The sequence below is a fragment of the Homalodisca vitripennis genome, chromosome 2, assembly GCF_021130785.1.
Source record: "Homalodisca vitripennis isolate AUS2020 chromosome 2, UT_GWSS_2.1, whole genome shotgun sequence".
Lineage (NCBI taxonomy): Eukaryota > Metazoa > Arthropoda > Insecta > Hemiptera > Cicadellidae > Homalodisca > Homalodisca vitripennis.
In genome coordinates, this window is record NC_060208.1 from 21,129,375 (window position 1) to 21,201,463 (window position 72,089).

The following is a 72,089-nucleotide window of genomic DNA, read 5'->3' on the forward strand; positions in this document are numbered from 1 at the left end:
TTTCTGTTCTTTATTTTTGTATCTACCTCCCCCACCTGACGATGAGGGTAGATTCCAATACTCAAAACGTTGTGTTATACATATTGTAACATGTAGCGATGGAAAATGTCCGAGATCATGTTATCCTTTCAAACTTTCCTTCGTCAATAACAAAATTAAAACAAAGGACTTTAGGTATATTTCACCAGCAGGCAACCTACCTGCGAGGAAAGTACGTTGCCCTTGATTGCGACATTCTCCCACAGCTCCCCTTTCTCACGCCCCTCAGTAACGAGGTCTCTCACGAGAACTACCCCGAGAGCGGTCGAGAGCCCTCAAGACGTGGAGCGAGGCACGTGGCTGTTGTTTGCTCCTCGCGGCCCAGGGGGTTGTGGGATCAACGGGGTAATTAAAAGGATACAGAGTGGCGGCCTCGGACTGTACACCAGATATCAAAAGGATACGCACAAAGGTATTATCTACTGCTTCTTTTCCATATGTTTTTCAACAAAGATCTCTCTGCTAGGTTGTTTTAATAATACGATTTGTGCGAGGTCTGCAACGAATTTAACCCTACGCGAGTTTGAGTCGGCGTTTACCGCAAACGTCATAAAGCCCATAATTGATGACAATTATCAATGTATTTTAATAGAGTAATAAATTATCAAAATACAGTATTAGTTTATCCAAATGCTGCCTTTACTTCTTCTATCTTCAAACCCATCTGTTTACGTAATTGTTTTACTGCCAGAATTTTAAGGCTTTTCAGCCAGCAAAAACTGAGGTTTTTGTTTAGTTATATAATATAAAGTTTAATATATTATATATAGTATATAAAATTTATATATATATATATAATTTTTTGTTGTAATACATTTATCTTTATTTTTGATATTTTTTAGTATGTTCAGTCTAAAAAAAGTCTTAAGTGCTAATGGTTTGCTAATTATCAAAAAAGGTTATTTTGAATTTATAAATTATTTTGTATTTAGAAAAAATTAATTACTTTTCAATATGGAACGTAAGTAACTGTAATTGTAATATTTTATTCTGTACTTCAGGCTGAGAAAACTATGCATTATGTGTTACAATGCTGTTGATTTTTATGTACTTATTGTTTACTTTGAACATATACTTGCAAAACTCCTTAAAAACGTGTAGCACTACAGGTGAATACAGTCAGCACTAAGAGGGTTAAGGCATGGGGCTATAATAACCGAAAGGAGCAATGACGGTACCGACATAAAGAAAAGAGTGTAAGTAGGTAATTGAGCAGTAAAAATGTGAAATATAAACTGCTAGCAAAGGAAAACTATTAGTTGAGAAGCGCTGACATGATGAGAAAAAACTCCCCAGCATAACTTAATAAATTTAAATCCCATAAATCCCAACATAGATCTCTACGTATTTTTAGGCTGTGAACACATGTCGATGTTTGAAATCAATTTTAATAAGTTTATATAAGCTGCTTTTGATCAAAATTAGAACCAATGACAAAAATTCCAAAGCATGGATTCTGAAATTCTATTTTACTAATTAAAAACACAATTAAAATTTTAAACCAGTATAATTTGGAGTTAAGAAGAAAACAATAGTAATATTTAAAAAAGTTTGTAGTACTCCCGTAGACGGTATGTTTAAAAAAATGCACAAATATGTCGGTATGTTAACATAGCATAAGGGTCATTTATTTATTGGCTACCAATGTATCCAAATGTATAATAACTGTTTACTCTGTCATGTTGTTGGTTTCAGCATCATCTCCACTCTTTCACCATTGAAATTGTAATGGCTTCTCTTGAAATATATTCATTCTCAATGATTTTTCTTCGTGTTTTCAAAATAAATAACAAGCTGTAACAAATTTGTGTAACTCAAAACCGTGTTTTATGACATTTACTAAGTATTTTTCTGATACCCCGTTATTAACACTCATAACATGTTAATAATGGTCCCTATTGTGTTTTTGGACACTGAAAGCTGATCGAAACCAGGGATTTAATACGCTGGTTATACATACATACATAGTGAAGATAAAAGTATTTCCAGTTTTCAGTGGGAATTCTACTACAATGTTCAGAAATGAATGTTCCTAGACTTTTTTTATGCCTCACCAAATGTTTTGACTCTCACCCCCTCGCTATGCGGTGAGTGATGGTGGGTTGGGGGGTTGACAGACGGACACACGTGGTGGTGCCAGGGGCGTAACTACTCGCAGAGGGAGGGACGGGTGTTGGACTATTTCGACAGGAGCCCATAAATTAAGTATATAATGTGATACCAATGGTCACTCTAGCGTATTTTATGGTCGTCACAGCGTCTTGGTTTGTATCGCCCTTGGTTTGGAAATGCTCCTTCTTTTTTGCAAAGCAATAAATATACTAAACATGCATGAATTCTGAAAATTGTGCTAATTTTTTTTAACCTAACTCGTAATGATAAATCCATCCAGTCATATCAGTCACGTAATGACCTTAATTACCTCACTTGTAAGGTTATGTTTGGCTTTCATTACCTCACTAGTGTTGTAATGAGCCTATAAATTATATTAAACTAATTATTCGAGCAGCTGATTAATGGAAATTACCGGAATAAGAAACTTTTTGAACGGATATAGTGTATACAATATTTACAAGGTAACGTCTTATGAGTAAATTTGGTGTAAAAATAGAAGTAGGAATTGTTCACCACTCGTATAATCTACAAACCTTTTTCCCATGAATTTTTGGACGTCAGAAGTATCTTATAATTTATTCGACATTCGGGTTTTGAACATTTAAGTATCTTTTGGTTTACCCTGCGTCGGAACTTTCGGGATCATACTTAATATTTGCTGAAATGCACAGTAAAAAGTACATTTTTGCTAAAAAATTTTATTTTCTTATCCGAATATTTTCTTTCTCTGTGTTTAATAGTAGCAGAAAAAGGTTGAAATAAGAAGTGTTCTTACTATCAAGCTTACTCTATGCTTTCAAGACTATAATAGGAACAAACTAAAATTAGTGGTTTAATCGATTAAAAATATGGTTGTGCTGTCATAAAGCAATGTATAGAAATATTTTTTCCTTTCCAAATGATATTTTCTGTGAAATTTAACGATTTTAATAGTTATTCTGCTATTCGGGGCGGAGACGAATCCAAAAAATCAGAGAACAATATAATCGACACAGCCGTTCTTGAGTTATATATGGTAATTAACCTGACTTTGTGTGATGGATGTTATTTAATTAGTTTCACAGAGAGAATGGGGGGGGGGGTTGCAAACTTCCCCAGGGCACCAAAATTGACTTGTCCGGCCATGGTGTTTGCGCCTGGGTAACGTCATCCTTGGAATGGTGTTGTGACGTTTGAATTGCCCATGTAACTAATAGGGTCCCTTTTGAGCAGGGTGAGGTTGACAACAGCTGCTCGTCCAAGGTCGTAGCGATCTTTATACTTGTCAACTATTGGAAGAAAGTAGTCCACAGAGTATTCCAACATTATAATGGGATTGGGGGGAGAGTAAGGATAAAAATACTAAAGGTTAGAACTATACGATGGTATTCACAATACTGATCCTCTATGAATTCACCCGACACCCAGACGTAGGTGAATTCCGCAGATACCAGTCCCCGCACAGCTCATGCAGCTGTCCGAGAGAGTCCTGGTCACAATTATCCTTAGCAGCCAAGAAGGTACCTCTGAATCCATCAAGGGCTTCGTACTTAATGATGACCAAATATCAGTCCAAGTTATAGTCCACATTGTACTGATATTTCTTAGCCAGCTTTGTAACTAGATCAATACTTGGCCATCTCCGCAAACTTCTCAACACCAAAACTCAATTTATCACCTGAGATATCAAGCACACGTTGTCACCACTTCTGCAAACAACACAGCAGTTGCTGTGACCTATGGGGCTGGATATAACCTAGAAGTATACTGCATAGGTTTGCTTCTATTGTTCGTCTCAAGAGGTAAACTTTGGCTTATGTGCCATTACGTAAGAACTCGAGCCAGGAGGAATTGGAAAATCATATTTTCTACCACTGGAGGTAACCAGATCTCCGCGTGCATGGGCTGTGAAGCACACCTCCAGGTCACTTGAAGCCGGACAAGCGTAATGGGAAATTTTTTGTGATATCTTCTCTTTCCATTTTTTATCTGAATAGTCACCAATGTAAGCAATTCTTGATAAAAACTTCATCCATGCTCGAGTGTCGCGATAGTCTACTTCCTACCCCGGTGGAAAGTGCCCCGTACTGGTCCCACAAAAACGTTACGAAGGTTACTCTTCTACCAAACTAATTAGGTCTATGCACCATTCTATGTTCTATAGTACCTACTACTTTTGAAAAACCATGTTATTTTAAAACTTGTGCCAACATTACAGTGTAAAAGATACGGTGGTTATCGCAAGATAGTTGGGTGACTGCTGAGTGATCTTGTCCTTACAAGCAGCCCGCCTGCCCGGCCATTGGTGGTGGTTCGAAAGTCACCTTTAAGCCGTTGGTCCCCAGGTTAAGTGTTAGTGAGAGCTTCATAGCCCTAACTTTGCCTGGTAAAATAAGACATCCTTTGACTTTTATTTTTGCCTTAGAGAAACAATCAATAAGTATGTCTAAGGAATTGAAGACACACTTCATTTTATAAACCATCAGAATGGATTGCAAATTGCAATATACGTGATCTAATTGCATGCACGAGCGTTGTTTAACAAGCAGTGAACAAATAAAGTGAAACCGATCGAACTAGTTACTGGAGAGGATTCAGTTCCAATCAGACCACTTTGATACAGCCCAAAGCTCAGATACTGTGGCGGTAAAGCCTTTGATTCAGCTCCCAATCAAAATAACACACCCATGTATCAGGTATTCATACCGTGTAACAAGTGGAAAATCCTGTAGTTGTATTCAACGTACCCTTGCCATTAATTTCTAGTAGAACTTAACATTTTCATATGTGGATTAGAGAACACCCAAAGTCGCTTCACAGGTCCATTCTTCCTTCTAGTGCTTATTTAATTCCCCGTATGTTTTACTAGAAAGTTCGTAACATAACAATTTATTGAAAAATACTATGATAAAGTACAAGTATAATAACAAAATAACTATAAAATAACGTAGCTCGGTTGAGCCTAAACAGTTGGTTGATTCGATAAAAACCTTAAATGTTCAATAACTGACAATAACAGATTAGGTATAGCACACGATGTTCTAAATATTGTATTACTTCTATGGTGAAAAGCAGCTATGGTGGGAAGGGCCGATTCGATTCGAATGTAGAGTTTAGCCCGTACTTTGAGATCGTGTCAGTCAACATCATAGTGCACTCAGTTGTACACCTGATTGCACTCAGTTGTACACCTGATGAGACAATGAGAATAAATCTTCACCTAGATTGCACTACATTTTGTGGTCTGGTTGTCCCTGATGTCGAAACGATGCGGTGGGTTCGTTTTGAGCTTCTTCTTTTTTCGTCGCCGATTGTGTTTGGATCCCTTCAGATGAACATGACTCCAGGTTTTAGGAGTCAAGTCTACAACAGAATCAGATTTCACACACTGCACGTAAGAGGAAGGTGAACTGGAGCTGAACTCAACATTCGTATTGTATTATTTAAAGAAATAATAATAATAATGATACTCAATACAATAAGAGTATAGTACACTTTTGAGATGAATGCAATTATATTTACCATGATTTACACAAGGAAGGGTTACGCCACACCATCCCGAAAGGAAGCAGTGGATTCTGAAGGAGTAGTTGCCACCCAGGCTGTCGAAACTGTAGCATTTGCGCTCAAACGTAAGTTCATAATTGACAGAAGATTTGGGCAGAGCTCTGGCCTACAACTTCCCCAATTTAATAAAGTCATAAATGAAGAGCTTCGAACCTAAGCATTCGCCATTCGACCAATTCCTAATGGGGCCATCTATTGGAATGACGTCTTTATGATCTTTGGAATTTATTAATTATCAAACCAGAAATTATGAAAGACAGACAGTTGGATGCTTAATCCATCTCTTTCACTGAGATGTTGTTCTGAGAAATGTGAGTACATATAAATAATATAGGTTATGGCTTTTATTTCCGGTTTGAATTTCCTCTACTAATACCTTCCGCTTTGTTTATCCTAATATACAGGGTGTAAAAAAGTCCCGCACGGGCTTGATAATTCCCGTACGATTACAGCTAAAGCAATACAACATGTTACATCATTATAGCACCTGTAAATATACTTTTTGAAGTAACTATCATTTTTTATCATGTCAGGGAGATGATCCACAAAGAGACAGAAGAAAATCTTAAATTAAAGAATCTATAGGTTGGGTAGTACATCAAATTAAAGGTCTCTATTAGTAGATTACAATACCGCAAATCCGACGTGTAAAGGTTCGTTCTTTCAAGATTACACTGGATTAAAATTTGAAACATGTACAATGTAAGTGATTTAATATTCTTGTCTTAGCTCTTAAAATAAAATGGTGGATGGTCTAACAATTTTAAATTAAAGTACATCTTGAGCTATGCTTACATTAAAATTTTCCCCCAACTCTTTGTAGACCATCCTCCATTGGATGTGAATAGTCAATAACTACCTTAAAAAGTATTTCTTTAGTCCAGTATTAATTACTAAGTGTAGCTTTCACAACTTTCCATCTTAGATTGTAAATTTTCCTTTAGACTAGACAAGAATATTAAACCATCTACTGTAGAACAGGACTTACATTGTAATTTTTTCAAACTAAAGTTGAGGCAAAAGTAAAACCTAACAATGGCAATTGAAATACCTTAGATAGAAAATTAACCTGAACAGACGGAAGTTGACACTTTTGGACCAAATTACGTTTTCGAGACTTATATGTATGTATGTATTTATTCATTTAAAAAACCTAAAATAGAACCATACAAAATTATATTTACGTTTTGAATCTCTCAACCATGGATATTGAAATAATATGTAACTGATATATCTACTTATGTTAAAAAAATTGCAGGGCTCCATCATATTACATAATAATGCTTTCACTAAGATACCTCTAAGCCTTCGATTTTGAAAATTGCGTGTGATGCCGCATGTAACTGGTAGTAGATAATATTCTTCTTGACTTAACACACTTATAACTGTCCGCCAGAGACATAATAGTTATTATTGTCAAACTATATGATACAGGGTGTTACAAAACTCACACTTCATTGTATGGTATTGTCCCGTGGACCGCATGAAGCAAAAAAAATTACCAGCATCCTGCTGTGGCTAAAAAATGAACTAAGCAATTGGATAAGCACATCTCATATATCCTGAAATGCAATTTCATGATGTAATCATACTCAAATGCATAAATAAGTCAAGAAAAATACTTGATGTGTAATGTCGACATTCTAACTGCTCCACAATTATTTCGACCAGACTCACAACTGTATATATGATCGAAATACCCTTTCTGAAATAAAAGTTTTGTGTTTATTGCAAAATGTTGCATTCCTATAAAAACAATTTAAATACTTGCCCAGGGCTTGCAAAATTACGAGAGGCATATAATGTTTCTTAAAGATTGGGTTTATTTTTGTCATTTTTAAGAGAGGAAAACATTCCTTGTACTAAAAACGAAAGGACGATCTTACAACATGCTTTTTGGCATTTTTAATGATTCGCGCAGAGATCAAACTATTTTTTAGCAGGGAGCTCTCTGCTGAATAATTTTTGGAGGTACTTCTCATCTACGTGAGCCAGTGCCAATAAGGTTGTCATCACGTGATATTTCCTAGTGTAGGTAACGTAAGAGGATCATGCTCACAAAGTATAGACGGGAAAATCTGTAGAACGTCTTTCCCATTGCACCTTTACCATTCAATGCTCAATTTCGGCGGTTTTTAAAACCGCGTGGGAGGGTCTAAAATGAAACTGGAGTTAGCGTATTACTATTGAGTTTGGTATATCTTCTATCACTATTTAGTGATAGAAGATAGACTACATAACTAGATCTCGAGTATTTGCATTTAAAGGCCCGTGACAGGCAAAACAAATTTTTATTTTCTAACAGACGTGGAATGTAAATGAAGATATATTTTCTTAGCATACTACAAGCAAACGGATTATGATATTTACTGTCAATATAATTAATATATATCTGAAAATTTATGTTATTTTATTGTTTCCAATCCTGCATGAAAACAACGTATATGCTACAGCATTAGAGTTTGATTTGGTATGAGGCATGCGACGCATTATTCGTACCCTCATATTACGGAGTTGAACAGCTCCCTCTAGACATTCAGAAGACATCCACGGCTCCATTAATATGATATACGCGGGGATAAACTGAGCGGAAGCTGCGGAGAGAGGGATTGCAACCCGGAAATAAAAGCCATCATCCGTCGTCTCCTTCATGCCTCCCATTTTATTACCTATATTCCTGAGATATCGTTTTATTATGGAATCAATAATTGAATTTCAGTGTTGATCTCTGTAACAAAACAACGTACATTCAAAAATATCGGAACTGAGTAAACCATGCAACAGGCACGTTCAGAAAGTAAGTACCGTTAAAAAAACAAGTAAAGCAAAGTTTTCAATATGTTCTATATGTTTCTATAAGCTCTATATGTTCTGAATACTTGCACGATTCTACTAAACTAACACAGAGGGTGTAAAAAAAGTCCAAGACGAGCTTGATAAGTTCCGAACGATTACAGGCAAAGCAATAAAACTTGGTACATCATTACTGCACCTATAAACCTACTTTTTGAAGTAACTACCATTCTTTTGTCATGGATGGTCCGTTAGGAATCAGAAGGAAATCTTAAATAGAATTAAGAAGAAAATAAACACATATGTGGGTTTTGGAATCCAACTTAGATTTGAAAACATTTATTTGCGGTCTGCGATGTTGATGGTGCTATAAGTAATATTGATCTTTACCTCGATCAAGAAAATATGTGCATATGTAAAGTCTTAAAAGACTATTTTAGTCAAAACGCATCTACTTTAATCGTTTTCATTCTGCTTCTGACATAAGGCAAAGAGTGTGCAATCTATTTGCTTTTCCTTTAACTAACGTAAAATTTTAAATGGAGAAAACCAGCTTTGATTACCTGATGTAAAAAAAATTCAAAGCTTTATTCATCAATTTGCGTTTTAGAATACAATTTAAATATTATTTCCAATACATTGGATGGTTTATTCGTCACTGGTGCAATCTAAAATAAAAATTAGATAGTAACTTTGTCTTCGCAAAATGTATAACAATATTGATCAAAGCACTGTATAATTATTCAATATTGTCTCAAATTTAAATGCAATGTTTAAAAAGAAATGTTTCTGTCACTTTAGTGAACTTCAACTGGAAGTGTCAACAACTTTAACAGGTCCTTTAACTTTGGATTACTTGTCATAAATATTATAATTTTTTTTCAGAATTATTAAATATTCTGAGAAATTTCCCAATTTTTCTCCCATTTCCAACTTATCTTGGACTTCTACAAATACTTCAAAACCAAATTTATCCAAATCATTCCAGTCGGTGTCAAGTTTTAGTAAGACTAACACACGTAATTTCATTTTTATATATTTAAGATGAAAACATTTATATTTTTATCTCTTTCGACCTATATTGTCCCTTTTGACCTCTACCAAACTAGCGTGGTTGACGATCGATCTCTTTCTTCGGAGAACACTATAGATTTAAAGAAAAATGTGCTTGTGCGACTGTATATTGATTCTCAGCTCATAGACCATTAAAAATATACTGAAATCAAGTGTCTAATTTCGTTACATCGTCGTACTTATTACAAGGTTTATATGATACGATGTATACGAGTACTTCTATAAAGCACCATAATGTAATTTAGTTATAAGTTTAATAGGTCAGTAAAAATTGTAAAATGATTAGATTAGTTGTTTTAAAGCCCCCAGTAACCTACTTATTACTTGGATGTTGTACAACTGTAACTCAAGTTGTCCTGGAGATGGCAAGTGACATATTACAAAAAGGTTTTCTTGACAGTATAATTAGAAAATACTGTTGAAGCTCAGCGATTAAGTACTAATAATGACCCGTTTAGTACTGCTGTATAAACGTTGACAAGTCATGCTGTAGACAGATTGGGGGGTTGGTACGTTGTTTTGATATCGATTCCACCTTTGCTGAGCACGCACTGACTCCAGGGGTAAGATATCACCTGGTACCGGTACATCCAGTGACTCATAGACACGGAATAGCAAAATTTATCGAAAGGATAACATGGTTTCGGACATTTGCCGTCGTTATATGTTCCAAAAGGTATTACACAATGTTACGAGGATCGGAATATATCCACTTCGTCAGATGAGGGAGAGTATTAATACATACACAAATAAAGAACGGAAAGAAGGGAAAGAACATAACCGAAGGGTTTTCAAACATAACCGAAAGCTGCTTGGAGTCCAGTCCAGGCGACTAGACAGGATGCAAGTTCCGAGAACAAGTCACGCGTACCAGAATTCAAGTACTCAATTACAAGTTATACCAGCACAAGCGAAAAAAATCATTCCTCATAACGTTGTGTTATATTACCTTTTCTAACATATAACGATGGAAAATGTCCGAAATCCTGCCACCCTTTTAAAGTTTCCATCGTCAATAACAAACTTTAAATAGAGAAGATTTATTGGTTGAGCGTTAGTGAAACTATTACTCGAGGAGCTGCAAAATTTTTATTCCTGGATGTGTGCCTGCACCACATCTCAAGAACAAACTGACCTATAGGTTGAAATTTTAATAAAGCTTCAATTCTGTTTGAGGAATGTGGAGTTTGGTGATGGTGAATGTCACTCAGGATTTGGCTGAGCATTAGCAAAGCCTGAAACTCAGAGTAATATTTCGAGAATGGATTGGGCTATAAACTTGTATCTTAATAGCTATCACTAAGTGTTCCGGCAAAATTATGTCTGTAGGTATGTCTGTTTCCCGTTGAGTATTTTGAAAAGGAATAGCGCTATGGACTTGAAATTTGGCACGTAACGTAAATTCCACTTAAAATTATAGGCAACATCATTTTTGATGACGGGTAAGTTCTTTTATGTTATTAGGCCTGAGCCTTTACGTAGCCTTATTTATTTATACCTCACGTAAGGCGCAAAAATTATAAAAATATAACATACAGACTTCCAAGAAAAAGGAGCTAACAAAGACAGTTACATAGTTTTCAATGCGATTGATAAATAATTGTATACCACAATCCTAAAACTTTTCCCCTAAGGTTCATAACTGTAGGATTTTGCTGTAATTTTACTAAATCCTAAGGTACCTATAGTAATTCAGTACCTATAGTATGAGAATATACAAATTTGTTCAATTGCCGTTGCTTTGAATGCTGCTGTAGAGAACCTCCGGACTGACAGAACTTACTGCGGACAAAGAAACGCAAAGCACAAAAATTGTGATACATGTCAACAGTATCCACGTGCCGGTTCCAGAAAGAGGGAGAACCCCTTCTGCGTGAGAAGTGGTTCCTCAAGGTTCTCTCTTGTGAGGGGTTACATTATCTTAAAACATGCCTTAGGAGTACTCCTACAGTCTGCACTTGTCATTCTAACATTTTGAAGCACTGAAAGGGTGATTTGTGTTTTTCTCTGTAAATACACTTTAGTTTTTTTAGGGAATATCGCCTTAGGGTCAGCTGTAATGAAACGACCTTGAGAATTACCCTATAAGATCAATGTTAAACCTCAGACCCTTTTAAGCACTAATATTTTGTGCACGTTTTAGTTTTTCTCGTAAAATGCATACTTTTTTAAATATTCAGACAATAAAGTACTAAATTTATTTTTTAATTTTTTTTTTTTATTTGTTTTTTTGAAAACCCAATATAAATACAGGAAAATGTAGAAAGGTAGTAACAGTACTTGTGGTTTAGCATTGTTGATGTAACGCTAAAATCAAATGGCTGCAAAGCGAGTAATATATGCAGTTTTATTAGTGTAAACTAACACAATATACAATACTAACACTAAGTATTAAGCAAGTATATTAAGTATTTGTTGCATGAAATTGAGTTCCACCGGAGAGGCGAGCTCGGGTATAATATGGTGTTTATATTCCATTAATATACCACATGGAACGAGGGACCCTCACATTTTAAATATGCATAGACAATCGCGAGATACAGCTGAAGGAGCCTGGGATAGGAGCAATTCTTTTAATCGAATTCTATATTATATTATTCTATGCAGTGTTAAGTCGTAACTTATAAACAAGTAATTTATTGTTACAATGGTCCTTACAAATATGTTTTAACCTTCAGTATAATTATTACTTTTATTTTGACCTGTTTACAATAAATATAACGGACGTTTTTTTTACATGACACGTAGCTATAGTAAGGAGGGCTGATTTGATTGAATTTTGAGTTTAGCTCCAGTTCGTCTTTTTTTATTGCAGCGTCTGGTATCTGACGCTGTCTCAGACTTGACTCCTGGAATCTAGAGTCATGCTCGTCCGAAGAGATCGAAAGAAAGTCGACGACGAAGAAGCTAAAAACGAAACATTTTACATCGTTTCAACATCAGAGACACCTATAAATAGGTGAAATGGTAGTCTCATTGTCTCATCAGGTACACAATAATTGGTATACACTTCACCTATTTATATGTCCATCTGATATCAAAACGATGTAACTGTTTCGATTCAAGTTTCTTCGTCGTCGACTTTCTATGGATCTCTTCAGAAAAAAATGACTCCAGATTCCAGGAGTCAAGTCTGAGACAGTGTCAGATACCAGACGCTGCAATAAAAGAAAGGGGAACTGGAGCTAACATCAAAATGAAATGTTTTATTTGCTATATATTCTACGTTTTCACTGTTTTTACTAGCTTTCGTGGCCTGTAATATAAATAACTTTTAATTTTTACGTTCGCACTAGTCATATATTTGTTTTGTATAATTTTTATCACGGTTAAAAGAGATACTTTGGCCTTGCTATGAAGTCTTTACCCTAACAAATGTAAAACCAAACTTGGAAGATCCACACAATCGCATTACAATCTTCGCTAAGGTTTCACGTAATAATTCAAATCTATAAACTCATTTAATTTTCCAGATGTCTTGCAGGTAGGCAGGCATACCGAACAGAAATTGGCAAATAAATTACGCTCAGCCAAACTTTATGGTTGGACATCCACCATCATAGAACACATTCATTTAAAATTAAAGTCTACGGATGAAATCTCCCTCGAGGTATTTTGCCACATAATACATTCATAGTTTTGTTTATTCAGTTAGGTTTTATAACAGTGTCTAAATAATAAAAGTTCCAGTGAGTGCCACAATGGAAAAGTGCGCTGTATTCAAATCTTGTCACCGACATTTACCATTGACCTTTCTCTCTATTTTTTTACTTTTTGAATGAAAATTTGCTATGTTCAAATCTCATATGCTCGTACTAAGTTTGCTTGCGATTTATTTATTCTGCCATTTCATCGCTGCCATCATGGTTAACCATAAGACCAATATAAAAGTGTTCGCGAACGCTCAGCTAAAACCTGCGCAGTGACATGCACTATCATTGAACTCAATGTAATTTTCAATCTATTTCATTTCATTTCATTTTCATTTTCGTCATATATATTCGGTCATTTCATTTTCGAGATAAATTGCAAACAGATAGAGAAATGAAATTGTTCAAGCCTCTCGCGCGATAAGTCTAGCTAAAACCAAAACATACAATTCACGTGAGTGGAGGGGAGCGAGATTTAATGTGATTGGCTGAAACAACCAATCATCGACAAGTCTGATAAATCAAATCAAATCAGATCAGATTTTTATTACCAGAACATTTTACAATGCATGGCAAAAGTTAACTTTTTACTTTACTCGATAACATTTTTTCATTCACCCCACAATAAATCTCATTCAAACATACAATCTGCAAATTTACATACATCCATTTATTCGCCAATGATTCCGACTTCCGGCAACGGATTCAGTCAGTCTTTTTAATTGGTGGTCTCCCAATCATATGCTAAAAGCTCGTCTACATTATAAAATGTGTGTGACAATAAAAAGCGTCAAACGAACTTTTATCACCTTGGCCGTTGGAGCGTTTATTATAGAATCTGGTAATTTGTTGAAGAAATGAACCCCTGCCTGTGAAGCGTTCATAAACCACCGTTCTGTGTCCACGGCGGTTTGAAGGCTTCCTTGTACGTCTCTCTAAATTTCAACAGAGCGATAATGCGGATCGCTTGTGTTTGCAGATTGAAAACTCTCATTAATTGATTGTTTACACAAGCTTCTCACAACACGTAAGTGAGACGATCTGCCATGTGGCTTCTTTATCACGGACCTTTCGATACTTTGATACTTCCGTCTTTGCCCTGATTGCATGAGTACAATTATTAATAAGTTGATTAATTAGCTTATTAATTAATTGATTGAAATTATTGGAGATTTCAATCAATTATCATGTCGACTGAGATCCAATTGACGTCCCATAGTAAACTTGGATGTTCAAAACTTAATGTATCCAACTAGGTGTAAGGTAGTAGCTTCAGACTAGATTCTTTGTTTATGAGGTTATAATTTGTATACTATTAAAAGTATAGACATGTGCTTATAAATATTTGGTCTCTATCCGCCTTGATTACAAACACTGAGGATGGAAAAAACGTTGTTCAGCCAGTGCTTGGCACCTCTGGACATAATTATTCTAAGACAATTCTCATCAGCTATGGTAAAAAGGGTTAATTTAATATGAATATCGAGTTGAGCTGCCGGGGAGACTTTAATAAGCGGCCTACAATCGTTGTTCGGTTGTTTTTATCGAACAATTCGATATATCATCCAACTTCGATATGTAAAAATTGTACTAAATAAGAGTTATAATAAATTACAGTTACAATATTTATCTCGTACATTACAATTTTAAAAACATAAATTTAACACTAACATTACAAAACAACAAAACCAACTATGGCCTAGACTTAGATATCAAAGAAATCTTAGAATATTGATGACTTGCTCAGTTTGATATCAATGAGTAACCGCTTTTGTGAAATGGAGGTACGAATTCTCCCCATGGGTTACCAGAAGCCAACCCCACATGTTGAAGGCACTAATCAAATCTCGTCACTTATATTCCTCATATTCATTGCCATTTTCAAAGTAAAAACATTACTTACTTCTTGCGGTGTACTGTTTACATTAAAATTACTAATAAGTTCAAATCATATGGTAAGTTGAAAAAATTGTAATATCGAATTATTCCTCCGGATAAAAACATAGAACCGATAAAAATAATCGAATAATGAGTGTTGGTCGCTTATTAATATCTACCCCAGTTGCATATCATCATACCCATCTCAGATGTTGCACAGGCAGAAGTGCTCGCTAATGTCTGACTAATGACCGCTACTAATAAAACATGCCCACCATAGCTAGGGTTATGTGTAGAAAACTCGGTTGCTCCATCGTGATTTGGGATCGTATCTGAAATATCGTGGTGCATTGCTTAGTTGTGCTCCTAATGATACAATAAGAACAACTCTTCGTCTAGATCAAATCTTTTGTAGTTTAGGTGTCTCTGATGGCGAAATGATGCAAGGAGTTCCTTTTGTGCTTCTTCGTCACCGAGGTTTTTTTATCACTTTATATGGACGTTGACTCCAGATTCCACGACTAAAATATGTGACAGAAATTTCAGACGCTTGCACTAAGCGGAAGGTGAAATGGAGCTGAACTCGACATTCGTATAATTCTCATCTTTGTTTCCCCTTCAACTCACTTGTAAAAGCTGGGTTCATCCTAATGATGTCTTGAAAGTATGCCTAGAACTCCATGGGTTGAAATTTGATGGTGGTCGGTGAGCTGGTCTTTGATGGGAAATCAGTTCAAGAGACATGACAATGCCTTTATCTTTTTCTTATGTAATTGTTATCAATGACTACTCATTACACATGGGACTCCTTATTAAGAGCCATTTTCCAGACCTTGTCGGTGATGACCTTCGTAGTTCCTTCCATTGGTTTATTTATCTACTTCCCAACTTCCCTATGAGACATTTTCCCACGCTAAGTATCCTATAGCTGAGAATGAATTTCCCGTCCAGTGACTGTACAATATAACAAGAAAAGCAAATTAATATATTGCCGGGACTCCAAAATCCATCCATCTTTAACACACAGGATTTGATTATGTACTTTGGTTTTTTTTTTAAGAAATAAGAACACACGGAAGTTAGAGCCCGTAAAATTGTAAAGTATCTAAAAAAGCACCACCTTACCGGATACTAGAATGAAGTATGAAATCATAATTACTTTCCTCGTTAATTTGAGATTAACTATACTTTTTTAACATATTATGCAATTTCTAATAGTGTAGTAGTTTTTATATATCATTTTATTTATATAATTTTGTCGTATAATATATACTAGCAGTTACCCACAGTCTCGCACGCAATTGAGTAGGCTTTGCACGTGTATAGCCACTGCCGGTTGGAGTGAATTTTATTTCAGACGTCATTGTTGACTTCGCCTTTTTGCCACGACCAAGGAGATCTGTCGAAAGGATTATGGCCATTATCCTTTCAAGTCTTTTCATTTAATATTTCGCAAACTTAGAGACCAAGATGGATTTTCTCTATTTTAGAGACCACTGGGGTGTAGCTCGAAGGGATGTTGGAAATAGGAATAGGCATATATTCATCCCAGAGACTTTAAGAGTGTTATGTAAAATTTAAGTACAATCGATTAAATAGTTTACGAGTGAAAGCAAATGAATTCACTCTCGCATTTTTAATTTTATTAGGATTAGGATATTGTCATAGAAAAGAAATTCAAAATATTTACTACGCTCGATTTTTCTACATCATGTATTCTCATGTTTGCAGATAAGCAGGAGGACATCTACCTTTTAAACCAACTGCAAAGCAACACAAAGCAGTAAAATTGTATCTAATTTCGTAATAGCTTTTTAACAGTTAATTAAACTACTGGGTGTCATACTTTATTCTATATTAAAACAATACATAGCTAGTCTTTACGTAACCTATTATTTGTTAACCTCAGAAACCCATTTACCGGTGGTAACATAACGATATCTTTTATTCGATTCTATTCGACTACCGAATGAAAAGTTATGTTACTGAATTAGTCCCAAAATTAATTAATATCCCAATTCCGGTCTTAGGTTGGCAATATTGGAACTCAATGTGCAGAGAAACTATTACATACATACTCCGCTAATAAAATATTAACCCAAATATATATATATATATATATATATATATATATATATATATATATATTTAATGTCAATAACCATTTAAATTCGATGTATTTATAGAACAAAACCCAAATTTACAAATTACTGTTATATCGATACTGACGTGAGTAAGAGTGTAGATAGATGCCAGAGTGGCCTAGGATCAGACACGTGTGTGGTGGGGTGAGTGGTGTCTGTTGTATGTGAACCCCTAATCGCAATATTGTGACATATAAGAGACGACACAAATGATGGGGTATATGTGAGCCCTTATAATCGCTTCACTGACACATTTACGGTATAGGTTCCTCAACATACACTAAATATTCGCCCATTAGTCACAGAATAAAAGTGGACTAGCTTCAGTTTTTTATCCTCCTTCAATATATATATATATGAAATTGAACGTTAATTTTCGATCGAACATCCAACTGAAACTATGATAAACCCGGTAAAATTAATTTGGCTTTGCTAAAATTTTTTCATACAAGTCAAGCTTACCAATAGGCTACTTAAAAATAATTTTTGTATTTTTACTATTATATATAACATTTTAGTTTCATTAAAAATGCTAACCAATTCGTAATTTTCGTTCATGTAGTTCATTTTCAACAGAGACACTTATTTTATGAAATATAAAGGAAAAGTAGTTATGATTAAATAAATAAAAGTAATTTAAAGTAAAAGGTACAAGTTGTAATTCAAGAAGAGTTTAGTTCAGTTTTAGTTTTAGTTATTTTAGTTATAAGGCTTCCTTGCACGACTCTCTAAATTTCAACTGAGCAATAATGCGGATCGCTTGTGTTTGCTGATTGAAAGCTCTCATAAATTGATTGTTTGCATAAGCTCCCCACAACACAAGCCTGTAAGTGAGATGATCTGTAATATAGCTTCTTTTTCACAGACTTTTCAATACTTTTATACTTCCGTCTTTGCCCTGACTGTATTATAAATTCCGATTAGTTTTCATGTTGACTGAGATCCAGTAGTAAACTTGGACGTTCAAGACTTAATGTGTCCAAGTAGAGGCAAGGTAGAGGTTTCCAGATAAGATACTTGGAATTTAAGTACTCGCACTGACTATGCTAGTTGTAAAAGTGGTCAATCTTTTCAAAGATTTTATCCTGATAATAACTGTACATATTTCTGTAGGAATAAATGAATAAATTAAATTCTTCTTTTTCTATTAATGAAAGCAAATGAATCAGGAGGATCCCTCACCGATGATTCTACCACCTTATACAGCTTCTCTCCTTGAATTGATCATTATTTGGCATCTTCATATCCTTATGAGCAAACCACGAACAATTGCACGTAAAGCCTCGTCCACACTTAAAGACTTGTCTGCAGAAAAGTTATCGCCTCTACGGTGTTTTATTTTGTATCCGGTGATTTCTGCAGCTTATCTGCCGACAGTCAGCCGACAAGTCTTTGTTTTCCTGGAGACAGAATACAACTACTTCTGTTTTCAAAACGAATGGGAGACAAGATACGAGTATTTCGTCTCAAGTCTGCATATGTGGACGTGTCTGTTGACCAGAAACCGGATACAACCCACAACTGTCCTGCACAGCGCTAGTAGGGACACACATCGTGCGGACCGTGATCTGTTGACAGGTGATTAACTCACACTGAATCAGTTTTTGTTGAATTTACTAGTTTTATTAGTCAAAATGACCATGTGGAATCAAGACTTCACAATAAAACTGATCGAAGAACTGCATCCTCGTTCATGATTGTGGGATGTAACCCTTCCAGACTACAAAAATCTAAATAAAAAACGATAAATTAGTTTTTACCATAGTGCGAACTTTAGTCAAGAAATTTCCGGGTCCACCATTGCCTACTACTCGGTATATTAGCCCCATGGTGTAGGAAGATGAATCACGCACAAGATAAAACCATCGTCCCTTTCAGTTACCAGATAGGCAAACACTGACTAGCTAGTGTGAACGCAAAACAAGTAGGAAAATTTAATCAAAAACTGCATCGGCAGACAACTCCAGACCGATTTACAACAACCGATAGACAGTCTACAGACAGTCGGCCGATTGCAAGTGTGGAAGGGTTTTAGACTTCGACCAAGTCTGAGAGATACAGATATATAGGTGAGTGGTGACCTGTATTTTGGGTATAAGTGCAGTTTCTATAATCCTATCCCTTTCCTGTTTATATATTTTTCTCTCGGTTCAGTTTGTAGTGCTGATGTCATTGTCATTTTCTTACACATATAAAAAGCCATCATCTGTATTGTTTTAATTTATTTTAAAAGTTGGCATTGTGTAATTTTTAAGCTACACTAGTAGTACTTTTAAATTAACGTAAACAATTAAACCAGGTTTGGACTCAAATTACTTTACGATTTGAATAATATATACTATTGGTAAAAAAATCACAATTATGTAATTTTTTTTAGGGAAAACATTTATATTCTTAAATAGTAGTAAATAATTGGTGGATTTCAAACATCCAACATTTGTTAACGTTAGAATCTAATAACAAGTTTCGACGGTTGAGATCCGTCCTCTTCTTCAGGTGTATCAATAATACAATACACCAGGTGAACTTGGAGCTAAACTCAACATTCGAATCGGCCCTTCTCACCATAGCTGCTTTATGTGTAGAAGTAATACAATATTTTGAACTATATCTAGATCTAACAATTTATGTTATTTTATTTTTTCGAATCTTGCATGAAAATAACGTATATACTACTGCATTAGAGTTTGATTTTGTATGAGGCATGCGACGCATTATTCGTACCCTCATATTACGGAGTTGAACAGCTCCCTCTAGACATTCAGAAGACATCCACGGCCCCATTAATATGATGTACGCGGGGATAAACTGAGCGGAAGCTGCGGAGAGAGGGATTGCAACCCGGAAATAAAAGCCATCAACCGTCGTCTCCTTCATGCCTCCCATTTTATTCCCTATAATCCTGAGATATCGTTTTATTATGGAATCAACAATTGGTTGTCGTTATTAATTTACTGTTATTCTCTATAACTAAACAACCTTCGTACTAACATACCGGAACTGAATAAAACATGTAACACTTTACCTCTCATATTATGGGCTTTGCACAGCTCTATAGATTCTGAATACATGCTCGGTTCTACTAAAATGACATACAAAAAAAATCCGCGCGGGCTTGATAAATCCCGAACGATTACAGGTAAAGCAATAAAACTTGGTACATCATTACTACACCTATAAATCTATTTTTTTGTTTAGTGACTACTGTCTTTTTGTCATGTCAGGGGGATTGTCCGTTAGGAGTCAGAAGAAAATATAATATTACTAATAGAGGCCTTGAATTTGATTTACTACTCACTTATACTCTAATTTAACCCCTTCTGACTCCTTGCGGGTCATCTTCCTGACATGATAAAAAATGGTAGTTTCTTAAAAAGGTACATTTATATGTGCTGCAATGATGTTTCAAGTTTTATTACTTTACCTGTAATCATTCGGCAATTATAAAGTTCGTACGGGACTTTTTTACACTCTTTATATTAGGATAAAATAAGCGGAAGATACTAGTAACGGGGAATCCAAACCGGAAATGAAAGCCATCATCCAAATTCTTTATATGTACTCACATTTCTCAGAAAAAATCTCAGTCATCACCATTTCTTGTTTAGTGATTAATAAATTTCAAAGATCATAAAGGCATCACTCCAGGTCGATGAGGTGGTCCTATAAGGAATGGGTCCAAAGGCGAATTGCTTGGGTTCGGAGCTCTTTATTTATAACTTTATTAAATTAGGGAAGTTGTAGGCCAGAGCTCTGCCCATATCTTCTGTCTATTATTAATTTACGTTGAGCGCAAATGCAACAGTTTCAACACCCTCGCAGACAAGTGCTTTCTTCAGGAATGGTGTAGCGTACCTTCTATGAATCATGACAAAAATAATTCAATTCACTGTAACCCAAAAATGTGCTATAGTTACTCTTATTATTTTAAGTATCATTATTAATATGTTTTTAAGTAATACAATACGAATGTTGAGTTTAGCTCCAGTTCACCTTCCTCTTATGTGCAGCATGTAAAATCTGATGCTGTTGCAGACTTGACTCCTGAATTCTGGTGTAATGTTCATCTGGAGGAATCCAAAAAAAGTCACGACTCATTCTCCCATCAGGTGCACAACTGAGTGCACTACGATTGTTGACTGACACGGTCTCAAAGTACGGGTTTAAGGGGTTTAAGACAATGAGAATACCTCTTGACCTAGATTGCACTAGATTTTTGTGGTCTTTTATGGATCCCTTTAGATGAACATGAGTGAAAACATGACAGATTTCAGGAGTCAAGTATGCAACTGGAAGGAAGAGTTTACCTGTGATGAAGCGGCCTGGGGTGTCCTCTAGTACACATATGAAAAGTATAGGTTCGACTAGAAATTAATAACAAAGGTACGCTGAATACAACTACAGGATTTTCCACTTGTTACACGGTATGAATACCTGATACATGGGTGTGTTATTTTGATTGGGAGCTGAATCAAAGGCTTTACCGCCACAGTATCTGAGCTTTGGGTTGTATCAAAGTGGTTTGATTGGAACTGAATCCTCTCCAGTAACTAGTTCGATCGGCTTCACTTTATTTGTTCACTGCTTGTTAAACAACGCTCGTAAATGCAATTAGATCACGTATATTGCATTTTGTAATCCATTCTGATGGTTTATAAAATGAAGGGTGTCTTGAACTCATTAGACATACTAATTGAATGTTTCTCTAAGGTAAAAATAAAAGTCAAAGGATGTCTTATTTTACCAGACAGAGTTAGGGCTATAAAGCTCTCACTAACACTTAACCTGGGGACCAACGACTTAAAGGTGACTTCTGAACCACCACCAATGTCCGGGCAGGCGGGCTGCTTGCAGTGCTTCATCAGTACTGTAATGCAGATATCAAACACAAATGTTCTATCTACTTTTACTATTTTACTATAGAGACTTTTTAAAGACTGTTATAAAACCCATATTAATTGTCTTTTGACATAAGTAACCTTTTCAGACCTATGTATGTATGTATATTTTCTTAATCGAGGAAACCAGGAACAATCAACTAAGGCATAAAAAGTACTGCCCGAAATAAATTATAATGACCATATATATATATATATATATATATATATATATATATATATATATATATATATATATACATACACACATTTTTTTACAGATTTTCTTGATCGTTGAGACAAGGCAAACTCAGCATTTGCGTTGGAAATGTAATTTACTCGAGTCCTCATACACGTTCAAAGCCGACGAGATTTTGTGAATGAAATGAATAAAAACTTTAAACCTTTCATCTTATTGTTTTCATTTCTCACCAAGTTCCATGATATTCTAAGTTTCAATAATTTACTACTGACGTTTGTCATACATATAATACATATCTACGACAGTAAAAAGATTGAAATTGAAATTAATGAGTTTATTTTACTGTATTGCTAATGTATTCGTAGGCTGATCATATGGAACATCGTAAGAGCATCACGTAACCAGCATTTCGTCTACTAACGTATGTTGTATTGTTGGAAGAAAGAACAACTAACACTTACATTTAGATAAAGAACTTTCAAAAAATGCAAAACGTAATAATACTTTTGTTAACACCACTGTATGTTTCAGGCAATGACGATTCCTAACATTAGTATAATGAGTGGAAACTATTACAACCAAATTTCAATTTAACTTGAAAGTAAAAGTAGAATGAGATACTTTTCGTCTGAATGTTTGGGGAGGAATGTACTGTACACGAAAGTAAAATGTTGTAAAATAAGTAAATATCTTTAGTAGAAACATTTCAACAAAATTATTGCAGTGGAATTTTCACCTCAGTTAACATTCCGCCCCAGTAAGCACTGTATAACTAATGACGTCACTAACGACAAGTTCCAAACATTTCCTCTCAGAGGTACTTAAGATGACAGATGGCCCTCTCTGTCTCAGCTCCGCAAATATTTCACCTCTAGCTGATATTGTCCTGTTGCTCTCATCCAACGACAAACAACCTGTGCCAAACTTTCTATTTTGTTCACTGTTTTAAACTTCCAGTTACAGTCCAGCACGAGCAGACTACGTAAAATACACTCCCCCTCTAGCACTGTATAACTAATGACGTCACTAACGACAAGTTCCAAACATTTCCTCTCAGAGGTACTTAAGATGACAGATGGCCCTCTCTGTCTCAGCTCCGCAAATATTTCACCTCTAGCTGATATTGTCCTGTTGCTCTTAGACAACGAGAAACAACCTGTACCAAACTTCCTATTTTGTTCACTGTTTTAAACTTCCAGTTACAGTCCAGCACGAGCAGACTACGTAAAATACATCCCCCTCTAGCACTGTATAACTAATGACGTCACTAACGACAAGTTCCAAACATTTCCTCTCAGAGGTACTTAAGATGACAGATAGCCTCTATCTGTCTCAGCTCCGCAAATATTTCACCTCTAGCTGATATTGTCCTGTTGCTCTCATCCAACGACATACAACGACTGTGCCAACACTTCCTATTTTGTTCACTGTTTTAAACTTCCAGTTACAAGTCCAGCACGAGTAGACAATGAAAATACATTTCCCCCTGTAAGCACTGTATAACTAATGGCGTCACTAACGACAAGTTCCAAACATTTCCTCTCAGAGGTACTTAAGATGACAGATGGCCCTCTCTGTCTCAGCTCCGCAAATATTTCACCTCTAGCTGATATTGTCCTGTTGCTCTCATCCAACGACATACAACCTGTGCCAAACTTCCTATTTTGTTCACTGTTTTAAACTTCCAGTTACAGTCCAGCACGAGCAGACTACGTAAAATACATCCCCCTCTAGTACTGTATAACTAATGACGTCACTAACGACAAGTTCCAAACATTTCCTCTCAGAGGTACTTAAGATGACAGATGGCCCTCTCTGTCTCAGCTCCGCAAATATTTCACCTCTAGCTGATATTGTCCTGTTGCTCTCATCCAACGACATACAACCTGTGCCAAACTTCCTATTTTGTTCACTGTTTTAAACTTCCAGTTACAGTCCAGCACGAGCAGACTACGTAAAATACATTCATCCCTCTAGTACTGTATAACTAATGGCGTCACTAACGACAAGTTCCAAACATTTCCTCTCAGAGGTACTTAAGATGACAGATGGCCCTCTCTGTCTCAGCTCCGCAAATATTTCACCTCTAGCTGATATTGTCCTGTTGCTCTCATATAACGACATACAACCTGTTATACAAACTTCCTATTTTGTTCACTGTTTTAAACTTCCAGTTACAGTCCAGCACGAGCAGACTACGTAAAATACATCCCCCTCTAGTACTGTATAACTAATGACGTCACTAACGACAAGTTCCAAACATTTCCTCTCAGAGGTACTTAAGATGACAGATGGCCCTCTCTGTCTCAGCTCCGCAAATATTTCACCTCTAGCTGATATTGTCCTGTTGCTCTCATATAACGACAAATAACCTGTGCCAAACTGCCAATATTTTGTTCACTGTTTTTAACTTCCAGTATAATTCCAGCACGAGCCGACTACATAAAATACACCCCCCTTTTCCTTTAGTACTGTATAACTAATGACGCCATTAACAAGTCCCAAACATTTCCTCTCTGAGGTACTTAAGTAGACAGATGACCTCTCTTTATCTCAGCTCAGATCTAACTGGTACTGTCCTATTGCTTTTAGACAACGAGAAACAACTTACCAAACTGTCTCTGCTGTTCACTGTTTTTATATTCTAGTATAAGTCTAGCACTAGAAGACTACGTAAAATAAATCCCCTCTCTAGCATTGTCTCACTAATGCCGGCACTAACGACAAGTTCCAAACATTTCCTCTCAGAGGTACTCAAGTAGACAGATGGCCTCTATCTGTCTCAGCTCAGCTCTACCCATAATGTTCTGTTGCTCCTATATAACGAAAATAACGACTGTTATACAACACTTTTTTTGATTTTCACTGTTTTAACTTCCGGTACAAGTCCAGCACAAGTAGACAATGAAAATACATTTCATCCCTGTAAGCACTGTATAACTAATGGCGCCATTAACGACAAGTTCCGAACATTTCCTCTCAGAGGTACTTCAGTAGACAGATGGCCTCTATCTGTCTCAGCTCCTGCAAATATTTCACCTGTGATACTGTCCACTGTATCCAACTCCACAAATAAAAAAGAGTGATTTGTTTTACCACTTAAGTCTACACTGTTTTGATGTCGTTAAAAGGCAGACTATTTTATCCCTTCTTACAATAAAAGTATAATCAATAGATTCCAAGGTTAAATTATTATATGTAACTCGCACGATAAGGCATGGCTTCTGCATGAAGTGGTCTTGCATTATAGGCCACGGCATTGTTGGCTATTCGTCGTTCATAAACAAGCAGAACAATAGAGTTATCACATTGGAATCACTGAAGTAGCGGTTTCAGAATATCCATCAAATAATGTTCTTCTAAAATATATAATTCAATTAACCGAAAAAGATTTGTAGCAATACTTGTTTTCATATACGATAGTGGGTGACATCTTTTACAATTAAAGCTATATTTTGATAACGAGAGCGTATTACAAACTTATTTTAATGTTTAACTGATTTTGTGTCATCTAACTTATTATTACTGTCATTTCATTAACATTAATTTATTTGCAATATTTTGTTATAGTTGCTTTCTTTACAATGATTTTAAAGTATGCCATCTTGACCATTGGAAAAAAACATGTGTATTAAACGTGAAGAAATAAAACCTCGTTGCTCAATTGCAGGATCAGACTCTGCAAATAATGAGAAGTTAGGATAATCTGTTGTGAAGATATTTTGGTGAAAAAACAGAAGCACGAAAAGTGTCTTTCCAACAGAACTACACAGAGCATTCTTTAGCACGTTATTAACAATGGGAATTGCACTAAAATTATAAAGTCTGTTTTTTCCGGTTAATGCCACTCCTTATCTATTACTACTATAATTAGTTATTGTTATTATTATTGTTATTATTAAAGAAAATAACACAATTGTTTAAAATGTTATTTTTATTTATTCAATCATATGAGCCAAACGTAGTTTATTTAGCCTAGTTTTATAAATATGGCGGCTAACGGCTAAACGAGACATTTTTCGACCTACGTTTATATGAAATGTTTTATTTTTTTAGATTTTTTAAATGACACACTTTGTTTTAGAATCTTCCATATCAATAAAAGTATAGTGCATAGTAGCCTACTTTTTTCAATTTATATGAGCAAATATTCATATGTTTTAGTAAAATGTCTATATATAATTAAAATATTTAAAAAATCATGTTGTATTACTTAACTCTTTTTGATTTTGTAGTTTCATATTCAACAGGATGGATCGGACACATTTAAGGGACTGTTTACTATACAAACTGTGAATATTTAAATCATCTATATTTACAATTTCTAAAATACTCTAAAACAAATATAAATACTTGATAATTAAATCCAGCACTTGCTGGTCTATCCATTAACAGTAAATTATGATTTCTTATAGGTTGAACGTTTTATAAGGTTGATTTACTACATAATATTTTTACTTTATAACAATAGAAATGGAAATTACAAGAGCACAGCAAATTAATTAGTTTCATCATTATTTACAAACATTAACCATATTCACTTCTTACACATTGTTTCTAGTGATAATTCTTTTTAATAATACTACAACACATGGACGTGTCATACAATTAATTATTCAGAAAAAGGGCGAGATTCGGTTTCCTCACTTTGAGCCCTCCTCCCCACCTCATCAATCGAGTTGATTGGAGCAACCCACTTGATCGATAAACCTGTACGTATAATGTTCAGATCTAGAAAGACCGAACCAATTATGTAACTATGCAGTTCTCGGAATTCTGCATCAAACTATCTTTACTTCGCTATGCTAAGAAATAAACGCATTATGAATTACAATATAAGGTGTACTATAACTCACAAACCACCTTTTTTCAGGGTTAACACCCTATAACTCCCAACCCCAATCCCAAACTTATATTAATAATATTCTTAAAAGTCAATAATTAGCCAATCAGCTCCTTTTTTAACGTATCTGTTTTAAATTTGAGAACGGCATGCTGTAATAAGTGAAAGTTTATGTATAGATTTAGAACTCAAAAATACCAGAATATTTATAACTCTTAACAGCCTTTATTTTAAAAATGATGAGATTAGGTCTTTGTATTATAAATATATGGAATACGATAGTGTAGTATGCCTGTGATCTGGCAGAATACATTAAAAGTTTGGTATTGAGTTCTGGAACGCCCTATATAACTCTAACCATAGTGTTCTTTGTTTGAAATTTGTTTTTGACGATGGAAGGATTGTGATGGAAACACGACTTTTCCGGACATTTGCTACCATTCAAAAATTTAAAAAATACGGTGATTTTTTTGTAACACTGAACGATGACAAATGTCCGGAAAAATCCTTTCCTTCATAGTGTGTATAATTAAAATTACGCATTCTTACGTTTATCTTTTGCACTGGTGAGTTAATTTTCTTTAAACAGGTCAATTGGTGCGATAATGAGATCGAACTTCTTCAATGGTCACACAAAAGTCAGACTGGCTTGACTGCAGAAGCAGGAGGAGTCAAAATTAAAACGAAGCCGCCTTAAATGAAAGCACGTAGCAGGTAGAGGGAGAATGTGATGAAGGTATTATAGGATAATCCACCCTCACAAATCCTCCCCACCCCACCTTTCTTCTTGTAAGGTGGGGTGTTTGATAAGCTGTGGGGTTTCTTGTACTTACCCTTCTTCAGCCAGCATTATTATCAACACTATTCTCCGTCAGATTGACTGGTCGGAGGGTAGGGGGTGAGACGTATTCCGTTAAAAAAACTTTTAGTATAAGGCGTATAACAATCTGTGAAGACTATCAGTTTCGGAATGCTTAACTGATTCATATCTAACTTTGTATAATAGTATCTAAATTGTATTACTATCTCACTAATAAAAAAAATATAGACCAAGAGGAAACATGTTTAAAATTGATTTTAAAATGATATTACCACATTATTTGCATCTTAAAGTTTAGAATATTGGCTTTTCATATTTTCCAACTGGCATACTATATCTTTCATGACAGTAAAATTCACCTAATACACCTCATACTATAACACTAAAAATTATCGCACCACATAAAGTTAAAAAAAGTTCGATAAAATACCGTCCACAGAGTGAATTAATTACCATAATTTCTAATTGACTCAAACTAAACACAAGACTTAAACTTCCTTTGCTGTTAGCCTTATTTAATGGCCGTCCAAAACCAAATTTTAAACAGAGAAATTATATTTTAGCCTGCTATATCCAATTTAATACTCCAAAATTGAGGTTGTGCGCATTTCTGCAATTTATATAATTGTGTGTGTATGCGCACGTATTGTTGTGTGCAGGATGAGATTTGAATTTTGTTTTAATTTTGGGTGAAAAATTATTACAGTTCTTTGGAATAACTTTTAACAATCTGTATATCAATCACAATCTCTCGAAAGGTATAAACATTACAATTTTAATTAGTTAAGAAATTGTGTGATTGTATACAAAAATAAAAGTTTTGTTAAAAAAAAACATATTTTGGGCAGAGTATGCCTTGTTCATTTTAGGCCACACCTTTTATAAGCACTAAAACTTTAAAATGGAACTAGCCATATTTGCACAAAGATTCTTTTAAAATAGAAATTGTTTTTTATATCCTACAAAAATACAGTTGAAATCACAGAGTCGTCCGACACGAAGAGAAGTCTAAACTTGTGCAATCATTGAGAGTGTTGAGTTTAGCTCCAGTTCACCTTCCACTTAGTGTAGCGTCTGGAATATGACACTGTCACAGACTTAAGATGATGCTGCATCCAGAGGAAGGTGATTTCGAGCTAAACTCAACATTCATATCGAATCAACTCCTCCCACCATAGCTAAGTTATCTGTACAATCAGCTGGAAAGACAATCAGTGTTGTTTGAAAAATAGAATCAATAGACTATTGTACCGTTATTGTAAATTTTGTTATCAGTGTAATGGGATTTTGTAAAATTTTATATCAGATTTTAACAACTGGTCGCATTGCTTAAACTTATACATTATTAAAATTCAATAAAAGAAGTGCAAAATCAATTCAATAACATGAAAAAAATATCGGTTACAATCTATTTTTGTATGAGGAATATATAAATAATTTTAAAACTATAACTGCGGCTTTCATGAATAACAAATATAATTAATCAGCCATCACTAAATAGAAAATAATCTATTTCACGATTGTGTCTTTACAAAATATTTGTTTGTTTATTGTAACTTTAGTGGGGCAAAAATTGTTCACCACTCATCCAGCCACAACCCCTGGTTTATTATCTCGTTCCCGGGCGTACATCCCGTGGGATTATCACGCCAGTCTGGAGGGGGATCCAAATTATTTCACTAATCAGTTAAATCTACACTCCCCTCATTTTGCACAGCATATCAGTAGAATTTCGCTAAAAATATGAGACACTTTTCCAGTCTTAGAGATTATTACTGAGAGCATGAAATTAGTTTTAAAAACTATTCTCCAGCAATCAACGTTTATTTATTAACTTTAATATTTATAATACACACACGAGTGTTGAATTCAGCTCCATTTCACTTTCAGCTTAGAACACCGTCTGAAATCTGAGGTTAACACCCTTTAAAACCTCTTCATCTGGATTACATGTTTTGTAGTCTAGATGTCTCAAGTGTCGAAACTAAGAAGAGTTCGTTTCAAGCTTCTCCCTGAAACGAACCGACATTTTTGGATCTCTTCAGATGGACGTTGACTCCAAATTCGAGGAGTCAAGGCTGTGAAATTATCAGATTACAGGCACTAAGAGGAAGGTGAATTGGAGCTTAACTTAAAATGTGTATTGAAACAACCCTCCCCACCCTAGCTAAGTTATGTATAATACACAATTTAGAAATTAAAGGGTAGACATCCACATGGTTGATGTTGATGTAGAATTTACATATTTTGAGTTTCAACAGGGTGGTTCCACTTTCTAACCATAAAATTCGTCGTGGGAAACCCCGCTACCTGCTTAATAAAGATTGGTTATGGGTGCAAATAGTTATTGTTATTTAGTATATATTTACCATAAACACTTAAAAAGGTCCAGTTAAAATACATGCTCTCTTTCTTCCATGCACTATAAGAGGAGTAGAAATTCCATGAAAATTCTATGCAATCTTTTTGGTTTATTTTAAACATCAGTATATTCATTTTCTAAAAAGAGAAGACCATTACTAATCCGCTTATTTTACGTAGGTTAGTGGATAGTCAGTACCTGCATGAGCTACGCTCATGTGTGTTTGAGTAATCAGCTGGTTTAAATTATACAAAATATTTCAATTGGAAAACATTGGAAAATCATGGAACCCTCGGAAACAGAATACCCGGATATATTTCAAAATCACAAAAGGGCACATCCTTAGTGTAAGAGCTTTTTTATACCGAACATGTATATTTATACAATAATAGTGTTACAAACTCACCGCACAAAAATAATAAAAATGTTTAATAACACATAGGTTAATAACACATAATAACGCCATTATTCCGTTCGATTATGCATTATAGTACAAATATTTGAAAATTATTTCGAATTTCCCAATGGCGGAAAAATCACAAACAATGTGGTAACAGTACGTGTCCCATGTTGCTCATGTTAGTGTACAATTTTAAGGTGTTGAGATGTTGATTGTTGACAAGACTATGAAAAGTGTTCCTTACCAATAAAAATTCCCAATAAATCCATAAAATAAAACAACTTTTGTAATTTTTATTCAAACTAACAAGTGTGGATTTTTTGGAGAAGCCGATCCCCTTTTAAGCCTTATTTTGCCGTCCTCATGGGCCACTGGCCTGTGCGAGGATCTTATCAAACAGAATAAGGAGGAGAGTCGATACAGTACAAGGTCAATAGTACTGATAAAAATTCAACAGTCACAGACAGGGTCGCAACTGCGCTATCTCTAACTCAGAAAGGCCAACGTCTTAGACCGCTTTGAGGTTGGCACTCCCAATAATTTGGAACTCGCAAAGAAATATTTTATTTTATGTAATTTGTTCTACTAATTGCTAATATAAACTCAGTTTAATACCAGAAGTAAGTTTAAAAACATATTTGCATGAGACTCATCTGTAATAGCGGACACCCTGATCTTAGCCCTGTGAGAGCAATGTTAATATTTCTTCATAGCGAGAGTAAATTGTGCAACAGCGCTTTCCGATAGGTTCCGATTAATTTTATATTCTACGTGTATATGATGTCGAAACTATGTGAAGAGTTTATTTTGAACTTCTTCGACGCCGGTTTTTTCCTCTCCAGACAAACATGACTCCAGATTCCAGGAGTCAAGTCTGTGACAGCGCCAGACTCCGGACGCTGCACTAAGAGGAAGGTGAACTAGAGCTAAACTCAAAATTCAACATTCACATTGAATCAACCCCTTCCCATCATTACGTTTATGTGGTAAATGGGTTTAAATAGGTCTGCTTTTCTATCGTCACCCCATGATATTGTAAATGTTGTTAAATTAAACAGACACTATTTGATTGGTATCCGTAATTTACAACATAAAAATATTATTTTAGACCTTTTAATGCTCGTTAGTCTCAAGTGCCTAAATTATGATACCTTTTAGACTTTCCTGGAATTGTTAATAATATATGAATCAGTTGTTTTCAGTTGCTTAAATTACAATTCTTAAACTATGATAAATGTAATTTTTGTAATTAATTATAATGTGTTTTTGTAATTTATGTATTTTGAACTTAACTGTATGTTAAATGAAAAAAATAAAACGAGATCCAAAATGTTAACATAAAAAAATTAATTCATATTTTTCGAATCAACCCTAAAAACATTTCCCTAATGTACATAGATACGGCATTTCCAATTCGCACGAACTATTTCTATAAGTAACTGTATGGCAATGTTGGAATGTTGGAAAATAAATATAACTTTCCAATGTTGGATGATTGTTCAAGAATGTTTGGAATAATTTATCTCATCTGTTTTGATTTTCGTAAATATACAACAGCTGTGAAAGACAAGTAGCTTCCAAGGGTTTCTGGAAGTACATTTGAATCCGTATACCACCTTTAAAACGTTTCGGTCTCTATAGAGGTTATGTTGTGTAGAAATAAACAAATTTATTTTTGTCGAAGGGAAATATAATTTTTCTAAAGGTAAGTTTACTAAGTACTAGTCCTAATTTAGCAGAGTCAACCTGAAACTAGTCTACTCAACTGTAGAGTCTAATAATATATAATAATAATAATAATATATGTTTGAGAACGATGAATGGACAACATGTGTGATATTGGAACCAATAAGCAGTTACAAAATCACAATAGTGGGTTGGTATTGTAATTAGGCACTAGGATATCTATGTTTAGTCTTAGAGTCAAAAACCGGAATATATTTGGAATCAGCATATCTAATTTTTTAATTTATTTTCAAGATGCATTGAGGCACTAACCAAAGTGTAGTTTTTGGGTAAACCCGTAAGTGTTCGGATTTTTTCTCTTGGGACAAGAAGCTTAGATGGTACTTTGGGATTATACCGACCACACCAGTATGAAGAACACAAAAGTAGAAATTTATAGAAACAAACATGATAGAACGAAAAAACAAATCTTTAATTACAAAATTACAAACTTACAAGTGTTTCCAGGTATTGTGATCGGTATTGTTGTCGCTGTTATCTTATCTTTCTCGAGAATCCCGATTACGGCAGGCCGCGCGGCATCACATGATTTGCACGGTACATAATTGCCTTTCCATTACAATTCAATTTATATTTCTGATCAGCCCCTCTAGAATTTGATGTTTTACTGATAGGTACTATCTCGAGGATGTTTTTCTTCCGTTGACATCAGCGCGGGGCTGCACCTTCGGATGCACTGATGGCCCGCGCTGATGGCCGGAGGCACTCGCATTTTGGGTGACGGAATGTGATCAAGAATAAAAACAAGTTTTGAGTGTTTTTTTCAATACAGAGTTTAGTTTTAGTTTGGTAATGTTTGTTTTTGTTGAATTTTTGTGTTTGGAGAAATGTAGAGGTAAAACACGGAAGTACAACAAAGCGACGACACCAGCTGAACGGCGGCGAGACTCTGCAATCACGTTATCTACTAGACCACTCGACTTTGACCTCTGTCTGAGGATGGGGAGGGGTTTGCGATAAGACAATTCCTGTTTTATATTTGACGAAATATTGTTCTACGGTAATCTAGTAATCAGTAGAAGCAAAATGTCAAATAACGATTCATGTCTCGATGTGGTCGGTATCCCAAATCCCTATGTTTAAAGTCAAAAACCGAAATATATTTGGATTCAGCATAATATCTTTTTTTTAATTTTATTTTCAAGATGCATTGATGCACTAATCAAAGTGTAGTTTTTGGATAGACACTTAAAGTGCTCGGATTTTTTCTCTTAGGACAAGAAGCTTAGATATTGCACCTAGTCCTAAAAGGACGTTTGCACTACTTCGAAGTGATAGGATGTTCTGGGCGGTTGGGAGTAAGGGCCGTCTCCTATCGAGATCCATGAGGAAGAATTTAGAATATTAATCTCAGTCATGAAAGGAACGGAAGCCTAGCTCTGTACCAGCCTCTCTAGTCAAAGTAGGCAGGGGATGGCACGCCCTTATGTCTAGGCTAGCAAGAACCTTTGACTCTTAGGGAACCCCGCCAACTCCGAAGTCATCCCCCACAAAATACTAGACCTATGAAACTATCCCCCCCTTCAAATTCTTGACATTTTTGGTTAGTGATGTGTCGCTCTGAACATCCATAAAGATGCCTAGATTTAACTAACATATCGGTTTTTTTTGTGTGCCCAGTTTGTGTTCAACTGGAAGGTATAAACCCTCCTGTGTACGTTATGTGTTTGGTTACTTCCAACGTAGTTTCTGGGCCCATAAATCCTTATGTCACTATAAAAATATCAAAGTCATATTGTAGAGTAGAATCGATGCATAAGTATATAATATAGTGAGTATACATTACATATACTCGTCTTCGGCTTGTTAAGGCTATACCTACAGGCTCCCAGAAGGGAATTTTTCAAATTCGAGAATACGCTGAAATGTTGAATGAATTACTAGTTGAGAATTGTTACGAATTTAAGTGTGTATTAACTTAAAGATTGTTAAGTTTTTCACTTTAGGAGGGTTATGTGGCAAAACAGTGAGAAATATAAGAAAAGTTTACTGGACTTTTTTATACCAAATGTAATTCTCTAAACGACAACACTTTTGCCGTCATATTTGAGGTAGGACTTCGCTTTTGCACGCTACTGAGCTTAGGGGGGAATCTAAAATTTTGCATTTTTTGCAATTAGACGGCCTAGGGCTTCAGCCATGTTAAATTTCAAAATCTTATTCCCTCAGGAAGTGACTACTTCACTTGGAAAAAGTGAGGATCATCTACCGCTTATTAAATTGTCCATGAGGATAATTAGACCAAGCAGCAGGCCTTCTCTTTCCAGAGGGTCAGACGATAGGGGCAGTTGTTTTATTGGACAATTAAGCCGACCCAGGGTTAAATGACAAGGGGGTTACTTGATTAAGAGAGTTGTTTGTCCGGAGAATAAGTCCACCATGAAAAATAAATTGAAAGAGAAAATAATCTATCGAGAGGAATAAAGGGGACAGCTTTATGTAGTATCCGGTCTATCAATGTAGTATACAACAGATTTTAATCGAGAATACAGTTTAAGGATGTTATGAAACAGAATGATTAATCGACCGTAATATAAGCTTTCCCTTTTGTTGAGTTGTAGGGAAGGTAACAACATGTTTCAGGACGTTAATTATTGTAGACCTTGAAGCTAAATTCGGAGCTGCCCCACTTTTTACGGAAACGAATCTTTATAAACGTCAAAGTAATTGTAAAACCAGAATATTATTAAAATTGTTCGTAAGTTTTGAATGTCTGGGAATCGGATTAATGGATAGAGATACGGTAAAAACTCTGAAGACGGCTTTTAAGGTTATCTGATTTCCGACAAAAATATTTTATCATTAGTTTACCTACATAATTTCTGTAGGTCGTGTTCACAGTAGGTGATTATCTGACTTTGAATAAAAAAAAAACAATGAATTGCAAAAATTTAACTGCAAGTTGTTTTTATTTAAACGCGTTTTGTCATTTCAGTCTCCAGAACTACTTTTTGTCCGACTTCAGCTACGGTCTCCAGTTCATCTACCGAGCCGAAGACTAGTTCGTTTATACATTTCAAAGTTGAGATGTTCTTCGTGTGGTGAAGGCAAAACACCCAATCAGACAAATCCGATATCACAACTCGACGCGCTGATACCTCGTACCTCTGTTTTGTCAGTGGCAATGTTTTTACGATAAAGCATCAGACCACGTTGCTCGGGCTAAAATAGCAGATGACGCACGGCGGGAGAGGCAGAATAATCTCTTGTCGAACGATAATCTAGATCATAAAGAATTGCTATACCTTTCGGCTAATTGACAACTCTGACCAATTGATATAGAGTACGACAATTCGGTTTCTGCAAAAAAAAGGAGTATCTCTATGCCAGCGCTTACTTGGTACTCGGCTGCAGACGTCGATAAACAGTTTTGAAACCCATGGTGGACTTTGGCACTGGAAACAACAGACTAATGTATAGCCAACATTGGAACTTCTAGTGCTCCAAGTCGGTACCTATCTACATTACACTTTCTTGGTTTCCAATGGTTATTGGTTGATCAGTGACAGTATCTTAGAAACACATATTAGCTTGCTAGTGATAATAGCAGAGAAACACCACTTACCTAGCTAGTGACAATAGTTGATACACACATCTTAGCTATCTAGTGATAGTAGCTCAGATACACATCTTCGCTAGCTAGTAAATATACCTGACACACACATCTTAGCTAGCTAGTGACAATAACTTATACAAACATGGTATCTGGCTAGTGACAATATCTGAAAACACGCATCTTAGATAGTTAGTGACAATGGCTGATACACACGCTTTAGCTGGCTAGTGACAATAACTGATACACAGATCATAGCCGGGTAGTGACAATAACTGATACACACATCTTAGCTATCTACTGGTAGTAGCTGATACACATCTTCGCTTGCTAGTAAATATACCTGACACACACATCTTAGCCAGCTAGTGACAATAACTGATACACACATCTTAGCTATCTACTGGTAGTAGCTAATACACATCTTCGCTTGCTAGTAAAATATACCTGACACACACAACATCTTAGCCAGCTAGTGACAATATCTGATACACACACATCGGAAGCTATCTACTGGTAGTAGCTGATACACATCTTCGCTTGCTAGTAAATATACCTGACACACACTTCTGTAGCCAGCTAGTGACAATAACTGATTACACACATCTTAGCTATCTACTGGTAGTAGCTGATACACATCAACGCTTGCCTAGTAAATATACCTGACACACACATCTTAGCCAGCCTAGTGGACAATATCTGATACACACATCTTAGCTATCTACTGGTATGTAAGCTGATACACATCTTCGCTTGCTAGTAAATATTACCTGACCACAAGGTAGATACGGTGCCCACATCTTAGCCAGCTAGTGACAATAACTGATACACAGCATCTTAGCTATCTACTGGTAGTACAGATACACATCTTCGAGCTTGCTAGTAAATATACCTGACACACACATCTTAGCCAGCTAGTGACTAATATCTGTAATACACACATCTTAGCAATCTACTGGTAGTAGCAGATACACATCTTCGAGCTTGCTAGTAAATATACCTGACACACACATCTTAGCCAGGGCTAGTGACAATATCTGATACACACATCTTAGCTATCTTACTGGTATTAGTACTGATACACATCCTTCGCTTGCTAGTAAATATACCTGACACACACATCTTAGCCAGCTAGTGACAATAACTGATACACACATCTTAGCTATCTACTGGTAGTAGCTGATCACACATCTCTTCGCTTGCTAGTAAATAATACCTGACACACACATCTTAGCCAGCTAGTGACAATATCTGATACACACATCTTAGTCTATCCTACTGGTAGTAGCTGATACACATCCTTCGCTTGCTAGTAAATATACCTGACACACACATCTTAGCCAGCTAGTGACAATATCTGATACACACATCTTAGCTATCTACTTGGTAGTACAGCAGATACACATCTTCGCTTGCTAGTAAAATATACCTATGGACACACACATCTTAGCCAGCTAGTGACAATATCTGATACACACATCATTAGCTATCTACTGGTAGTAGCTGATACACATCTTCGCTTGCTAGTAATTATATACCTGACACACCACATCTTAGCCAGCTAGTGACAATAACTGAATACACACACCATCTTAGCTATCTACTGTAGTAGCTGATACACATCTTCGCTTGAGCTAGTAAATATACCTGACACACACATCTTAGCCAGCTAGTGACAATATCTGATACACACATCTTTAGCTATCTACTGGTAGTAGCTGATACACATCTTCGCTTGCTAGTATAGTATATTACCTGACACACACATCCTTAGCCAGCTAGTGACAATATCTGATACACACATCTTAGCTATCTACTGGTAGAAGCTGGATACACATCTTCGCTTGTTGCGTAGTAAATAGACCTGACAGACACACATCTTAGCCAGCTAGTGACATAATCTGATACACACATCTTAGCTATCTACTGGTCTAGTAGCTGATACCACATCTTCGCTTGCTTAGTAAATATACCTGTACCCACACATCTTAGCCAGCTAGTTGACAATATCTGAGATACACACATCTTAGCTATCTACTGGTAGTGTAGCTGATACACATCTTCGCTTGCTAGTAAATATACCTGACACACACATCTTAGCCAGCTAGTGACAATATCTCATACACACATCTTAGCTATCTACTGGTAGTAGCTGATACACATCTTCGCTTGCTAGTAAAATATACCTGACACACACATCTTAGCCAGCTAGTTGACAATATCTGAATACACACATCTTAGCTATCTACTGGTAGTAGCTGATACACATCTTCGCTTGCTAGTAAATATACCTGACACACACATCTTAGCCAGCTAGTGACAATATCTGATACACACATCTTAGCTATCTCTACTGGTAGTAGCTGATACACATCTTCGCTTGCTAGTAAAATATACCTGACACACCACATCCTTAGCCAGCTAGTTAGTGACAATATCTGATACACACATCTTCAGCTATCTACTGGTAGTATGCTGATAACACATCTTCGCTTGCTAGATAATATATACCTGACACACACATCTTAGCCCAGCTAGTGACAATAAACTGAATACACAGCATCTTAGCTATCTACTTGGTAGTAGCTAATACACATCTTTCGATTCGCTTGCTAGTAAATATACCTGACACACACATCTTAGGCCAGCTCAAGTGAACAATATCTGATACACACATCTTAGCTATCTACTGGTAGTAGCTTGAATACACATCTTCGCTTGCTAGTAAATATACCTGACACAAAACACATCTTAACGCCCAGCTAGTGACAATAACTGATACACACATCTTAGCTATCTACTGGTATAAGCTGATACACATCTTCGCATGCTAGTAAATATACCTGACACACACATCTTAGTCCAGCTAGTGACAATATCTGATATCACACACTCTTAGCTATCTACTGGTAGTAGCTGATACACATCTTCGCTTGCTAGTAAATATACCTGACACACACATCTTAGCCCAGCTAGTGACAATAACTGATACACACATCTTAGCTATCTACTGTGTAGTAGCTTGATACACATCTTCGCTTGCTAGTAAAATATACCTGACACACACATCTTAGCCAGCTAGTGACAATATCTTGATACACACATCTTAGCTATCTACTAGGTAGTAGCTGATACACATCTTCGCTCATGCTAGTAAATATACCTGACACACACATCTTAGTCCAGCTAGTTGACAATATCTGATACACACATCTTAGCTATCTACTGGTAGTAGCTGATACACATCTTCGCTTGCTAGTAAAATATACTGACACACACACATCTTAGCCAGCTAGTGACAATAACTGATACAACACATCTTAGCTATCTACTGGTATGTACATGATACACATCTTTCGCTTGCTAGTAAATATACCTGACACACCACGCGCCACATCTTAGCCAGCTAGTGACAATATCTGATACACCACATCTTAGCTATCTACTCGGTAGTAGCTGATACACATCTTCGCTTGCTAGTAAATATACCTGACACACACATCTTAGACCGAGCTAGTGACAATATCTGATACACACATCTTAGCTATCTACTGGTAGTAGCTCGATACACATCATCGCTTTGCTAGTAAATATACCTGACACACACATCTTAGCCAGCTAGTGACATAATATCTGATACACACATCTTTAGCTATCTCACAACTGGTAGTAGCTGATACACATCTTCGCTTGCCTTAGTAAATATACCTGACACACACATCTTAGCCAGCTAGTGACAATAAACTGATACACACATCTTAGCTATCTACTGGTAGTAGCTGATACACATCTTTCGCTTGCTAGTAAATATACCTGACACACACATCTTAGCCAGCTAGTGACAATATCTGATACACACATCTTAGCTATCTACTGTAGGTAGCTGATACACATCTTTCGCTTTGCTAGTAAAATATATACCCTGACACACACATCTTAGCCAGCTAGTGACAATATCTGATACACACATCTTAGCTATCTACTGGTAGTAGCTGATACACATCTTCGCTTGCTAGTAAAATATACCTGACACACAGCATCTTAGCCAGCTAGTGACAATATCAGATACACACATCTTAGCTATCTACTGGTAGTAGCTGATACACATCTTTCGCTTTGCGAAGTAAATATACCTGACACACACATCTATAGCCAGCTAGTGACAGTATCTGATACACACATCTTAGCTATCTACTGGTAGTAGCTGATACACATCTTCGCTTGCTAGTAAATATACCTGACACACACAAACTTTAGCCAGCTAGTGACAATATCTCATACACACATCTTAGCTATCTACTGGTAGTAGCTGATACACATCTTCGCTTGCTAAGTAAATATACCTGACACACCAACATCATAGTCGCCAGCTAGTGACAATATCTGATACACACATCTTAGCTATCTACTGGTAGTAGCTGATACACATCTTCGCTTGCTAGTAAAATATAACTGACACACACATCTCTAGCCAGCTCTGTACAATAACTGATACACACATCTTAGCTATCTACTGGTAGTAGCTGATACACATCTTCCCGCTTTATCCCTTAAAAGTAAAATATACGCTGACACACGACTTTCTTAGCCAGCTAGTGACAATATATCTGATACACACATGCTTAGCTATCTACTGGTAGTAGCTGATACACAACTTCGTCTTGCTAGTAAATATACCCTGACACACACATCTTAGCCAGCTAGTGACAATATCTGATACACACATCTTAGCTATCTACTGGTAGTAGCTGATACACATCTTCGCTTGCTAGTAAATATACCTGACAACCACACATCTTAGCCAGCTAGTGGACAATAACTGATACACACATCTTAGCTATCTACTGGTAGTAAGCTTGATACACATCTTCGCTTCTAGTAAATATACCTGACACACACATCTTAGCCCAGCTAGTGACAATATCTGATACACACAATCTGTTAGCTATCTACTGGTAGTAGCTGATACACATCTTCGCTTGCTAGTAAAATATACCTGACACACACTTCTTAGCCAGCTAGTGACAATATCTGATACACACATCTTAGCTATCTACTGGTAGTAGCTGATACAACATCTTCGCTTGCTAGTAAATAATACCTGACACACACATCTTAGCCAGCTAGTGACAATAATCTATACACACATCTTAGCTATCTACTGGTAGTAGCTGATTACACATCTTCGCTTTGCTAGTAAATATACCTGACACACACATCTTAGCCAGCTAGTGACAATAACTGATACACACATCTTAGCTATCTACTGGTAGTAGCTGATACACATCTTCGCTTGCTAGTAAATATACCTGACACACACATCTTAGCCAGCTAGTGACAATATCTGATACACACATCTTAGCTATCTACTGGTAGTAGCTGATACACATCTTCGCTTGCTAGTAAATATACCTGACACACACATCTTAGCCAGCTAGTGACAATATCTGATACACACATCTTAGCTATCTACTGGTAGTAGCTGATACACATCTTCGCTTGCTAGTAAATATACCTGACACACACATCTTAGCCAGCTAGTGACAATATCTGATACACACATCTTAGCTATCTACTGGTAGTAGCTGATACACATCTGATACAAACATGGTATCTGGCTAGTGATAATAACTGAAAACACGCATCTTAGATAGTTAGTGACAATGGCTGATACACACGTCTTAGCTAGCTAGTGACAACAACTGATATAAACCTCTTAGCTAGCTGGTGACAATAGCTGATATAAACCTCTTAGCTAGCTGGTGACAATAGCTGATAAACACCACTTAGCTAGCTAATGACAATAGCTGATGCATCCATTTTAAGTAGCTAGTGACAAGACAAATTTCACTCTATGTACAATCTATGCTTGGGCTGTCTATTCTCATTATTCTGAAAATACATGGTATGTCCAAATAAAAACATGTAGGAAACATGTATATGTTAAAAAATATATTTTTATTTATAAAGTGTTTTTCAAGAAAGTATCCCTTTGGGTAATAGGATTCTTTGAAATTAAATAAATAAGCGAGGACGGCTGTGGAGAGTCTGGAATAGATGAATTAGTAGAAGGCAGTAGAAAATGCTAATCATGAATCTTTTAGTCGAACATCTCAGCTACCACTAGAAACATCGCTTTTCAAGAATGGACATAAAAGTGTTTCAGGTAATTGTGAGAGAGATGTTCGCGTTTCGGAGCACGTACTGTCAACTATGAAGTCAATGCCCAAGTGGTTCCAACTCCGTATTAATCCGCATTGCTCTCAATTCCCTCGTCACTGGGCTACTATGCTCTCAGTGCACGGCTCATTCAAGAACAGTATGTATGCGTCAAAAACTGTGGTCATATTTGATTTTCACTGCGTTAATTATTAATTTCTCTCCTTAAAATATCAAACAAACAATAGAAACCCCTAACAATCCATTATTAACTGTCATCTAGAGTAAAACACCATTAGTTCTCTTATTATTATTACCAATGGCTTAGTGTAGCGGGTACAACAGTTATCGCAAGACCAAACAACGTCGAGCGTGGCTGCTGCTGCTTGGATGGTTGACCGCTTAAGCGAGCCTGTCCTTGCAAGCAGCCCACCTGCCCGGCCATTGGTGGTAGTTCGGAAGTCACCTTTAAGCCGTTGGTCCCCAGGTTAAGTGTTAGAGAGGGCTTCTTAGCTCTAACTTCGCCTGGTAAAATAAGGCATAGGTATTTACTTTATTTGATTAATATTCACAATTATTCGGTGCCATTCGTTAAGAAACTTCCGTATGCAAAGTGTGTGTTTCTTCTCTTATTTCTAAACTAATATTTATAATAATTTATTTTTATTTTAGTAAAATGTAATTATTCTTCATTCAGAAGTATAACAGTTTCAAGATCTAATTCAATTTGGTACAGAAACCATGAGAATTGTTATAGCATGTGTTGACAAATTGTTTTCCTATCCGGTTACCAACTTTAGCATTACCTCGCTTATCCCCTGGTGTACATCCGGAATCGTGTGTCAGGTTTAATCAGATAAACATCATTATATCGCCTCCATGACAGAACGTGTCAATATCGACTAAACAGTTGGCACTCCTTAGTTGCCAAGGCGACAGTTCCATTGGCTACCGCCAGGGTCGCTAGTTAACAACAACACGTTGTCACCGTTCTCATGGTGTGTCGAAAGTAAGTTGAATCATTTATTACACTTGTTAATATATCTCATCTATATTTCTGTTAATCAACTGGATATTGAGCAAATTCAAGAAATGTCATTTGATTTTCTAAATAATTAAAAATAAGAAGTTTATTTTCTAAATGTTTGAAGAAAAATACGGCAATTTAAAGTGTTCGGATATCGTACACATGAAGGGCAATAATTTGATACATAATATACAATATACAAATGTGGACTCATAAATTAATTTTGGATAAATAGAGCGAAAGTGAATTTTGTAACAAGTGAGGGTATTCAATAACATTTTTACTCTTGTTGGTTGGGGGGAACAAGGGTTTGGTTGTAAACAATATTCTTAAAAAACTACAAATGTAAGTTGTTCACCTTTATTTACGGTTGTTTTCAATTTATATTCATTTTTAATAAACATTATTTTTAATATACGTGGGTCATTTTAAACATTATTATAATATGGATAATTTTCCTTATTGTAATATGGGTAATTTAAAACTGATATAATATGGGTGACATATTTGTAGTATATATATACACAAATACCCATATTATATCAGTTTTAAATTACCCATATTATAATAATGTTTGAAATGACCCACGTATATATAAGATTAATAAACTACGCACCTAAGCACTTATTTCATTTTAAGTATTGCGAACAAATACACTTATACAGTACACTTCAAATCTCAAAAGAGGTTAAGCAGATTTAATGATAAAGTACAAATACATTATTGTAGTAAGAAATGCCGTGTTTTAGTAATTGTTTTACTTCGAAAATGTTCTATTTAATAAGTAATAACCACGGAAAAAACGTTGTTTCATGATCGTTGTGCAATTGACAGACGAACGACTGTACCGCAATGGTCAGTCGGCAACAGTTGCTGAAATAACACGTTGCCGCAACCTGTTGTCGGTTGGCAGAATAACGCTGCAACGCGTTGGCGTTAAACAACAATTTCCATCTCTATATAAATCAGTCTCTCACTTGATCTGATAAGTACGGTATGCCTCCTGCAGTGGCGTTGTTTGTACTAATTGTGTTCTACTGCAAACTTTGACTTTGGCTGGAGCATCTCTTAAATTCGATTTATAACTTAAGAATTTTATACTTCTGAAGAAGAGGATGTATTCCAGTCCTCGAAGCGTGGTTCTACTTTGTAACATATAACGATGGCAAACGCCAGAAAATTACAGGAAAAGTTAATGTTTCACGTAACGCCTCGTTTTTGCAGTGTTTTCAAGTGTTTATTTATGTTTTAATTTGATGATTTATTATGATTTTATTGCGTTTATAATGTAGGACAAAACATAAAAAGTTAGATTGTAATAACAATTAAAGTTTTACTACAGATGTAGGCTATAGCGCGTAATCTGTAAGGGGAAGATTGTTAAACAAATTTATCGACTTTTTAACCAATTTCTTTATTTGTTCCAATTTCAATAAAAATGCTAATAGAAAGAATCAGCAACTTTTCATAGTTTAATGTAAATATTGAAGTCTGGAATGAGTCTGCCTCGATCTGATGTTGAGTTCTCAATTTTTGGTAAACATGAAACAGCTTAAATATATTATGGGTCATAGGTTCAAATCAGACTCTGTTTGTAATGGCTAGTTAAAGATGAAGTAACTTTTCACAAAAGATATTCAACGGTGAATATTTTATTTTATGTTCAAAAAGAAACACACCCTTATTTAACAACCCGATTCATTAAAAAATTACTTTTCTCTTTATTATAATTACTTATTAGGGTGTAAATGAAAATAATACTGAATAAATTGTATGAATCGCATGATGTTTTACCTATTCCCTGATATAAGTGCATTTGTTATTATAAATTAACCTAGCTAATATTTAAGTTACGTAGATGAAATATGTTCTTCTCTCGTGGAAATTAAATATAGCGGTATTTTGTCAAATTAGTCTTATTTATTGTCATACGTTTACATAGATTTATAACTGTTGAATAGCTAAAGCTAAACATGTGAGTTGTCAATATTAGAACGTAAAATTAATGGACCGATGACATTAAATTAATTGCTCTTTTCTTTAAAATTAGGCAGTTGGGTACCAAACTAAAACAGATGGAAAGTTCATTTAGAATATTTTATTTATCAACCAGTTACCTAGTTCCGTAGGATTAAATAGAAATTTAATTTACCTTCTTCTACATTACTACAACAACATTTTTTGGTGGTCAAAAAATTATATGTATTTGGGGTTTCAAGTATGAAAGTAGTTAAAACTATAATTTCTTGCTGTTGTACGCACATGTGTACATACAATATCAAGATTCAAAAGAATGGGCTGGTTTTTACAAAATGAGATCGTCGGGTATATCCAGTGTTTTATATTTTGAAACCTCTCAGAAACCTTTCTCGCCAAAATTTACCATGCCTATTTCTTTATATTATTTGTGTTCTAAAACAAATTAAATTTAGTATTAAAAAAAATTAATTTGTACCCATTCAAAAAATAAATAAGTATAAATGTACCACCAAAATAAGGGAACATATTTAATTTACCAGTCTTTATCATTCTATGATCTTTCATTAATAACGGGGAAATTTTATTAAACTTTTAATATTATTATTGTATACTTATCATATTTATTTAAATTTTATCTTATTAAGTACCGTTTTGTCTAAATAAATAAAAATATTAATTTTTTCTAACGTACAATAATGAATTATATTTATTATATATAATATTAAGTTTAATATTAAACTTAAAATTATTAGAAGTTATTTGAATTGTCTTACCGCCGTTCCACATGATCCAGAATAATATAACTATCAAATGTTATTACTTATAACACATTAAAAACGTTAAACATATGCTGGTATTATAAAACATGTAAACCATTAATGAATTTACAAAAACTAACCACACTCCTTAGAGCCAAGGTGTTTTGTGCCTCTGATTAGAAATAATAATACTAGTGAAATTTTCTGTTTTCGATTTTTTGGATGCAGAGCAAAAATAGTTCAATTATAACTGAAACCGTAAGTCTGGCAATGCATGAAGTAAATTATCAGATATTCTCAATATATGTATTTTCAAACTCACACACGTCCTTCATTTTTAGTACATGAGGCATTTCGCACCTCCTTCAACCCAACCACATCTTTGGCGCACTTTATTATAATTTCTAGTTTAAATTTTGAATGTTGTAGGGTTCCCTTATCACGGAGATCAATTGTTTCATATGCTCTGCTCTTATAAATTACGCTTCCCTAAATTGATACCTAAAATAAATGTCCTAACATAATTCTAAGTACCACTTTTATCTCAACGACTCAACCAGTGAAATCCAAAATGTCAAAATCTGAATCAGTAGAGCTTTTCCTCGGTATTTTCCGAACGGAAGTGATTTTATTGTTTTGTTTCTCGATAATTATATATGTATTAGTTGACGTTGAATTAATACCTAAAATAAACGTCCTAACATAATTATAAGTACCACTTTTACCTCAACCACTCAACCAGTGAAATCCAAAATCTTCAAAACTTGAATCTGTAGAGAGCTTTTCTTCGGTATTTACCGACCGGAAGTGATTTTTTTCTCGATAATTATACAGTTAGTCGAGTACAGTTTAATGATAACAAAAATCGTCGTCCTAACTCAATCAAAAATACCACGTTTACCTCAATCACTGAAGTCCAAATTAGTTGAAGTTCTAATCAGTAGAGTTTTTCAAGTGTATTTTCCGACCGAAAGTGATTTTTTATATTTTTTTCGATAATTATATACGTCTACAGTTTAATGACACCTAAAATCAACGGTGTAACTTAATTCTAAGCAATCATTTTACGTCCTCAAGACGAATTTGAACGAAGTAGTCGCTAATTTAAACTGTTCGCCGTGTTACGGTTCAGGTTACTTTGCGACGTCACGTGACCGCGCCCTATAGAAATACCGTGATTACACTACACTATCCGAAAGGCCGAGCCCAAAAGAATCGTTTGATACTTAATGATTTAAACAAAAGGTTAATTATATTTTTAAAACGGTCGCTTTAATCAATTAAATCAATCAATTTAATGTTTGTAGACAAGAATAATGATAACTGTCCTTTTTTCTCCTGCTCCATGCTTTATTTTTTAATATGTCTTAATATTTCGGGGGGGTCCGGACCCCCTGGACCCCCCCCCTTTGCTACGCCACTGAACCATGGGGATTATCATGTTTTACAATACTATGCAAATGAGTACATCCAGTTATTTTCTGAAACTATAGTTATACTGTAAATTATACGATGATTCTAACTATAAGCATTATATTTCAGATGGTGCAAGACCGACCGAGATCATCCTTTGAATCCCTTTCCGCCATGGACAGACCGACGCTCATGAAGAAACTAAAGAAGGAACAGAATTTCAAAATTGTAAAGCCCACTGTAAACGCGCCGAAGATTATTGACAAAGTATTTCATAGGAGTCGTCAGCCCCAGTCCGTGTACTACTTTACGAGTGGAAGAAAGGTCAATCCTCAAGTCGTAAATGAGCTGGAGAAGAAGAAGAAGGCGTACTCTTTCCCGCCGATTCCACCAGTCGGAGTACCACATAAGGTGCTTAGGCAAGTCGAAAAAGATAATCTAAAGGAGAAAGAGAGGGGTCTGAGTGCGATGGAAAAGCCGTCTAGGAGAATGAGACTGATGGAAAATCTTGCTGAGCGAGTTTACGTTCCACCGAGAGGAAAATTTCATTTTCCCTCCGATAGCCGAATAGTTGACGATCAATATTTTGCGGTCATAAAGGGAAGACCTATTAAAGAGAAATTCTCAGTCAGAAACTACATACAAGAAGTAAGAGAAACCCTTTTGACGAACTTGAGGACCGGATTTTTACAGGATGAAGTATATTTAATCGATGAGCAGCATCGAAATGAGAAGAGAAGCATTACAGAGTTAACGGAATTGTTCAAAAACTACTACGCGTCCTTTAAGGAGTTTGAGGCTCAAGACCACGAGGAGTGGTTGTTGGTCAGGCGTACGGCCGATGATATGGCAGCGGAAACTAGCGACATGAGAGCGGAACTGAAGCAGCTGATGAAGGAGCTAAGCCAGATCCGGTGCAATCTCTACGTTCTCGAGGAGAAGTGGAGGAATTGCAAGCTTTGCCAGATATTCTTGCACCAGATCAGTCCCCTGTCCTGGCAGGAAGAACACCCCCTGCGGGACAAAAACGGCAAAGAGATCACCAGTATCAACGACATGTTCGATAGGTACAAACTGGACACGGAGGGCTCCGTGCAGTCTTTGAACGAGCTGATAGATATTTTCCAAGAGGATATTGCTGCAGAAGAGCGCCCTCCAGAGCTGTACTTCACCGATCCCTGGCAGGTGAGGCTGGTCTTCAGAGAAATGGAACTGCAGCATCTGAGCTCTCTTTTGATAATCGAGAGTATAAGAAAGCCAAAAGACACCATGCTGCAAGGGCTACAGGCGGTCAAGGAGTACTATGACGCCGAGATCAAGACGATAGAGGACCAATTGGAGAATGCAGAAAAACACATCAAGCAGGAAGAAGAGCGAGCGGAGATGTTGGAGGGGGTTGCGAAAGACTTGTTGAACACGGAAATCAAATACCTGGTGTCTTCGGAAACAACGATTTTGACCCACGTGTTCGTAGAGCACGCGTACGAAGAGTGTATCGCAAGTGGGGATACGGATATGACAACCATCGAGACCCTCCAGGCACTCAAACTTCTCTACGAAGACCTGATGATCAAGCTGGACTCGCTGCCTTGTGACATAGTGAAGGAGGCCGAAGCTGCTGTCCAAACCAAGAACGCCATAGCACTGGAGAAGGCCCACCAAGCTAGAAGACAGGTCGCACTCTTGGACAACCTCTCCAAGAGCATGAAGCGTGCCCTCGACAAACCCTTCGTGCGCCACGGCAAGCCTCTGATGTGGAGATCCAAGCCCCCCAGTCCCAAACACAGGTCCAGATACTTTAGCAGGAAATATTCCCCAAGGGAGTTGGAGTATCTCATCCACTTCACTGACTACTGTCCGTATGAAGACGAAGAAGCTGTGAAACTCTTCTTTCCTTTGGGCACTTAAATAATAAGATCTCACTTCAAACCCTGTCAATAACGCACTACAAACTATAGTATAAATCGTCAAATAAAAGAAATACGACATGGTATTCCCTTAAATTTTATGATAAAAACTACAGTAAAATGTATATATATTTTTGCAAATCAAAACATACTGCCGATATTATTATTGTATGGCGAGACAGTCGGAGACAGATGCTAAAATTCAATCCACCATTATATACTTGCTGGAAATAAAAGTGTATATAAACTATGTGCAGTTTTATTAGAGCATTGCTCAGCGATATGTGAATTATTAGTTATGATTAGATGCAATTTGCACGTGATACCGATACAACAGTCCTTAATAGAAAAATTCACCAACATTTCCTACATTTTAAAAACTCAGTTAACTTTTTAATACAATCCCTAAAATTAAAACAAATACGTATTCTTTAATGTTTAATGTAATTTTAAAACAAATAAGTACTTTACTATGTACTGGAGAGGTTCCACATAAAAAATATTTTATATATATTTAAACTATAAAGTAAAATAATAATATTTTAAAGTAATAAGACACTAGATAATTATGTCCAAGAACAATATGGGGACCCATTGCAGACTGTGTTCATAGGACTCCCAGTTAGTGATCGATGAAAACATTTTAAAATTTACACGATCGTAGATATAGTGAAAATTAATATAAAGTAAAACGACAAAACAAGGCAGATATATGATAATCATGGTGCATACGTGATGCTCTACTTCTCGAATACGTAAATTTCAAAGCTTTTATTTTCAAATTGGATGATTTTGCAAAGATAGATAAATGGCTACAGCGTAACTATTGGAGAACTTTGGACATTGACAATTCCCGGAGTTGCGTGAGAAACTGTTATGGCACAAGTTGACTGAACAATCCAGAACAGGAACTGCAATCAAGTCTGGGCCATCCATCACGACAGTGGTGCCGTGACGGTGGGTACCAGTCGGGGTACGGTGTGGAGTGGCGGGTACAGTCACACACAGTATCATTGCTACGATGAACAGACGATAGGGGGGACACTTTTACTGGGGTGGGTTCAGTGTGATTGGTCGATACCTACTTCACCACAGGTACAATGCTCATCACCATATCGTTCTGCAAAATACGGTTTATCCTAGTATTGTTCATCCGATATATAGTTTATCCCAGTATTTTTCATCCAAAATATAGTTTATCCGAGTATTTTTCATCCGAAGTATAATTCATTCGAGTATTTCCTTCCGAAATATAGTTTATCCCAGTATTGTTTATCACAAATACAGTTTATCCAAGTATCTTTCATCCAAAGTATAGTTTATTTAAGTATTATTTTTCAGAAATATAGTTTGGCATAGTATTGTTCATACGAAATATACTCCACCTGAGTTGACCCTCAGAAATATAGTTTACCGGTATTGTTAATCGGAAATATAATCTTTTGTATTATTGTTCATCCGAAATATAATTTATCCAAGTATTGTTTATAAGAAATATAGTTTGCCAGAATATTGTTCATACCAAATATAATTTATCCGAGTTTTGTTCATCCGAAATATATTTTATCCAAGTATTGTTAATTTGAAATATAGTTTTCCAAGTATTAATTATCCGAAATGTAAGTTAGTTTATTCAAGTATTGTTTATCGTAAATTTAGTCTGACATAGTATTGTCCATCCGAAATATAATTTATCCAAGTATTGTTTATAAGCAATATAGTTTGCCAGAATATTTTTCATACCAAATATAATTTATCCGAGTTTTGTTCATCCGAAATATAGTTTATCCAAGTATTGTTTGTCAGAAATATAGTTTTTCCTATTATTTTTCATCACAAATAAAGTTTGTCCGAGTATGTTTTAGCAGAAATGTAGATATTTATTTTATTTTTTATGAGAAATATATTTTGTCTCAGTATGGTAACACTCGAAAAAAATAAACGTAAAATTGAACCCCATAAAAATATAAGAAGAGGTTAGAGTACTTAACAGAACATTTATTTATTAGGTAAAATCATAGTTTCAATTTTACTACAATATAATATTTAAAGAGTTACAATTAAAATTTTAATCTGTCATTTGTTGTGTCGCACTATCAATCCAACAAGAAATATAATACTGTACTTACTTTAATATTAATACTTTATTTCTTATATTCGACAAACCCAATATACCCATAAGATATTCAATCATGTGACGTATTAATACATATAGCCTAACTATCCCAATACATAAAATGTAATTTTTATAGCGACTTGGTGTTTAGACTTTTATTATTTAAACAATTATATGAAAACCAATTGGATGAACAAAACATACGTAGCAAAACATATGTGTCGAGATATATTTCATATGTATACTTTAAATTTTGCACAAAACTTCATTTCTAAAAGAATTCATTCTATGATGAATCATTTTGTGTCAACCAGCTAGAGATTTGAAATGTTGCATGCAACATCAGCGAGGCCTGTTACGACATGTGGTGTGGCGTACTCCTACCCTAATGGTAACAAATTAATTGTGTTTCCTTATATTGATTTTAGTAAGAGGAGTAAATTAAAAAGGAAGGACTCTTCGAGGTAAGCCATACGTAAAAATTTATTATTTCATTATTACGAGTAGTTCAACGCCTTTTAGTTTCTCAAACATAAGATAAGCCTAACATACAGGATTTACATACATAATCTCGCTTTCACTTTATCTTAATACTGATGAAGAAACGTTCTTACTAAAGAAACAAGACATAGCAGGCGTTTACAAAACATTTTGTTTTGTCGCTGCTTCTTTTCGTCTATGCCGATGAAACACTTTTTCAAGGTTACTTCGCTAAAGTATGAAATGTTGTTTTGTTAAGATTTCTTGTGATAAAACCATATGTTTTCTTTAACGCGTCTCTGACAAGATGTTCTTTAAGTTCTTTTATTTTTGATGTTCTTATTTGTTAAACTCTAAGAAATGTACAGAGAATTAACACCAGAGGTGAAGAAGAAGTACAGAAAACATAATTTTACTGAAAAAGTACATATTACTTATTCTTGTTGGAGTGAAATAGCCGTAATGTGCTGTCTGATCTCAATATTTACTTACAAAAACAAATAAAGTACCTCAACTATACACCTGCAATAGTTGAACCATAACTATTGTTTTAGTCCATATTAATAAAATAAAGAGTTGCATTTAAATAAGGTGTTATTTATTTGTAGCCCAAAAAGCGAAGATAATAATAATAACACAAAAAGTTACTGGAATACTGAAGCCATTTATAACAAGTACACGCCACTCCTCGTGATGCGTAGCAAGCTTCGTACAGATTACATGCAAACTTTCATGTCTGTAGCTCATATGATTCTCCCAAGACGTCCTGCTGAAATATATACAGACGAACAATAATGCAACAACATATCCCTCAGACAAAAAAGATACCTCACATGGTAACCCATAAGGCTCTTGCAATAATATTCGCAAATTCCATGGAGTGACATGCACCATAATAGAACTTACTATTGTTTCTATATAAATGAAGCTTCCCGAAAACTTTCAAGTCTATAGGGCAGTTCGATTTCGAGATATCGTCCAGACAGACCGACTAATAAATAGAATAAATTAAATATGTCCAACCCAACGAGTGATAACGCTTCGATAACACTCAGCCACTAAAGAGTTCTGATCAACATTGAGTTACCTTTCAAAATTGGGAAAACAAAAATCTTCATTACCAATTAAGATCTCAATTTGTAATTTGAATATAAACTGGCAGTTATGTATTGTCTGGATGCAAATTATTTCACTTTTTATCACTTTTCACCAAGAACGTAGCCAGGAAAACAATGTTGGGGAGGGTCCAGGCAAGTGATATTTATCCGTAGTAGACAGAGGGTAAGACCTCATTTTGTTCCTTGACCCGTTATTGGTTGAGAACGATCTTTCAGCAGTATATGTCAGTAATACTGAATTATTTAAATAATAATAATAATCGTTTACTAATAAAGTTCGTTTTAAAATTTGGGGGGGTCCGGACCCCTTGGCCCCTTCGCTTGCTACGTCCTTGCTTTTCACAGTTCATAACCGAGCAGTAAGTAGTTCGTGTCAGAAAGGATGCTACATCACAGTGTATTATTACTGGTAAATAAATTCCACCGCTACTTTCACTTTCACTGCTGAGTTTTACTGGATATGTTTTCACTGATTCCATACAGTAAGAGGTTGTAATCCCATAAAGGAATACCTTCTCACATGCGTTCACACGTAGAAAGTTAAAACGTAAGCCTTGATAAAGGCTCAGGATTGAACCAGCTGTACTAGCGGCCATCTTGTTTGTAATGCCGCAAGAACAATGTTAAACCTCGTGCACTTTTATGACCCTAGTCTCGTGGAATTATGAACAATTCTCATTCGAAAGATATAACTAGTATACATATAGATATCTTTGAGTTTTTTATAAGTTACTAGCGGACCCGGCGCGCTTCGCTGCGCATTTCAATAAGTTTCCCGCGGCTTCGCACGCAATTTCCCGTTGAAAACAGTACACTATATTCACTTATTCATTTTCTATCACATTCTAAACATTGCTGAGATAATTGATAGTCGTTCCTTCGTGAGCTTCTTGGGCGCATTATGAAGGTATGTACCACATTCCTGATACTTCTGTCAAAAAAAACAACTAAGGTTGATTTTATAACATTCTTTATATTTGTAGCCAACGTAAGATAGTAATTATGATATCTGCATTGCTCTTCTGATCAAGCATGAGCATGGTTTATATTAAATAAATATTGCAGTTAAAGGTGAATTTTTACGTCAAATTTGAATTGTATTATCTGGATAGTAAAGTCTATGTTTAACAGTGATTGCAGAAACAGTTTAAACAAAATTTGTCGTTTCTCTTAAGCTTACTCTATGCTTTAAAACTATAAGTGTAGTAATTAAATTATATATAAATATATTTTTTGTCGCATTATATATGTTTACAAAGAACAGCTGATTAAAAATTTGAAAAGACTCTTTCACTTAATAACATATGTTTGCTGCAATGCATTTCTTACGGGTATTTCTGTAACCAGTGGGGCGGAATCCTGAATCGGGAAAGGGATAAAAAGTATCCTATAACCTTCTACAGATCAAGACGAACAAATTAAAAAAAAATTAGGCGAATCCGTCCAGCCGTTTGTGAGTGATGCTGTTACACACGAACAGTTTCATTTTTATATAATAGATTCAGGAAACACTTTCAAAATCTTTTACAATTCACCTTTTAAATACTTAAAAAGTATAGAAAAAAATTTAAATGTTTTGGATGCTTATTATATCTTTATAATAAACATTTCGCACATCGCTAAGATCGAAAATAAAGGCGTAACAGTGCATGAGGTTTAACAATTTTCTGCTGGGGAAAAACTTGAGGCTGTTTCACTACACCTGATTGTTAAGACCAATTCTTTTAATTTCACTAAAATCTAAGAATTGAAAGGAACTTATAAAAATTTAAAAATAAAAAACTATTGTGTCTACAAATAGTTTTACGTATATCAATCAGCCACAGGTTCAGCTGATTAGAGTCCGAGAATTTTGTAGACCCCAAGCTGTTCTTTAATTCTTTAGGTAAAATACTATAGTTTGTTTTTCTAAAGAAGATCCCTGACGGATCGGGGATTTTAATGTGGTAGACTTTTATGTGAGATGTTTAGCGTGTGAGAGAGGTCGCCGGGACCCGGCTTCGTCAGGAAACTTCTTTAGAAAACAAACTGTAAGCGTTGACCAGTAAGCCTTTAGGTAGTAAACTTTCAATTAATTGTAGTATAAACCACTTTTCAATTTTTTCCTGTATTGATAACAATTATAAAACCTTCAGTAATATATTCAGTAAGCTCAAAAGGCAAATTCAAACTCTAACGAATTATTAGTTCATTTTATTAATATGGAACTCCGCTAAATTGTTGCCTTTATAATATCGATATCTTTATAATCCAGATAAGAATTCATGGAGCAACGACCCCAAACATCGATATTGTGAACTATCGATGATCTCAAGTAAACAACTCAGGATGCTAAGCCTGCAGACAGCGCGGAGCACACGATTGCATTGACGAGCACGTGCGATCCCACGGGAACTGATTGGATCCCATGGGAAACATTTTATTTCAGATTCAAACCATACACCGTACATTTTCGCACCCTTTAGTTATGTTTTATTCTTCCCTAAAAGAACAGGAAGAGGAAGAGTTCTTAGTGGGTGCCGTTCGATAAAGTAAAAATAATTTTGTTTAATTTGATCGAATCAATTATTTCTTAAATTTGTTTTCTTCATTGTCGTTTGCTGTATATATCCACAAACACGCTGTAGCTTTAACACACAACTTTAAAATTAGTTCAGGACAGCTACCACTTCCCTTCCTCTCGTAAAGGAGTATGTCTAAATCGGACGCAACTTCATACATATGACGCAACTTTTTCGAATTCTCATTCCATAAATAGGTCTTGGATATTATATCGTGTGGATACATATCTGGCCCTATGTATAACGTTGTAAATATGTAAAAATAATTTACATATTCTTATAGAATCGTCTTACCGTCTAAGTATCTAAAAGAGTTCTCAGACTTGAGTTACAGTATAAGTATAAAACCGATTTAGACATCTTCATGATGACAAAAAATGACTTCTAACCAAACAATTCGACAGTCGATTACGATGCTCAAAAAAAGACGCGTCATCAACTTTGGTCTCTGTGGCTGAAGCGATTGGAACTGTCGGGTTTTCGCCCGGTCTTAGAAAATATATGCAGTGCCACTATTTTATACACAAATAGTTTGAATTTTAGTGTTCAAAATGAAAATGTATTAAGGTTTTCAAGAAATCAGAGTTACAGAGTTTGTTATCTTTATTCTGCAAGGCGGTCATTCATGGGTGACTGACCTCTCTGAGCACCTTATCAAGCAGAATAATGGAGAGACCTGATACAGTACAAGGTCAAAATCTGAGGTGCATCTGTTCAAAGTCAATAGTCCGCCTTAGGCTTTAACTTGTTCGGTCATTGTCTCTCTAATTGGGTGAAGTAAAGCAAAAACAACATAACCAGTGGCTATATCTCTCCGTTTACCAGCTGTCTGTTTGACCGTGTTTTATATTTAATAAATTAATCTACGAAATTAAACCAAACTTATTTCACCTCTTTATTTTGTAGTATAGTCCGACCATATATATGTGCAATCTCAACTTTCTTCACAATAAGGTTCAATAATGAAACAGTGTAAATAAATTAACACTTCAAAATAATGCTGTGTTTGTTATTTGCTCCATTGTTGAATTGTTATATCTTCTAAGGACATGAGATTGAGATAAATGCTCAAATTCTTTCCTCATGGATCTCGACAGGAGGCGGCCCCTACCTCCGACACTTCGGAAGCACCGAAAGGGCCCTTTTAAGACTAAGTGCAATTTCTTGCTTCTTGCCTTAAGAGAACAACAATCTAAAACATTTTCGAAATCTTCCTAATCAGCTCTATGTTCGACCACGTTACATACTCCAAGTAGAGAGCATCACCCCCGATGTTGGTATAGCTACCGTATATAGTGACAGTATCAGTCAGCCACATCAGTCAGGCACATGCTGGCAGTCAGGCGAGGGTTGTACACACGCACATGCACGATCTGAGATTTATAGTAATTCACCCATTACTTGCGACAAGAGTAATACACCTAGCGTGTGGAGCAGGTACGGTGGCAGAGCGTAATGTACGGTACTGTCATTAATCTCAAGACGACTACTGGAGAACGTACGGTACCGTTTATTGCTTGCCTATAAAAAGTCTAATTCATCTCATATGAAAATTATTGTACAAAACCGTTGACAAACTGCCTTTCTACTGTTTAAAGAACGGTGGTGCAGATCATTTTTGGCTGGAAACTCTTTTTTTGTTTATAGCTTTTTAAGATTACTTCCATAAAGACAAAAAGTAGAGAACATCTGTTTCATTACTCCCTAAGGAATTACAAACATTTCAAGTAGAAAATGTATTCATTACTGTAATCACCCAAATAATAACGGATTGAGATAAAAATTTGAAGTTTTTACTGAATGTATGCGAGTTTTAGCTACATTAGTGGTAAAGGTTTTATTCATTTATGTATTAAGAAAATTATATTAGGTATTTGATTGAAATAACTTTAAATAAAGCTTTTATTAGAAAAATTTTTTTTAACAAAATACATATCATTTCCGTAATCTTTGAAGTACACTATGTTAAAAGTTCATATCTTTATCTTCTTCTTTTTTTTTGGGGGGGGGGGGTTGGAAAGGATTATAAGTTGTTCAACTCCAACAGCAACTTAAAGTTTCCGTTTTAATACAATTTCCGTACTTAGCTTTCAGAAATGGTAACGTAAAGTGTTGTGACCATTAAAAGAAAATACTAATTGCACCATTTTAAACCCTGTTATAATTCTCACAGATACATATTAATTAAAAGTACTCAAATGTTAATCTTTGTTTATTTTTATCCTATGTTAACATAGAGGAGAGTCACATGCAAGTCCTTATTGATATCCCATATTCCACCAAGTGACGTGTCTGCGGCCAATCATGGGAATAAGTGGACAAGCAGGAGATAATACCAGAGTGTTAGAAGGTGTCTAAGTAGAACTGGGTAGCGGGGAGACCTGTGTTTACACCAAATGATTACAGAGCACGCCTGGGGGCGAGAGGACCACCCACGTCGGCTAGCACGATACGAGCTGCAGAAGCGTAATCCATAGTTTAGATACTAAGTATTAAAATTTTCCATGAGCATTATTACGTCTGAATTGAAAAAGGTGTAGTGGCCTGTAATCCAGGTACTTACATGTCGAATGTTTAGTATAGTTTGAAGTTAGGTCCTCAAATTGACCTTCTGGTATCATTTGCCGTGTGGTATGGAGTTTTAAAAAGATGTTCAGATCCTTTTTGGCGGTGAAGGGATGAGCTCAGAATTCAGCAGCAACGGGACATCAAAGAACAGTGCCTCTGTGGTTCTGATTTTAGCTAAATCCATAAAACTATCTCCGTTCACTATATCGCTAATAAATAGTCGATTTCAGTTAGTAACAAAGCTTAATACTTTCTTCACTCACTGCATTTACCGCAATCCCTCACAAAATAATCATTCTTTATTCGTGAGTGGTAAAATTCAGATTCTCTTGTAACATGAAATAAGAAAACACTTTTTTGTACCAAAAACTGATTAAACGCAACTATTAGTTGAACAATGTATTGGTAAATTTACAATAAATTGGTTCGATTTTGAATTTGTAGTATCTAAGAATTTTATAGGGGAACCTTTTTTTACTTTGCAACCTTGAATTCAGTTCTCTCTCTATACTTCTTTCTAAAATTCTACTCGGTTCCCATAGATACAATCCTTGCCGGCCATTCTTACAGGAAAGCTCTAGAGGGGTTCGAACGTGGGACCTCCAGTAGCACGTGCCATAATAATAATATATCTCCCATCCTGCCCTACTAAAGGCCGTTCTAAATATCCTTCGTACCAAATGAGTACATCAAAAGAATTTTCTTTTCAAAGCGGAAACACTTAGTATCACTGTTAAGGTATTGCAATCGATTTAACTTTTTTCGTGGGAAAACATTTTCTTAATATAATAATATAGTTTTTAAAATGTACAGTATTTACTCATGTATACAGTAAAAACACAAAACTCATTAATTAAGTGAATAATGCGTTTTTTAATATTTTTCTTAAGGAAATAAATTTTTAGTGAATAAAAGATATACCAATCTCCTAGTCATGTTTCATATTCCTCATCTGTACAGATATCTTTATTATCAACCATTTTTTTTATATTTCCTAAAATTCAGCTTCAAACTCCTTGTAATCCCTCTGGAAAACACGTTTTCTATTTTCCAATTTAAAACAATTGTTGTTACTAAATTTTCTTTAAAAATTCAAAAAAGAAGAGTCCAACCGAAAATTGATAGCACTACCTTAATACAGTTTTATAGAGTGAAACAAAATAAATTCATTAAGAGAACTCGGTTTTTAAAATTGTCCCTCATATATTAATGATTGAAAAATGTTGCAGTTTGAAAGTGTAGTACACAATATCAGTGACCATAGAGGTCTCAGAATATATCGATGTCTCAGGATCTATTAATTATTTATTATTAGGCAAGCGAAACGTATAAATACAATCACTCTGATATTAACAGCTGTGATTCAGGTAGGTATGAATTTTATTCACAATCTAACAATTCCTGGCCACCACACTATGAGTATCACAGATCAGCCACTGGCGGTTAGGTGCTGTAGTCGGTCAGTGATAAATCACTTCTGACATTCACTTCTGACAATCTCTCGGCGTTGAATCACTCATGCCGTAGTGGTGAATATCTTAGTGATTGATCACTTGTGACTCAGTGTTGTAATCTCTCCGTCATTAATTATTGGATTTCCTTTTGTGGTCTCTAAATGATTAATCACTCTGAGTGCAGTAGTGTGATCTCCGAGGAAGCACTAGGATATCTCAGTGATTAATCACTCGTACCTCAGTAATGTAACGTCACATTTATTAAATACTTTTCAGATAGCACTAAGACATCTCAGTGATTTACCAACCGTATCTCAGTGAGGTAATATTATATTTAGTAAATAATTATGAGACAGCACTAGACATCTCAGTGATTTACCAACCGTATCTCAGTGAGGTAATATCATATTTAGTAAATAATTGTGAGACAGCACTAGACATCTCAGTGATTTACCAACCGTATCTCAGTGAGGTAATATCATATTTAGTAAATAATTGTGAGACAGCACTAGACATCTCAGTGATTTACCAACCGTATCTCAGTGAGGTAATATCATATTTAGTAAATAATTGTGAGACAGCACTAGACATCTCAGTGATTTACCAACCGTATCTCAGTGAGGTAATATCATATTTAGTAAATAATTGTGAGACAGCACTAGACATCTCAGTGATTTACCAACCGTATCTCAGTGAGGTAATATCATATTTAGTAAATAATTGTGAGACAGCACTAGACATCTCAGTGATTTACCAACCGTATCTCAGTGAGGTAATATCATATTTAGTAAATAATAATTGTGAGACAGCACTAGACATCTCAGTGATTTACCAACCGTATCTCAGTGAGGTAATATCATATTTAGTAAATAATTGTGAGAGACAGCACTAGACATCTCAGTGATTTACCAACCGTATCTCAGTGAGGTAATATCATATTTAGTAAATAATTGTGAGACAGCACTAGACATCTCAGTGATTTACCAACCGTATCTCAGTGAGGTAATATCATATTTAGTAAATAATTGTGAGACAGCACTAGACATCTCAGTGATTTACCAACCGTATCTCAGTGAGGTAATATCATATTTAGTAAATAATTGTGAGACAGCACTAGACATCTCAGTGATTTACCAACCGTATCTCAGTGAGGTAATATCATATTTAGTAAATAATTGTGAGACAGCACTAGACATCTCAGTGATTTACCAACCGTATCTCAGTGAGGTAATATCATATTTAGTAAATAATTGTGAGACAGCACTAGACATCTCAGTGATTTACCAACCGTATCTCAGTGAGGTAATATCATATTTAGTAAATAATTGTGAGACAGCACTAGACATCTCAGTGATTTACCAACCGTATCTCAGTGAGGTAATATCATATTTAGTAAATAATTGTGAGACAGCACTAGACATCTCAGTGATTTACCAACTGTATCTCAGTGAGGTAATATAATATTTAGTAAATAATTATGAGACAGCACTAGACATCTCAGTGATTTACCAACCGTATCTCAGTGAGGTAATATCATATTTAGTAAATAATTGTGAGACAGCACTAGACATCTCAGTGATTTACCAACCGTATCTCAGTGAGGTAATATCATATTTAGTAAATAATTGTGAGACGGCACTAGACATCTCAGTGATTTACCAACCGTATCAACATATGTTTCTTGTTAATCTGAAGAACATTAATATACTCTAGAAACGCTACGAGTTGCGATCCCGATGCATTCTCAAGAACCATTATGACGCCGTTATTAAACCCTTCATTAATGAGTTCAGCATGCCAAATAAAAGAGTTTTTACACATAATAAGTCATTAAAAACTTTTGCTCCCAAAATTTTTTCTTGTTGGCAATCCTGCGAAATCATTCAAAATACAGTAACAATCAGGCAGTATTAAATTATGCATCTGTTTTATATAGTAAATCGAGCATATAAGACCATGTTTCCATAAATATTTTTATTTCAAGAAATTTATAAAATTCTTGCTGTAACCATAGAACCAGCATAGCGTTTTAGGAAAACTGGCCAGCAGTAGATGGTTAAGGATGTTAATTCTTCAAAACATCATTTATTCTTTGAAAATTAAGTCACTAAAGGAAATTTTATATTTTAAATTGATTTAGAAGTTTGAACTAGACAAGAATAATTGAATTATAGTTGATTGTATCGTTGTTTATTAACTTTATTTGGGCTTGAAACTTTTTGCATTATTCTCTGTAAACTTTTGGTGTGGGATTATATTCATAGTTTTAAATTATCAGTCTAAAAATTAATATACGTGTACTTGTGTAGTTATGCTTGTGTGCTTGTGTCTGTGTGGTTGTACCTTGTCATATGTAATTTTTGTCATATCGTTCTTGCTGACTCAAGTGACTCCTCACTTATGTATTTTATTTACTTTTTGATATTTTACATACTGTAACAAATATGTAAAATACTTTAGTCACTAAATATCTCCCAGCGACGTTGATACATTTCAAATAATCTTGTAATGCTTGTAATGAACACAGCAAAGTGACACGTAAGATTTTGGCATCAAGTTATAGCTCGTTCCATTAATGAGTACGAGTCATTAAGCAGTGTATGCAGTTCCACGTAACAGTCATTAACGCGCGTCACTCCCTGGTAATGACTCGGCGTCAGATGGAATTGTTGATGTCCATTAGTTCGCGATGTCTTGAGAACTGTCAGAGAAAACTGTCAGAACTGTCTGTATTTATAGATACTGTTGTACCAATTCAGTTCTATATAACACCAGGTCTTTCTGCGAGGAATACATTTATACGGCGAAGATCGGTGACAATTAATTTAATGATGCCATTTAAACAAACTAGACAATATGTGCTGCTCCATAATTTAAAAAATAAAATAACAAAGCTTCAATTGGATTGATAACTCCAAAAATGAACATTGGGGACAAAATGTATTTAACCCTAGTTTCTATGATGACTTAATTATTGAGACAGAAACTTGGTCTCTCTCTTATCCCTATCTTTTGAGATTATCCACGACTAGTTTAGAAGGGAGTCAGATCTGGAACAGTGAGAGGAATATTCCTAAGTCATCACTGAAGTCTGTTGTTGTAATATCCTAAGTTCTAGATTTTCACTCCGTCCTGTCTCGCTGATCCTGAACGGATTCCATACGGTTCCTTACAGAAACATCATTTGGAAGCCAAACGCGAATAGTGAATTTTCTCCTAATACCCCTGAAGAGACAAGAGGATTACATCTGAGCAATCTATTCAGTGGTGTTGACCCTCACCATGTTCTAAATGGAATACTTTGGATTCGAAACCCATCTCAGCCTAATACTATTTCTGGGCTCCCCAATATTAGTTTCCTACGACTTCCAAAAGAGTCTGGAAATGTGTAATCTCCAATTACCACTGAAATTTGTCATGGTCATCTTAAAAAGTTCCCAATTTCTGCAATTTAACCTGTTCGGATCCTACAAGCCTTCATCAGAGACTGACCTTGAAATCCTGATACGACCGGGATGGGTTTTCTAGCAATCATTTATTATTTGAATAAATCCCGATTTCTTTGTACTTTAACTCACTATTCCCAATTATATAACTCATTAACTCTGATTGGTTATACGAGAATTGCAAGCGAAGATTCTGTTGAAGGCCGATTATGGTCAGCGCTGCATAGAGCAGACAAATAGGATAGTGTGCAAAAACTGGAAATTTTTAAGATGATTTAAAGATGACCAAACCAGAATCAGTGATGATTGGGGAGGTTTACTAGTTATATTACTCATCTGGAACCTTACATGAAGAACTAAATATTTCGTACCGCTATGAGGATGGAGTTTATTTTGTGTTTACTTAATAATTTAAAAATTTTTAGTCTGTGTGCTCTTAAATTTTGCTTGTTGGTAGTTCATTTTAATTATATTTTACCAAAAGAGAAGAATAGTACAAACTGATGCGCACAAACTTTGCTTCTATAGAAGAATCAAAGTCTACAGTAAAGTTAGCTGTAACATTACATTAATATAAGAAATATCTTAAACTAACTCGTTAAACACCGAACTAAATCAACAATTAATTATAATGACCAAAATACTTCACTCGAACAGGAAGTACATGGTTGTAAATATTTGCATGCTCCACTGATTCACTGACTGGTGGGAATCAACGGATTCTCTTACGACTTCAGGGAGCTCTACTTCGCACAGTTTCCCACGAAGAGCAAGCAGGGGTGGGAAACGTAGCAACTCCAGCGGACGATGCGAGGGTAGATGGACGCGTGGCGCGTGGCTTTTGTAGGAAGACCGCACGCCACAAGTCTCATCCGTATTGTTGCCTCGTCTGGTAGGGGCTGGTGTCACACGGGATATTGCAGTTTCTCACATCCCTGCCGTGAGTTAGGATGTGATCGTCTGTTCCCATGAACTTGCGTGGGATTTGAGGCCAGAGAGGACATGGCTGTTGTGGGAATTTCTATAACAACCATTCCCAGTTTCCAAAATCTTCAAGTAATACATTTTTGACAATGTTACAAACTATTCCTTCCTTTTCTGCAAAAAATGTAAGTAATCCTTGGAAATTTCTTATAAAACATCAACTCCCAGTTTCTAAAATGTTCAAGTAATACATTCTTGACAATGTTCTTTAAACTATTCCTTCTTTTTATCCAACAGATGTACATAGTCCTTGGAAAGGTCTTATAAAACGTCACTCCTAGTTTTCACAATTTTCAAGTAATAAATTCTTGACAACGTTACTAAGTATTCCTTCCTTTTATGCACAAGATATACAAAGTACTTGGAAAGTTCTTATAAAAAACTACTTTCAGTTTCCAACTTTTTAAAGTAATAAATTCTTGACATTTTTACTAACTATTTCCTTCCTTTTACGCAATAGATTTTCACAGTCCTTGGGAAGAAACATGTAAGGTAAGTCCATGTCAAGGTTACAGCCCTACTAAAACCACAACTTGAAAACCAAGTTCAAGGTGACTTTCTAAATTATCATAAGTGTAAAAACGTTGCAAATACTGAAATGCTCAATTTTATTGAGTAGTCACTTTTTGTTGTTTGTTTTTTTTTGTTTTTTCAAATATGACCAAGCTGAAAGATAAGGGATAAATAAATATATTCTTTTTTCTTTTATTATTTTTGTATTATCTACTTATTGTACCCAATCTACCTTAAACTATTGATATTTAACCTAACGACAGTGACACCTCTACGTCTACAACTGGATTTCTGAACTTAATGAAGGGGAGAAAGTAAGTACAGCCGATGTGAATGGAACTAACTCTATTTCTAATTCAACCTGTAACGCTTTCATAGTCTATTGTATTTTATTACACACAAAACTCATCGAGGTGGAATTTTTAGTGACTATCCAGGAATAAAATGATTGTACAACACTTTAAATCATGCAATACCAATCGTAATTGAAGAAGTAAGAACAGGAAACGGCCATGGTTCTCGCCTGGTTGAAGTTTAAAAATTTGAATTTAAAATCTTACTATTATTAAGAAAACATATTATTTGTTGTGACTATCAAAATTTATGCTAGTATTAATCAAACTGTTCTAAAAAATTAATTAAAATTGTTCTCAAACAACACAAGAAACTGGCGATACGGGTCTATTGTAATGCAAATTTGTATATAGTGTAATGTAAATGTAATGGCAGGTTTTTAAACGTTTTAATTTTCGACGAACAGTTTTAAAATATTCGATAACTTTTTGGTTAGTGCGATGAAGCTTCGCACAGAGAAATCTTGTAACAAATAAGAGAGTTAAGTCAACTCAGCGCGGTTTTAATGAGGGTCTTTTCATTAACTATGAATGGACGTCTTTGTAGCCTTTCATTCCACCAGTAAAGGGGAATTGAAATGTCCGTTTCCATGCATCTTCATCGCTCTATTTCTAAACTTTACTATCTATTCAAATAATTTTATTTCAAAATTAACTATATCGAATTAACTAGAACAATATTGAATATTTAAGTTATACTATTGATTATGAATGATATTATGATGATGTAAATGTAAATAACCGAAATGAAATTTATGTCTGTAACAAAACTTTTTTAATTTTTTAATTTCAATGATATTCGGTGATATTTCCACCAGTTTATTATTCCCTCTATCCAGCACTCTCAGTTTATTCTCTCATTTATCATATTGATGAAGTTTTATATATACCATCATATCACGTCGTTCAGGTAAGACGAGGCGTGGGGCGGATGATAACTTATACTCGTATTTCAGGTATGTCCTTCTCTCTCTCCACAACTCATCAGTTTACTCTCTCATTGAACATATTAATGAAGTTTTATATATCATCATATCACGTCGTTCAGGTAAGACGAGGTGGGGGCGGATGATAACTTATACTCGTATTTCAGGTATGTCCTTCTATCTCTCCACAACTCATCAGTTTACTCTCTCAATGATCACATTAATGAAGTTTTATGTATCATCATATCACGTCGTTCAGGTAATACGAGGTGGGGATTTCAGGTATGTCCTTCTCTCTCTCCACAACTCGTCAGTTTACTCTCTCATTGAACATATTAATGAAGTTTTATATATTATCATATCACGTCGTTCAGATAAGACGAGGTGGGGGCGGATGATAAATTATACTCGTATTTCAGGTATGTCCTTCTCTCTCTCCACAAACTCGTCAGTTTACTCTCTCATTGAACATATTAATGAAGTTTTATATATTATCATATCACGTCGTTCAGATAAGACGAGGTGGGGGCGGATGATAAATTATACTCGCATTTCAGGTATGTCCTTCTCTCTCTCCACAACTCGTCAGTTTACTTTCTCATTGAACATATTAATAAAGTTTTATATATCATCATATTACGTCGTTCAGGTAAGACGAGGTGGGGGCGGATGATAAATTATACTCGTATTTCAGGTATGTCCTTCTCTCACTCCACAACTCGTCAGTTTACTCTCTCATTGAACATACTAATAAAGTTTTATATAACATCATATTACGTCGTTCAGGTAAGATGAGGTGGGGGCGGATGATAACTTATACTCGTATTTCAGGTATGTCCTTCTCTCTCTCCACAACTCATCAGTTTACTCTCTCATTGAACATATTAATGAAGTTTTATATATCATCATATCACGTCGTTCAGGTAAGACGAGGAGGGGACGGATGATGGCTTATATTTCCTGTGTATTCTTCCTCTCTCCACGACCCCCTCAGTTTATTCTCTCATTTACCATATTAATGAGGTTTTTTTATATATCATCATAACACAGTATATTCTTCCCTCTCCACAACTCCCTCAGTTTACGCTCTCATTTACCATAAGCCCTAATGAAGTTTTTTATATATCATCATGACACGTCGTTCATGTAGGGACAAGGTGGGGGACAGATGATGGCTTATATTTCCGTATATTCTTCCTCTCTCTACAACTCCCGCAGTTTACTGTCTCATTTATCATATTAATGAAGGTTTATATTTCCGGTATATGCTTCCCTCTCTCTACAACTTCCTTATTTTACTCTCTCATTTATCATGTAATTAGAGTTGTATATACTATAGAAATTTCTTCGATCAGTTATACTCAACTTTCTCATTTCTCATGTTTCTAGATCCGCGTGCAGTTCCATTATACACGGACACTATTAGAGAAGTCTGATGTGTCCATATTGAGTGGGTGACGTCATTCAGTACGAATAACGCGAAAATTGAGTGTTGGATTTTTCAATCAATACTTTACCGGTTCAGATTCCACGTTAAACCTATTCCATTAATTCCAGTGAGCACTGGAATATAATATAAATGATCCTTGTAAGGATCACTGAGCATAGATAGTGGAACGTCTACACAGCCATTGTCCTAATCTAACCATAATTTCGTAATTTTGTCTGTCTTTGTAAAAAAAGTAATCAAACCCTTAAAGCGATTCTTATAGTAGTTTTTACCAAATGAAATGTACATATGTTGTTTAAAAGCAATCCAATTTATAGTCTTGGAGCAAAATTTATAATAACAGTCTTAGGAATTTAACCTTAGAAAGAAGTTTATCGTCTTTTCCATTTAAGGAATATCTTGGTGGAAAGCTATTGGAAAGTGATGACGAGTTCAAAGAAACTGTTCCGCACAGGTATAATTGTCAGGCTGCAGAATTTTTAACAGGAAGGACCCTAAAGCTGATATCACGGTTTATCAATTTTCTGGATATTAATGATAAAACATTAAAATGTGAAAAGGGTAATAATTTTACTACTGATATAATTTCATTTCGTATATAAAGTTTTTCTTACTTCCTTACAAAAGGGGTTTACTTCTTTAAAAAATTACGCTCGTATGGTGAACTGAAAAAAAAACTATTGCATTTGGTCAAGAGTATTTATTTAATTACGTTTAAGTTAAGTACTGTTAGTTTAATAATAAGGTATAAGTACGTCAAACCACGTGTTGTACCAGGCTTCTCTGAGGTTGGTTGCCAAATCAAATTCCAAATCTATAACTCATTACATTCTGGGGCTGCCCTGTGGACAGATAGACAGACAGGCAATCATACAAAAAAGAAGACTACACGAAAATCATGTCATCACAGAACTCATTCTTGTAGAAATAAAGTTTCATGAAAAATTCAAAATATCCACATTTAATCTTTCTTAACAAATATTTCCACACGATACATTCAGTTTTTGACCAATTAAATCAATGTTTAAACAATAACATTCTAAATACCAAGTAACTATAAAACGATGTTGCATGTTTTATAGGATAGTCTGAGTATATATATTAATACTTCACATGTTTGAATCTCTTATGGATGTATTGATTTCCTATACAAGTTTTTTTTCTGATATTTTCTCGTTGCTATCATGGTTATCCATAAGACCCACGTAAAAATATTCGCTAACGCTCAGCCAAATTCCATGGAGTGGCATGCACCACCATTGAACTCGGTGTTCCTCATATAGACATGAATATATAGACATATCATACGACACGCAGAAATGACATTTTTCAAGCTCCTCAATTGATATGCTTCGCTAAAGCTCAGCCAACCACATTTGCTAATTTAAAACCAAATAAGATTGTCCTACGTGTTTCATAAACTTTAAACACGTTTAGAACTAAACATAGTTCAGGTAATAAATAAACGTATCTCAATCTCTAACTGTGGGAAATTATTCTAAAACCTTTTCTCCAACTATCACATTGTGAGTTTCAACAGAATGCCGCAGCCTCTAGCTCGGGAATCTTGCAACAAATAGCGGCGTTAAGTCAACTCAGCGCAGTTTTAATGAGGGACTTTTCATTACCGATGAATGAGTAGCTTTGTGGTCTTTCATTTCGCGAGTAAAAGGGGCTTGAAGTAACCGTTAATGCAAACTGAATCTTTTTAGTTACAACTAATTATAGTCTTCACATTCAAACTATAAGTCCATAACATTCAGTTAACACTAGTGTTAAGTAATAATGTAGAGGCTATATAGAAAATCTGGTGTATGGTTGGGCTGGTTTTATACTAGCATTAAATTATATTATATCTATGAAATACTATGTGTGAAGTTTGCTTTAAACGATAGTAGGAAACAGGATTTACCGGGCATTTGCCATTGTTCAGCGATACAAACAAATCAGTTACACTACGTTTCGAGATCTGCAATCTGATCTCTTCTTCAGGTAAATAACTATACTAACACATAACTAAAATTTAGGTTAAAATAAACAAATCATACCAGATTTTAATTATGTGTAGGTTAGTTATTTACCTGAAGAAGAGATCAGATTGCAGATCTCGAAACGTAGTGTTACTGATTATTTGTAGCACTGAACGATGGTGAATGCCCAGAAAATCCTGTTTCTTTTACGAATACTACTTGTATAACTGTTTATAATAGTTAACGATATAACCTGTTACTATTTCACTGCTATAACATGTAACGTTTTGTGACAAATGAAGATTTCAATTTGAATTTAATATGTATTAACTATGTTTGATATTTAATATTTTTTACAAAACATTAAACATTACCTGCCCAAATGATGAACATTGAGTTTCCAATTTTGAATAATGGTTTTGTTCCAAAGTCATATCTTCGAAGAGCTTAAAGAACTAAATTTTTAGAATTTGAACCCTTACCTATCATTTAAAATGAATATGCTGAATATACAGGGTGATTTGGGTAGTATTTCCGGCACTTTCTGAGTGTATTGTCTATAAAATATAAAAGGTTCATATAAACACAGGTCCGAAAATGCTTTGTTACTGAGTAACGGCCAACAAAATATTTCGCCCACAATTTAGTACCCGAGGTTTAAAATGATCATTTGCTGGGAGTTTGGGAAGAGGGATTTAGAGACGTGCAGTTTTTTCTAATAGTTTTTGACATGATACATTGAACAGTTCCATAACTTGTATCTCTCTTATTATTTGAGATGTACTATGTAAATCACAAAAAAAGCAATCGGAAAACGATTTTTAACGTACAATTAATTTGTTAATTATGTAATAAAACACAAATGTTAACAGAGAAACTTGTAGAAAATGTAATACTGAAGAAAATTATGTACAAATATAATTGAGTAATAAGGATATAACATACATACAACTACGGTTAACGAAATATGAACAGAATGTTTGAGCTATTCGCCTACTTCCCTAGCAACAATCAACCACTGAAAAGCTGAAAATTGATATATTTTGTTCTTAAAAAAAGCTTAATCTACTTTTAACCCAAATAAATTTAACAAATTTTATCCGTATTAAGAAAGTTGCAAAGCACGCAAGGAAAACGTTGAGATAATTAATCCACTCAGAAAAATACCTTATCATAAAAATGTACTTTTCCATTTTCTAAAGTCTGTAAGCTTACGCGCCGTGAAATTAAGGCAAATTCTGTATTAAAATTGAATGATTTGATTCAATCAGTTTAGATCTCTAAATTCGAATGCATCACAATCTAGATTGCCCCGAACATTCAGGCAGGGGGACGCGGAAGATGGCATTTACTTCCGGTGTTCCACCATCCCTCCTCATCTTCCTCCAGTTTATCCCCACGTATATCATATTAATGGAGCCGTGTATGTCTTCAGAATGTGTTAGGGGGAGTCGGGCCTATCTTCCCCATCTGAATGTAATATTGGAATTACGTGTGCTGTGCGCAATATTTTATGTATGTTTTATTATTTACTAGAGCACACCCCAGCCCATTTCATCGCGTACTTATAGAAATTTCTTGTGCGCTTGAGGTAGTATCTGCGTAATGCACTAGTATGTCAACAGCAGTCAATTCTTAAATAATTTTTATTAATGATAGTATTTCAAATGTTTTAGGCAGTTATAAATTACATTCTTGATTTAAGTGCTTAAAATCACTTTTTGGTCTTTGACGTAATATTACGTCATGTAATCGAGTAAATTTGCGCTACTGACGTAATATTACGCACTGTTATATTTTCCTGTTTTTTTCCGTTGTCTGCAGTAATGTTTTTCTATGACAATAGTATGTTGCGGCGTTTTCTACTATATGTCAGAACTTCTTTGGTCCTCTACCATGAGTGAGTTAAACTTGGTGAGTTCACTGTAGTCACACAGTGCAGACAGCTACCACGTTTTAGTTGCCGCTTGTCAGCCGTCCTGGAGTGTTTTATGGTTTTATTTCTAGTGTTTTTTGTACGGAAATATATGACGCACAAATAAATGGTTAACTTCGTTTTTACGAAGATGACTTAGTGGACGATATATATAGAAATAATGTTTTTAAAATACCCTACAAAACTTTTTTGCAAAAAAAGTATGTATCTAAAATTGTACAAACCCCTGTAAAAGAGGAAAATGAAAAATTCAACACGAAACGTAATTTTAGGCACAAAATAAAAACCGTTAAAGGGTTAATCACAAGATTATAAATTCATTCGGTTATCAAATATTTGTTGATTATGAGCTAATAATAAAAAGGCCCACTACATTCCCTGATTTGCAGCCATTTTTTTCTGTTTAGACGATCGTCATCTAGTATTAGCCACTGGTCAGTTGTTAGTGATTGGTTATTGCGAGCTATTGGTTTAGTTTATAAAAATTAATGTTAGTTTTATTAAGTGCATGTTTCAGAGATAATGTGCATGCAGTTGAACAACGCCAACGTCACAACGCAATGGTATGATTTGCTATTTTAACCTATATTGTAGTTATGTATTGGATTGATTATCTAAAGAAGAGATCAGATTGTAGGCTTTGAAACATAATATTACTGATTATTTCACAAGTATTTGTTTTAGTTACTTTGAAAAGATATTTTCAGGATGTTTTTGTACTTCTTATATTAACGAAATGAACATATATACAAGTTAAAGTAATTCGTAATGGCTTCATGGGAGAAAGTTTTCGTTAAATCTATGGAGGAATTTCACCAAAGAAATAATTCACTCTTCAGTAGCGCGCTTATTGGCTGAGCTTTAGCGAAGGTCTCGTGAGACAAAAAATGCCTGTCTGTCTGCACGGTATCTCGGACATGAACAGACT

The 72,089-nt window shown here is 35.2% G+C and overlaps 1 protein-coding gene across 2 annotated transcripts; it reads left to right on the top strand.

Annotated features, from left to right (window-relative positions):
• Positions 1-307: 307 nt before the first annotated feature.
• On the top strand, positions 308-49,528 carry LOC124353661 (cilia- and flagella-associated protein 100-like). Of its 2 annotated transcripts, none has more exons than XM_046803610.1 (2): positions 308-451; positions 47,509-49,528. In XM_046803610.1, the coding sequence occupies exon 2, from the start codon at positions 47,509-47,511 to the stop codon at positions 49,285-49,287; it is 1,779 nt and encodes a 592-aa protein (XP_046659566.1). In that variant the 5' UTR covers positions 308-451; the 3' UTR covers positions 49,288-49,528. The 2 variants fall into 2 exon arrangements, with proteins under 2 accessions (XP_046659566.1, XP_046659565.1); XM_046803609.1 differs by lacking the exon at positions 308-451 and adding an exon at positions 32,307-32,448.
• Positions 49,529-72,089: the final 22,561 nt, after the last annotated feature.

What these genes read in the sequence shown, in the direction of transcription:
- LOC124353661 (XM_046803610.1), top strand. Translation starts at nt 47,509, where the DNA reads ATGGTGCAAGACCGACCGAGATCATCCTTTGAATCCCTTTCCGCCATG.